This window comes from Vombatus ursinus, unplaced genomic scaffold (genome assembly GCF_900497805.2).
Source record: "Vombatus ursinus unplaced genomic scaffold, bare-nosed wombat genome assembly UNPS02014848.1, whole genome shotgun sequence".
Classification (NCBI taxonomy): domain Eukaryota; kingdom Metazoa; phylum Chordata; class Mammalia; order Diprotodontia; family Vombatidae; genus Vombatus; species Vombatus ursinus.
In genome coordinates this window covers 2,489,661-2,561,749 of record NW_020954626.1, presented here as the reverse complement: position 1 = coordinate 2,561,749, position 72,089 = coordinate 2,489,661, and the positions used below count along the sequence as shown (strand labels likewise).

The 72,089-nt window shown below is 39.5% G+C and overlaps 1 protein-coding gene and 1 pseudogene across 1 annotated transcript in view; both read right to left on the bottom strand.

Annotated features, from left to right (window-relative positions):
• GLDN (gliomedin) overlaps positions 1 to 13,235 on the bottom strand; it is a 65,779-nt gene extending 52,544 nt beyond the window's left edge. Inside the window, exon 1 of the mRNA XM_027840804.1 lies at positions 12,749 to 13,235. Within this exon, the coding sequence (XP_027696605.1) occupies positions 12,749 to 13,111 (363 nt within the window). The 5' untranslated portion in view covers positions 13,112 to 13,235. The remainder of the gene's footprint in view (positions 1 to 12,748) is intronic.
• Positions 13,236 to 45,792: 32,557 nt separating this feature from the next.
• Positions 45,793 to 70,199, bottom strand: LOC114026999 (annotated as a pseudogene).
• Positions 70,200 to 72,089: the final 1,890 nt, after the last annotated feature.

Here is a 72,089-nt window from a genome sequence, read left to right as displayed (position 1 = left end):
AGCCAATTTTCTCCCTGCCTCTTCCATTTGAATACTGAGCTGATCTAGATTTTGGGGCATCCGGAATCACTATTCAAAAAAACCTTTGAGTGGCCACCAAAGAAAGCTAATGCAAGCAAATGTAGGAAGGCAGGCTCATCAAGCTGAGGGAGAAATTAACAAATGGGATCACAAGAATACCTCAACAGGCTGGAGTATTGGGCTGAACAGAATAAGATTAAAATTTAATGGGGATAGAAGTTTCCACACTTCCACTCAAGGAATCAACTTTGTAAGTACTACATGGGGGTGAAGAGGCTAAACAATAGTTTTTACAGAAAAAGACCCAGGGGTTTTAGTGGACTATAAGCTCAAAACTAGTTAAAAGTGTGACGTGGTCTCCAAAAAAGTTAATACCATTATAAACAGCTTTAAAAAGGCATTTTGTTGTTCAATTGTTTAAGTCCTGTCTGAGTCTTCATGACCCCATTTGGGGTTTTCTTGGAAAGATTCTGGAGTGGTTTGCCATTTCCTTCTCCAGCTCACTTTACAGAAGAAGAAACTGAGGCAAATGGGGTGAAGTGAATTGCTCAAGGTCAGACTGCTAGTAAGTATATGAGGCCAGATTTGAAGTCAGGAGTCTTCCTGACTCCAGGTCCTGCATTCTATACACTGTGCCGCCTAGCTGCTCCATTAAAAAGACATGGTATCAGGGGGCAGCTAGGTGATGCAGTGGATAGAGCACTGGGTCTGGAGTCAGGAAGATCTGAGTTCAAATCCATTCTCAGACAAGACACTTGACACTTAGTAGTTGTGTTCCCCTGGGCAAGTCACTTAACCCCAATTGCTTTGCCAAAAAAAAAAATGAAAACAAACAAAAGATATGGTATCCAGAATGACAAACTGCTCCAGTATCTTAGCCAAGAAAACCCTAAATGTGGTCACAAAGAGCCAGACGTGATTGAAACAATTGAACAACAATGGTACCAAGGTATTCTGAAATGGCCAGGTCACATTTAGAACAATGCATTCAGTTCTGGGCACCATATTTTAGGAAGAATATGAACAAGCTAAAGCATTCCAAGACTAAGGTGAGCAGGATTTTAAAGGGCTTGGAAGTCACATCATCCAAAGATTAGTCAAAGTAACTGGGAATGTTTAACCTATAGGGAAGGGAGCTTTAGGAAGGACACAACAGCTATTTGGCCACAGACGTAGAACTAAGGAATAAAAGCTGCAAAGGAGCCAGACTCAGCCCAATAAAAGCAGAAGCTACCAAAGATTGGAGCTACCCCAAACTGAATGCCCTTGGGAAGGAGTGAGGTCCTTATACTAAAGACGTCACAATACTAGATGGCCACTTTTAAGAAACAGCACAAAGTGTTCATGTTTCAGGTAGAAATAAAGACTAGATGACCATTGAAATCCCCTCCAATTCTATGATTCTGTGAATCTGTAGGTCAGTGAAAAAAGAGTTTTATAAAGAGAAGCTAAACCAAGCTCCAAAGGGAACTAAACCCTCTGGAATGTTCAATTAAATGAAACATGCTAATCTGTCACCAAGGTGTAGCAAAACTCAATTTTGTTTGCATTGTATCGTGCTTTGTAAGTGTGAAAGAGAAGAAAATACATGTGTAGCTATGTAAGAGAAGTAGAATGTTAGAACCGTAACAGGCATGCAGCTAGAGGAGAATGATTATGCTCCTTTACTTTCTAATGAGTACTGAACAAGGTGAGAATTATCCTTGTCCTAGGTTCTCATTGTACCTCTGATAGGACTTTCCTTTTCTTTGTAGCAGCAGTGAGGATTCTCAAGTTTATACTATAGCGATGATTGTTGTTATTCAGTCATTTTAGTTGTATCCCACTCTTTGTGACCTCATTTGGGGTTTTCTGGGCAAAGATACTGTAGTGGTTTGATATTTCCGTCTCTAGCTAATTTTATAGATGAGGAAACTGAGGCAAATAGGGTGAAGTGACTTGCTCAGGGTCATATGGCCATAAGTGTCTGAGGCCAGATGAGTCTTTCTGATTCCAGGCACAGTGCTCTATCCACTGTGCCACCGACTTGCCCCTTAATGATGATAGAATTCATATACTTGAGTTGGCCTTGGGCTAATATTCTAAAATATGGTGACACCCCAGTAATAGAAATAAAAGGGAGGCATGGACACAGGCAGATAGACAGTCACAGTGAGACAAACAGACACAGAGAATAGGGGGTGTACATTGGCCTAAAGAGAGACGTGGGTTTCCACAAAGCCACTCTAATAGTAATCACACATACCCAGAGGCCAGAGTCTGAGAGAGATACTGTAGGAGAGAAGGAGCCTTGAGGAGAAAGAAATGTGTTTGGAATCCCAGTGAGAGTATGTGGAAGAGAAGATGAGATATCCAGCCACACCTCCCACCACTTGCGTAGCCACAGAAAGGAGAGCATCATATACATCATGAAATGATTTAGTTCTATTCCTTCCCTGGTACTCAGAATTCTGAGGATTATATAGGAGGATCAGACAGAAGGTAGGATTTACCTGTATGACATACAATCATGACTCTAGAGAATCAGTTGTCTATTGGAATCTTTTAAAATCATGACTATTATTCACTTCTTTGGCTCTCTCAAAGCTCCTGGCATGCCAACTAAAAGGGGCTATGATCCAACAGACAATGTTAGAGGCGAAAGGTTTATAACAATGCATAGCAAAGAAAGTGGCAAGAAGGAAATTTGGCAGTCCAAGACCATCACATTCACCACAGTTGTTTTGTTGTTCATTTTTTTTGAGTCATGTCTGACTCTTCATGACCGTATTTGGGATTTTCTTGGTAAAGATATTGGAGTGGTCTGCCATATCCTTCTCAGCTCATTTTACAGATGAGGAAACTGAGGCAACAGATTTAAGTGACTTGCCCAAGGTTACACAGCTAGTAAGTGTCTGAGGCCAGATTTGAACTCAGAAAGAAGAGTCTTCCTGACTCCAGGTCTAGCACTCTATCCACTTTGCCTCCTTGCTACCCATATTCATCGCAAGGAGCTCCTAAAAAGCAGTGGTTTTTGGAGATCTCATCTGTGCTCATCAGAATCAGCCTATGCAGATTCTCCTCATTTCTTTCCCCTTCAAGTCTCAGCTCAGATGCTACCTCCTCTATGAAGCCTTTCCTCATTTTCTCATTTGAAAATGTTCCCTCCTTCCTCTTGATTCTTGTAGTACTTTGTCTAGACCTTCTTTGCTCTTACCACGTTATAGCCTGTATCTGACTTATTTAAGTATGTGTCTCAGCATCCCTCATAGATTGTCAGTTTCTTTAGGGAACTAACCATCTTGTTGCTCATCAGCAAATTCTAGCACAATGTTTTGAATACAGTAAATACTTAATAATTGTTGAGTACAATTTTTGGACTGAGTAATACAGTTAATTTTTGTTTAGTTGTCTGTATTTCAATACTTCAGGGAGCCATAATTTCTTTGGTGTAGGTATTCTTTTCAATGACACAAATCTTAGCCGCCTACACTTAATAAACAATCTTTGTGAGTTGCTATAGCTAATTATACATAGCTATAGTTGCTAACAACCTTATGATGAGCCTGTATGAATTTAAATGATCTCTCTGGTCCTTGAAAAACCAGCTCTATAGTTCCAATTCCAAGAATCTACCAGAAATCGTGCCACACTGCCATAGCCTTCTATGGGTCACATCCACGCTTTGATGCTACACTAGAATAAGATTTTAGTGTTTATAAGATAGGTTTCACGTTTTAAAAATCTAACAACTATTAGACCATTGATTGAGATATGTCTGATAGCATGCCTCAGAGATGTCCTGTCATCATCATCTCTAATACTTTGTGATCTGATCACAGACCATCCATGCTTATCTATCCTGTGCAACTTTCATCTAATCCACCATCCTTGTAATTCAGGAACAGCTAGTGAGTGTCTTCTATGTGTAAGACCAACATTATCCATACCTGGCACTGTCTTTGAACCAGGGACACCTGCTTCTTTGCTGTTCATTGAACAAGACATTCCATCTCCCAACTCAGGGCATTTTCACTGGCTACTCTGGCTCTTTCCCGCCCCCAACCCCGCCCCTGCCTGGAATGGTCTCTCTCTCTCTCTCTCTCTCTCTCTCTCTCTCTCTCTCTCTCTCTTCTTATCTCTGCCTCTTAGCTTCCTTCAAGTCTGAACTAAAATTTTATGAGAAGCCCTTTTTTTTTTAACCATACTTAATTCTAGAGCCTTCCCTCTGGATTACTTCCTATTTCATCCTGCATATATTTTGTTTGTATATATTTGTTTATACCTTGTCTCCCCTTTAGAATGCAAGCTCCTCTGAGGGGAGGTACTGTCTTTTACCTTTCTCAGTGTACCTAGTGGGGCAACTGGGTGGTACAATGGACAGGGTGCCAGCCTTGGAGTCGGAAGACTCACCTTCTTGAGTTCAAATCTGACTTCAGATACTTACTAGCTTTGTGACCCTGGCCAAGTCACTTAACCCCATTTGCCTCAGTTCTCTCATCTGTAAAATAAGCTGGAGAGGGAAATGGCAAACCACCCCAGTATCTTTGCTGAGAAAACCCCAAATGGGGTCACAAAGAGTTGGACACAACTAAAAGGACTGAAAAACAAGAATATCCCCAGTGCTTAGCACAGTGCCTAACACATAGTAGGCACATAATAAATGCTTGTTGACAGAAGGATTATCTTTTAAATCACTTCAAAGGATCATGGACCAAGAGCTGGGAGGAACTTCAGATCTTGTAGGAAGCAATTAAAAAGCTTTACTAGGATTTGACTCACACCTCAAGATCCCTAGTCATGTTTCAAAGAACCAACAAAAGGTTAACCTATTCTATCCTGAGGTGGAAGAAAAAAAAAAACAACCCAGGATTGAGTAAGACAGCTGTATGGTGGGAGGGGAACAATCCTGAGTGGTCAAGGGGACAACCCCAGAGCCATCCTAGCCTACCAACAGCCTGCCCTCCAGCAGATTACAGCTCTGTTCCCAGCCTGAGTATTTTTTTAAGAAGTTGATGAATTATTCGAAACACTGAATTTGCATTTTGATGACCAGGTCCATAATCAATCTACAGACAGTCAACTAAGATATATTCATTGAGGATCTTAGCACTGTGTTGAAAGATGTGGGATTACTGAGCATCTCAACTCTGCACTACAGGATGTGAGGGGACATAAAAGAAGTATAAGATGTAGTCTCTTTTACAAGAAGCTAACAATATCATTGAGTAGACAATGTTAACACAGAGACAAATGAGAGAATAACATCAAGCATTTACATACTTCTCCGGGGTTTGCAATTATCTCATTTAAGCTGCACAATAATTCTATGAGTAGCTGTTATTATTCTAATCATTCCCATTGATGAAGGAAGGAAACTGATTTTGCTCAGGGCCCCATAGCTAGTAATGGTCAGAGGTGGTGTCAAACACAGAGTCACCTGACTCCCAGTTCAGCATTCTTTCATCTCTACCAAGCAGCCTGTCTCACCAAGAACAAGACAGTATAGATACAATTAAGTGGTAATTCTGTGGCACTGACAAGAAGCATAAAAGGTGTTCATGCACAGAGAGAGCTTATTTCCATTGCTTCTCTGTCCCATCTCAGCTCCCAAGTGTTTTGAAGAGAATTAATGTAACAATGCCTTGGACAGCTTCCAATCCTGTGTTATTAGCCCATTTTAAGAATCACTTGTCAACTGAAGGCCAGTAGTAGAGTGGTCTGAAGATGGAAATCTGCTGGAGAAACCTTTCAGAAACTGTTAAGAATAACATTTTATGTCCACATAGTACCTTTCAACAAGGATCTTTAAATGAGAGTTTAGGCAAAGCACAGTTAAGTAATATGTCTGATAACATACTGCAGAAAGTACAAGGTAAAACTCTACTCCAAAGCATCATTAGTTCACATTGCAATATTTCCAAATGCATGACATGATCCTAATGTACCTGAAAGTGTTTACTGCAGTGAAAATTTTTTGGTACCACACACACATACATAACTTTAATGTTTGCAAAGTATCTCATTTGACCCCATAACCTTGTGAGGTGGGTGCTATAGGTTTCCTAACTCCTATTTTACAGATGAGGCAAATGAAGCTTAGAGAGATTTTGTGATTTTCTCAGGATCTTAATAAAATGTCTTAGGTAAGATTCAAACCCAGGTTTTCCTGGTTCCAAGTTCAACACTCAATCACCTTTCCTCTCCTATTGATAACATCTTAGTACAACTACTACATTTCCTCCCAATTAGCCTTTCTTTTAAAGTTATCATTGATATATTTGATAGACAATGTTTTCAAATTATAGGTTGATGGGTTTTAAAGCTAGAATAGACCTGAGAGACAGTCTGGTTCAAGTCCCTCATTTTGTAAATGAGGAAACTGAGTCCCAGAGAAGTGATATAATGGGAAGCCAAAGTTCCCACTAGTAAGAAGTGAAACCTAGATTTGGACCCAGGTCTTTTGACTTGAAACACAATGTGCTCTCCATGTCCCCATAATGTTTGGGAGAATTAGTAGCTCTAAACCAAATGTTTGTATCACTCATAGGGATTGAAAAAAAATCCCTTTGACTACATTAAGCAGCAAAACAAATATTTTGGAAACAAACTTATTTTTTAGTCTCCATAAGAAGAGCCCTGCCCAAATGCAATCTCACCAACTAACAGGATCAGAATGCACTAAAATCACAAGTCCTAAGAATCCAGTTAGAAACAAAGAAAAGAAAAAGAGCTTGAGAGAGTGAAGATAAGAATGCTAGCTTACATTTAGGAAGCACTTAACCTATAGCCTCATTTGATCCCTACAACAACTTTGCAAAGAAGGCAAAGTTACATGCATTGTATAGACAAGGAAACTTTATGGAGCCTTGTCGATTTTTCTTTACAAATATCTCTAGAACATGTGACATGGAGTCTTCCCTTTGGAAATCTTGTGAAGCCTATGGATCCCTTATCAGAATAATGTTTTTAAATGCATAAAATAATATATAGGAAGGAAAACAATTACAGCATATTGAAATACTGTTATCTATATATATGTATATGTATATATATGTGTGTGTGTATATATATACATATATACATATATATATATATATTTTTTTTTTAAAGCTCAAGGGCCCCAGGTTAAGAACCTTTTCTCTAGAATTTATTTCCTTCATCTCTGTTCCTATCAATCAGTATTCACCTTAGTTCAGGCTCCAATATTCTCATCCAGATAAGTGCAATAGGCTTTATTGGTTTGGGTTTGTTTATTTAATTTTACAATCCAATTGATCTTTGTATATCCATTCTCTCTTTACTTCAAATTATGGTTCAGTTATCACCAAACAAATCTTTCTTCAACACTGATTCTTTCATGTTACTCCCCTTCTCCAAAACTTATAAGTTATAGTTTCCAATTGATCTTCAGATCAATTCCAAACTCCTTATCTGGGTAGTCAAGGTTCCCTATGATCTTGTTCTACCATCTTACTTATTTTGCACTATTCCTCAATGATCCCTTGCAAATCGTAGACACTTATTTTAATGTACCTTTTAATGAACCTTTTTATTCCAGGCAAGTATATTATCTCACTAGGGAAGGGAACAAGTATACATATATATATATATATATATATATATATATGTGTGTGTGTGTGTGTGTGTGTATATGTATATATATGTGTGGGTGTGTATACATAAACATACATACACATATATACATATACACACACACACATATATATTTATATAGTGTGTACTGTGTGCCAGATACTGTGCTATTACACAGTTACAAATATTATCTCATTTAAAACTCATAACAACCATGGGAGAAAGGTACTATTATCTCCATTTTGCAGAACTGAGGCAGACATCAGTGAAGTGACTTGTCCATGGTCACACAGCTAGTAAGTGTCTGAGACCACATTTGAACTCAGGTCTTCTTGACTCCAGGCTCAGTGCTCTATCCACTGTGCCACCAGCCGCCTCTAGTTTCTGAACATACCATTCTCATTCTGTTATTTAGGCACATATCCATTTATTGAACTGCTTTAAATTTCATTCGTATGTAAAAAATGTTTTTCCTTTAATCTTAGTCATGAAGTCTACTTTATTTGCCTTAGGGTAGATTTCTGTGATATCAGCTCAGTTCTTGTTCAGTTTTCACTTCTATTATAAAACTGATCTTATTATGCAGATTTTTGAGTATTGATTATTTCCATAGCCTTCTTTCTCCTTTTCCACTTGTCCAAATTCTATGCAACCTTCAAGTCCGATCTCTATTTTCACTTCCTACATGAATTCTTTCTGAATAACAGCAGTTAACAAGGAACTTTCCTTTTCTGATGAACTATCACCTTTATTATCCATACCATACTATTTGCAACTTGGTCATGAGCTATATGTACTAGCTTGGTCTAATTATTTCACGTATACTAGTATCATAAGTTCCTTAGATTAGGTATCATACCTTAAACTTGCTTGTATCTACCACAGCATCTGGTGCTGGATATATTAATCTACTACAGCGCTAAAATGCACAAACCCCACAAAATATTTTTAAAAGAATGTCATTTGACCTTGTTGCTTTCACTCTTTTAAGGAAAGAAAATTGTGTCTTGAACTTTATTTAAGAAATAACCAAAGACTTTTCCCATATTGCATTTATTTAAAATAGAGTTATTATACCCCAAAGAGCAAAAGCCTCTGATGGGCTGAAAAATACTCCCTTTGTAGCTTAATCTCAATCTAAAAGCTTGTTTTGTTTAGAATGATGTGACCTTTAGTCTGTAGATAAAATGCATGCATATCAAGTCTTAATGTCAAATGAATTTGGCCATGGATTTGGGGGGAGGGGATCAGGGACAAGGAACAAGGAAAGCAGTCATTTTGTTTGTTTTTAAAGAGAAACTATATCAAATTTATGCCAAGTTGGTCCAAGTTGGTCTCCTAATTTTAAAGATCTTCTTTCTATTAGGAATTAGTAAAATACAAATATGTGTACCACTAGTTCTAGATAGGGAGAGTGGAGTAGCAGAATCAGAATATTTCTATTTCCATTTCCCATCAGCCAGTGTGGGAGGGGGAACAGAGAGAAGACTGGAGCCAGCCCCTCCCACTGCCCCTAGACTGAGCTCAGCATCTAAGGCCATGGCAATGAGTGGGAGATTAATTTGGGTTATATTATTTTTGGTCAAAAGTGATATGTGATTATAAAGGAAGGAGACTGATTTGTCTGGCGTGTCTCAGAAACTAGTTCTGAAGTCAATTTCTAAGAAGGTCAAAAAAGTTTTCAGCTATGGCAGCATTAAATTAAGGGAGAAAGGTCTAGTTTTTAGTCTTTACTGCTTCTGCTACTAATGGCCTAGCTTCTACAGTTTCCCATGTTACTCCTTTGAAGAAGAAAGCAAACATTTCATAAATTTACAGCTGGAAGGGAATTTAGAGGTTCTCTAGGGCAAGTCTCTAATTTTCTTTCCTTTTTTTTTTTTAAACTACCAACATGCCTTTGGAAAAATGTTTTTTAATATACCTTTGAAATAAATTAATTCAAAAGTAGGAAAAATAGCCTGTTTTGGACAAGAAAATATAAATATCCTACTCCAATGGATCTCTTGACTATGGTCAACACAAGTTTGCCAAAGGACAACACTCTTGTTTTCCAGGTGAGGAAAATGAGAACCTGAGAGGTTCAGTGACCTGCCTAAGGTCACACAGGTAGAGTGTATGGATAGGAAATCTCAGGTAGAGGCAAGATTCACCTCTATAGCCTTACTCTAAATCTAGTGCCCTTTTGGTTTACTGCACTGACTTGGTTGCATGAGCCCTGGTCCAGAATCAGAGTATTATCAGATTTATATTATGAATCTTGAATCATTACTTTAGCATTTCAACATGCATATTTAATGTATAATTAGCTTGACAAGTGTTGAGTGTTTATTATGAGCCCTTCCTTGAGTTAGGTGCTACAGAGATGAAGAAAGGCCAGAGTAAACATCCATGGGTCAATAAAGAGATGAGGTCAAAGGAAGGAAAAGACAGAGAAAGGCAGAAAAAACTCAAAGGGAGGAGAAACAAAGGTAGAGGAGAGTAAGAGAGACCAAAGAGAAGTAGTAGGTTTCTCTTTGAGGGGAAAAGGCCTACTTCTATTCCTCTCCACTGTTTCAGGTACTAGCACAACCTCAACCAATCTTTCACTACTATTGCTTCTAAGATTCAGGAAGAAAGTTGTTGATTGCATCACAATATTTTTATATCTCCATCACTACTTAGATTAATATATTTGTATCTTGTGTTGCTAGGGCTGGTACTAAAGGAAGGTTTCTCTCTTTCTCTCTCTCTCTCCTTCCCTCCTTCCCTCTCTCCCCACTCCTCTTCCTCTCTTTCTTCTCTCTCTTTCTTTTCTTTCAGTCTCTATCTCTCTCTTAGTCTGTCTCTTTTTCACACACTTGCACATGCAGAGAAGGGGAGAGATAGAGGGAAGGAGGGAGAAAGACAGAGACACAGAGAGAGAGAGATCAGTCTTCTTTTCTGAGAATAGCAGAGAGTGAAAGTGAGAAGAATTTAGGAGTGTGGCCCAAGAGTAAATACAATACTTCCTGAAAACATGCCATGGCCTCCTTGGTAATCAGGTATCCCTCCTCTCTTCTCACCCTGCTTTTTATGTGTGCCATGGCCTGCAAGGGAGAACAAAGAGGCAAGTGTGGCTGGCATGGCATAACTGGTTACTCTGCTAAAGAAATGCCAAATCTGGCTTTATGAGTGTCAGTAGCATCTTCTGTATTCAGGAAAGTTCTTTCATGCTCTATTAGAGACTGATGCTCAGCATATCATTGGAAGTAAAGTAATGCCTTTAGAAATGATTTATAAATAAATTCTTGCAAACTTGTTAACAAGTTTGATGTTTTTGCTAGCAGAATTCTTTCTAAACAAGTTGCTATGTTAGAATGCCATTGGCCTCAGGTCCTCTTAAATATCAAATTTGAACTTTAGATTGGCAAAGGAAAGAAAATTTAGGAAACCTGGCTTCTAGGCTTATATGTTGCTCTGGCCTTTCCTCATCTCTGTAGCACCTAATGGATTATGATATAAGGAGATACTTTTGATATATTTATTAAAAACAATTTTCACTAGAAAGCATTCTTCTTCTATTGATCTATTTTTAAGGTTGGAAGCATATGGTTGAACTAACCAAACAGACCATGAATATCAGCTAGGCCAATGAAGAAAAAAGCAGGAGACCCAAGAGACTCTCTTAAAGGCATGAATTTTGCAGTAGAGGAAAAGCAAGGGGGTCCTTTCTGTAATTTTTGTTTGGGGTGGGGGTTCAGAATTTAAATATACGATATTGGTTGAAAGCAAGGTTGGAATTGGAAGTCATCTACCTAAAGAGATCATCCAAGCATGAGTTTTGCTTCCTCATAATCTTGGGACTATTTTAGTTTGTGTTAGATATTAAAATTCTTCATGGTAATAGGATTTTAAGTGGTAACAGCTCCACAAATCTTATACTCAAAAGAACCTCCTACACCCCTTGACTTCAGATGACAGAACTGAATTCCTTCTAATTATAAAGTGAAATAAACCCACAGTAATTATAATAATAATGAAATGAAATAGGAAAGGTCAATGCAATCTACAAGTAATTGCTGGGTAATTATTAAATTAAAATCAGTAAAGTAGCCCACTAACTTAAAATTGCAAAAATAATGCATTTCTAAAGGCTAAATAAATTTCTAAATTCTGAAAGGAATAGTTTAAGGAACTGTTCTATGTGGGTGCTGTGGAAAGAGCACTGGATTTGGAGTCAGAGGACCTGGGTTCAAATTTTCACTATATTATTACCTGTGTGACCTTTGGCAACTCACTTCACCCCTATGTCGGCCGATGTAAAATGAGGGAGAGGGGTGGATCAGATGACTCCTGAAGTCTCTTCCAGTTCTAAATCTATGATCCTAAACTCTAAGATGAACTTTCTGTGGTTCATTTTTCCCTCTCCAAAGCAATATATAAGCCTGGAATTTAATCTTCCTAAATTTCCTTTTCCTTTGCCAATCTAAAGTTCAAATTTGACTTTCAAGAACATCTCAAGCATTAGAATAACAGCAGCCAATCATCCAGTTAAATCCCCCCCAACTCTTGTGGGCAGCTAGGCCCTGCCTGCTTTTTTCATGGGCAATATTGAGAGCACTGAAGTTTTGTTTTTCTTTTCCCACCTAAATGGAAGTCAGACAATCTCACCAGCTGGCCCATGGCAAAGAGAATGCTTCTTTCTTTTAGTTGGGCAGGAGACAGATCGGGGCCACTATTTTGTTTTCTTTTTAAATCTTAGGAAATCTTTTACTTAAAAATAAAAATCCAGAGCTTCTTTGAGAGTGTAATTTCTTCTCATGCCAGATACAGTTATATATCCTTGAACCTAAAAAAGCTCGAATACTTAAGCAATGTTACAAATATATATGCAACCATTTTACATGCCAACATAGGTTCTTTGCAGAGAGGAAGCTTCCAAAACTTTCACGTAAAGGAAGTAGACACTCAAGAGTACGCCCCCACACTAATGTCCTTTTTTAAGACTAAAACATGTATCTGGGAAGAGGCGTCCAAGTGGCATCTAGGTTGGGTTAATGTGGACACCCAAAGGCTCAAAGCTTCAGAACTTGCAAACCTAGCGGGTCCTCCCTCTCAATCTTCTCCCTTCCCGCCCACCCCAGAGTGGAGAGCGGGATGAAGGCGGGGAGAGGGGAACAGCGCCTACGCCTACCGGCACCATGGAATAAGTCATCATCATCAGCATGTCCTGGTTCTCCGCCCGGATGTGTGGCTGGGGCTCCCCAGCATGACTGCGCTTGTTCCGCGCCGCCCCGGGGAGATCTGGCTCGGGGTTGCCGGGGATGTTCTGGGGAGCTCGACTCAGCTCCTGGAGGAAGATGCGGAGGGCGCTGTCCTCCCTCGCCTGCTGAACCCTCTCCGCCTCCAGCGCCCGCAGCTCCTCGCTCAGTCTGCGCCACTGGCACAGCGCGAAGACTGTGCCCACCGCGTTGAGCGCGGAAAGCAACGCCACGGCGGCCAGGGCGCCACGCAGAGCCCAACTGACTTCCCCGCTCCCTTTCTCTGTTTTGGTCATCCTCTCCACTTAGAGCCCCGGCCGGGCCTCAGAACGCAGTTGCGAGGTTGACGGCTGGAGGCCAAGTGCGCCGAGCTCTGAGGATAGGGCGGGGGTAGGGCCGGGCCGTAGAGAAGCTCAACCGGTTGTCTCCTGGTCAGGCTTATAAGCTTCTGGAAAGTCGTGGGCTGGTGGCAGCTCTGTGAGTCACATTGCCCTTTGGCCAAGGGAGCAGGGCGGATTGGAGATGAGCAGCCCTGGCAAAGGAGAAACCCCTAGGAATGGATGACAAGAAGAAGAGAAAGGACTAGTGGGAAGGGTCAAGTGACAGAACCAAACTAGAGGCATTGGTTGTAGAACAGTGGCACCAGATGAAGTTCCCGGTACCAAAACAAATCTTCCCATATTTTCCCCTCCTCTCCCTTCCCACCTTTAACCTGCCTCCTCTCAGTACTTGGAGTTCCCCTCCTCTCGTGGTCTTTGAAAATTGTTGGGGGCTGCATAGGTAGAGAAGGAGAAAACTGGGGATTATAAAAGAAAAAAAGATGGAAAAAGGATGAGAAAGACAGGATAAAGCACAGTTGAGGGAAACCAAGTTAGAATGGAAGGGGAGTTTGGTGAAAAAGCCCATTAGTTTCCATTCAATAGGGTGGTCCATAAGGGTAGGGTCACACGTAAGACATATTTGTTTACAAACCACATAGTGTTACTGTTGAATTCTTCCCGTGCTTTTAACTAACTTACATGCCGGTGGGGGTGGTAAGACCTAGGATTATGTTACTGCCAGTTTCTCACCATTCCATTCTTCCATTTCCCCACAGTCACCTGACAAATGCCTACTTCCGTCTTCTTGTCTTCATATTAATAGAAGCTAAGGACTAGAAATAAGAAGGAAGACAGAAAACGTTAGACATTGGGGATTTATAGACACAGCCCATCGAAGTCAGAAAAGCGAAGATGAAACCCAGTATAGAGTGCAGTAAAGCATCCCTGCAGGTAGACTTCCGGAATTCATCAAGTTGAAAAAATGTTCGCTTTGTGCAGTTATCAACGGAGAAGCAGTGCGAGTTAGTGGAAAGAGATCTAACCTGGGAGCTGGGAGCCTAGATTCCGGTTCTGGCTCCATCACTTACTTGTGTGACTTTGGGCGTTTTATTTCATCTTTCAGCGCTTAATTCCCTTATCTGACAATGAAGGGACTGGATTATATGATCTCTAAGGGCATGCTTTAAAACATCTGATGATTCGGTCTTCAGCACTAGGCACTATCCATGGTACTTCGCGTGGGTGCAGCATAAAGACACCTATCTTCTCCCACTCAAACTCTCACAGTTTGTCTCATAGACTCAATCTCCTCCAAATTGCCCAAGTCTTCTTAATTACTGTCAGCCTTGGGGACAGAGAGGAAAATTTTCTCTTCTCTTTCTTATTTGACTGTACCTTCTATAAACCAAGCATTTCTTCCTTCTCCTCTTCCCTGCACCATGGAGCTCTTCATTTCCCAGCTTGCCTTTCTCATCATTACTTAAGCCTATATGGGTCCTATGCTAATGAGACCAGGTTGTGTTAGAAAGAACCAGTTTTCAAGTAGTGTTGCTCTTGCTTTAACCCATTCCACCTTTCCCCTTTATAAAAAGAGCAAGAGGTTCACAGCTGCCAAAAGCAGTTGAAATCCAAAAATTACAGTAAACATAAATGGAGTGAGAAGGACAAGGCAATGCAGCATGCATAGATACCTTGAGGAATGTTTTCAGGGAGTGGTTAGGGCTCTGAAGCCATCTCCCCCTAGGATATAAAAATTCCAGTTCTTACAGGTAGACCTTGAACACAGAGAAGCCTTGATGATGGCAGTTGGCTCTGCGAGTACATAAGTCAGAGTTATGAACTAAGAGAGAACTGGAGTTGTGCTGAAATTAGGAGCATTGTGTTGAGTTATGGGCATAATTTTTTTTTAGGTTGGGTCTCCTTATCTCACCTAGGATGGAAGTGGAGAGAGTACTCAAGGGTCTGATCCCAATGCTGATTGGCATGGAAGCTTCAGTCTGCTCTGTTCCTGACTTGGGCTGGTTTACCCTTCCTTGGGCAGCCAGCCTCCTTTAGCCATCCTCTACCCCCAGGGGCTCATCACATTGGTGCTGGACTTAGAATGGACCTCTAATTGGCTTTAGTCCCACTGTTATGCAGAACTCAAGTGATCTGTCTACTTCTTCAAACATATGAATGGTCTGTCCAGAGACAAGAGGCAGATGGTGGTTCAGTGGGTAGAATATTAGACCTGGAATAAGGAAGACCTAAGATCAAATCCAACCTCAGACAGTTCAGTTCCTATCTGTGTGATCCTGAGTTAGTCATTTCACCTCTGTCTGACTCAGTTTCTTCAATTGTAAAATAGGGATAATCTAAAATAGGGAGCATCTACCTTTCAGTGTTGTGAGGATCCAATTAGATAATATTGGTGAAGCTCTTTGCACAATGCCTAACACATAATAGGTACTTAATAAATGCTTGTTTCCTCCTTCCCTCCCTCCTTCGCTCTCTTCCTTCCTTCCTTCCTTTTGTCCCAGAGAGTAAAATTAAAACTAATGAGGAGAAGCTTCCTAACAATTATGTTAATTGGAGCAATCTGTGAAGTAATAAGCTACCTCTAATTGGAGATATTCAATCAGGAGATAGATGATGGAATAGAATAGATTCCTGCATTTAATGGACTAGATGACCTGTAAGGTAAATTCTTTCAATTCTCTTACCCATGGTTCCAAGAAGCTATAGCATGCACAGCAGGTACACCTTGGTAATACTGTCTTGGCAGATGGGCTGAACCAGGCTGAGGGTCACTGACAGGCTTCAAATTCATTGGTGATTTAGGGGGATGTCTGTCCCAAGCATGTGAGGATTTACCCAGCAGAATGGGCAGATGGGAACAATTTGTTCCAATGGCCAAGAAGATGACTGAAACAGGCACTGTGGCATGCTTAGAGCCTACTCAGACAACAAAGATGCCAAAGCCATCCACTGTATCCCTGGCCATCACCATATTTGTCTTACCACTGGACTTTGATGCTTCTAGAAGAGAGAATGAAACTGACAACTTTATGCAGCTCTGCCTCACTTAAATCCAATTCATACTCAAGTCAAGATACCACCCTGTGATGTCATTGGTCCTCTTTGAAAACAAAGGACTAACAACAACAACAACTACAACAAAGCGCCTATTAGATGCAAGGAATTACGCTGGACCTGAGAGAAGCAAAGATTAACAAACAGTCCCTGTATTAAAGTAGCTTGCATTCTACTCGAGCTGAGGTAGGGAAAGAACAGTAGAACATATCTGCAGATAAGTAAATAAAAAGTAATGTCAAGAGGAAGTAAAATGACTAGTGACTAGGAGGAGCAGTAGGCATCTGTGGAGGAGGTGGCACTTGAACTAAGGCAAGGAGGGAATGCACTACAGACAGGAAGGATCATTACCAAGGAAAAAGACCGAATTTTGAATATAAGGTAGAGTTAATAGGCCATTTTACTGGGATAGAAGGTGAATAAGGTGCCTTCCTATCCCCAGATTCTATTATGTCTATGACTACACTCTACCAATGGGCTGCAACTTGATTAAAAGAAAAAGAAGCAAATGACTAGGGCAATAACTCTTCTACTTTGTTTCTGGAGCCACCATTGTAATTCAATTAGGTTAAAATTTCCCAGCTCTGTCAGAGGTAACCTCTGCCTTGTGTCCTTTCCTAGGGGCTAATTTTAGATACCCTTATTGAGTGGGTATATGTTAATTTGCATGACTGCTGCTTTGCACAACACAGAGACTTGGGTTGAGAAAGAAATTCCTCATTTTTGGGGTCATACTTGTTGCAGTTTCTTCTGCCTGATTCCTCAGTGAAGAAATTCTTTCTTGAGGCAAACTTTTAGAATAGTAATTGGTTGTTCTTTGGTTCCTTGGACACATAAAAGACTTGTTTGAATCTAATGTGATATCTTGATTTAATAATGCCCCACCTATAATCTCAGCTACACCACCACCTGGCTCCCAGACCAAAAAACACTTTTTCAGAGACATATCACTTGATCTGAAAATATTTACAACAACATTTACTGTGTTTTTTCCCTTGGGTAAGCCCCCTTCACTTTAAACATATATAATTCAGCCATGAGCATATAATGGCTGCCCAAAAATGTCTTACCATGCCTGGAAATATGGGAGAGGATGGGGCTCCTCCCCCAACATACATAGTTAGTATGTTTTAGGAAGAGAACCCTTGTGTAGAATTTAGTTTGTGAAATTAAATTAAATTAAATTAAAACTATAGCAATAGTTCCCAAACTGGGGCCCACACCCAAGAGAACAGAATAAGGGGCAGGTATAGGCAAGTAGAGTAGGCTCTGACTGTCCTTCCTTTGGGGATCATTTCCTGAGGGAAGTTCACTGTCTAATCCATCTGAAGGAGAAAGAATGGTGGCAGAAGAAACCCAGTGATTCTGCCACCTCCCCAGGATGCATTAGAGCAAAAAGCCAAGCAGCCTCAGGATTGTGGGTCCATCTTTCCTAACACAGGACCAGAGAGTCAGATCTCTAAGACACATTGCAGAGGCCTCTGACCTGGAAATGGCCATAGGATAGATTGCTACTAGACCAATTTTGGGGATACAAGGTTAAGAAGGACAAGAGAGGTGTGGGTTTCTGGGATTGCTATGGGGGCAGTCAATGGGAAGATAATGGTTTACCCTCTTCCTTTCCTATTTCTACCTCTCCAGGTAGAGCTAATGGCCAGGGTCTCCCACTGCATCGTGGGCCATGTCCAGCCATCCTGATGAATATCTGGCCACTGGACCCAGATGGTTCTGGAGGAGAAAGTGAAGGTGGTGACCTTGCACAGCCCTCTCTCACTCAAGTCAAAGTCCGTTAATTGCAAGTCGTGTCATCATCTCCCTGATGTCATGGTCCTCTTCAAGAATAAAGGACAAACACAATCTCTCCAATTCTTCCCTTTTTCCTATGCATTCTACTTGTTTCCCTTTATTGTTGTTCAGTCATACCAGTTGTATCTGACTCTTCCTTAACCCCATTTGGGGTTTTCTTAGCAAAGATACTAAAGTGGTTTGCCATTTCCTTCTCCAGTTCATTTTACAGATGAGGAAACTGAGGCAAACAGGGTTAAGTAACTTGCCCAGGGTCACACAGCTAGTAAGTGTCTGAAGCTCAAATTGAACTCAGGTCTCCCTGACTACAAGCCTGGTGCCTTATCCACATTGCCACCTAGCTGCCTGTTTCCCTTTATATGTCCCTTCTTTCTTCTTTACTATTCTTAGTGTGCTCTCCTCCTTGTTTCTTCTATTAAAATCCTAACTCCCTTTGAATTAGAATGAGTCAAAGAGTTCTCAAGGTTAGAGTACTGAGACCAAGTTTCCATGCCTCTAGCTTAAGAAGCAGCCCACTTGGGGTTCAAAGATTCAGGAAGAATGCATTTTCAGGATTCAATTGCAACTCAATTTATTACTACATGGCACAAAGCATAAGCAGGAGTGGAGAAGTGAGATGGGGTTAGCAGAGGGGAAGGAGAAGGAGAAGGAGGGAGTACATAGATGGCATATCAGCCACATAGGACCACTCACGAGGAGAGGGTTCAAGGTATAAGGTCTCAGGATGCCAGCATTGGGAGATTGTATCACTCTCAACAAGAGGGTTGAGAAAGGGGATTTTTATAGGTCAAAGAGGCAGGGGACCCAATAGTCTTCTTCAAATGACCTTAGGGTTGGCTCATTTACATACTAGACATCTTAGCTACTGGCTCCCCTGGATAAGTCACATAGAAAGGCAGAGGATAATAGCTTAAAGCCTCCTTGTTTACTATGGCCATTAAGGCTATATAGCCTAAGTAACTCTATTTTGTCACATACTTACAATGCCTTCCTTTAAAGCCATCTCAAATCTCATTTCCCTTTTGAATCCCTCTGTACTCAATCCAACTTGAAGTTATCTCACCTTTCTCTAAACTCCTACAGTAATTGTTTGTGCCACCATTTGGCATTTACCATACAAGCCATGTGTCTATGCTTTATCTCCCCAGTGAGGTGTCATGTGAGACAGTTAGGTGATAAAGAGGACAGAGTTCTGGAACAGGAATCAGGGAGACCCGAGTTTGATTCCTAACTTCTCTATATTTCTGTAGAAGGTGCCACTATCTTCCCAGTTACCCAGGCTCACAATTGAGGTGTCATCCATGACACCTCATACTTTCTCACTTCCCGTATCCAATTGTTACTAAGACATATCAATTTTACTTGTGCAACATCTTTTGCAGATGCCCCTCCTCCATTCTGACATTGCCACCATCCTGGTGCCAGTACCTCATCCCTAGACTATTATAATGGCATGATGGTTGATCTCCTTACCTTAAGTCTCTTTCCACTTCAGTCCATCTTCCACTCAGCATTCAAAGTAGTCTTCCTAAAGTACAGATCTGACCACATCATTCCTTTAATCAATAAATTCCAATGGCTCCCTATCACCTCCAGGCTCATATATATAAAGTCCTTTGTTTGGCATTCAAAGCCCTTTATAACCTGCCCTTCCCTCAACTTTCCAGTCTTCTGACACCTTATGGGCTACCTCCTCCTCCTCCAATGACATTGGCCTCTTTGCTATTCCTCAACTATGAAAACTCATCTCTTGAGTGGGGATTTTCAATAATTATGCCCATGCTTGGAATGCTCTCCCTCTTCATCTTCACCTCCTGTCTTCCCTGTCTTTAAGCCCGTCCTGTCTTTAAGCCTGAGCTAGAATCTTATCTTCTATAGGAAACCTTTTCTCAACCCCCTTAATCCTAATGCCTTCCTTCTTGATTATTTCCAAAGTATTCTGTATATACTTCATTTGCTGTTGTGAGCTCCTGGAGAGCAGGAACTGTCATTTTGCCTTTCTTTGTGTCTCTAGAGCTTAGCATGGCACCTGACACCCAGTTGGCATTTAATAAATCTTTATTGACTGACTGAATGAATCCTGCCTCAGTTACTTACTAGTTGTGTGATCCTGGGCAAATTATGTAACCTCTCTCAGCCTCAGTTTCCTCATGTGTAAAATAGAGATAATAATATCTACCTTAGAGGATTGTTGTAAGGATTAAATGAGATAATACACGTAAAATGCTTTTTAAAACCTTAAAGTGCTGTGGAAATGCTAGCTGTTGTTGTTATTGTCATTATCATATAATTAGATTGTAATATCCTTAAAGGAAGGGACCTTATTCCCCTACGGTGCATATTACACTTTGTACCTAGTAGGAGTTCAAACAATACTTGATCTCTCTCTTTCTCTCTCTCTCTCTCTCTCTCTCTCTCTCTCTCTCTCTCTCCCTCCTTCCCTCTCTCTCTCTCTCTTTTTCCTTCCCTTCTTCTCTCTCCCCCTCCCTTGCCCCTTCTCTCTCCCTCATTTTCTTTTTTTTTCTTTTTCTTTTTAGGCAATTGGGGTTAAGTGACTTGCCCATGGTCACATAGCTAGTAAGTGTCAAGTGTTTGGTCTGAAGCCGAATTTGAACTCAGGTCCTCCTGACTTCAGGGCCGGTGCTCTATCCACTGTGCCACCTAGCTGCCCCTCTCCCTCATTTTCTAATAATATTCTATCAGTATCCTTTCTGAATCAACAGAATCATTGAGTTGGCAATCATTCCCAAGCTGTGACCCACACCCTAGAGAATAGAATAAGAGCAGGTTAGAGCTCTACTCTGTAACTGTGGCTTTGAATTGTTCACTCAGTATAGTCTCTAGACTTGAGCCTTGAAGGGATTGTTTAGGCAGTAGCTACATAGTAGCTACATCTATCTATACAGGCCACCTGGTCTGGTAATGGCCCAAATCAACTATTCTAGTCTCCTCTTTCTTCCATCTTCTCCAAACAGTGGTTGCCATTCAAGCCAGTTTCACAGCCATGGTGGCTTAAAGACACAGAGAAGGCAGGAGGAAGTGTCTGAATTAATTTTTCTGTAAAGTAACCAAGTCAAAAACTTTCTGTTCTATCCTTACAACGAAATGTAGATTTCCCATTAAAAAGCAGATGCTTCATTTCAAAAGGTTAAATAGAATGGTACTTAAAAAGAAATCCAGCTGGTTAAATTTAGGGCATTAAAAAAAAAGTCCAATTCAAGAACATTCTCTGGCTTTGAGCCCATAGCATTTTCACTTGATTTTGAATTGAGTAATTTTTATTCCCTTTAAGGTCTGGCCTCTCAGTATTTTGTTCTGAGATGAGCAAACAAGTGTTGAATAGCTATGGGCCTTGGAAATACAGCTTCCTTGCATCTGTCTGCCACTCATTCCTCCTTTTAAGTGGTGGGTGGAAAATCCCTCTATCATTTGCTAAAATGTTCCCTCTTCTACCACAGCTCCTAAACTTCCACCTTTTTTCCTTCAATATCCACTGCTACAAAATCAAAATCATTGTTATCTTTCTCCTGTTATCTTTAACACTGAAGGAGCTGTAGCCTTCCCCTGAATATTTATCGGTTAGTCATTTTTCAGTTGTGTCTCACTCTTTGTGACCTTATTTGGGATGTTTTTTGGCAAAGACACTGGGGTAGGTTTGCCATTTCCTTCTCCAGCTCATTTTACCAATGAGGAAACTGAGGCAAACAGGGTTAAGTGACTTGCCCAAGATCACATAGCTACTAAGTGTCTGAGGCCAGATTTAAATTCAGGAAGATGTATCTTCCTGACTTCAGGCCCTTCACTCTTATCAACTGTGCCACCTACCTGCCCCTACCCCCTGAACAATCCCTTCCTTGATGATTAATGTTTGGGTGGGGGCAGCTAAGTGGTGAAGTGATTGAATGCCAGGTCTGGAGTCAGGAAGACACATCTTCCTGAGTTCAAATCTGGCCTCAGACACTTAGTAGCTTTGTGACTCTGGACAAGTCACTTAACCCTGTTTGCCTCAGTTTCCTCATCTGTAAAATGAGCTGGAGAAGGAAATAGCAAACCTACTCCAGTATATTTGCCAAAAATAATCCCAAATGGGATCATAAATAGTCAGACATGACTGAAAAACCACCAAACAATGAAAACAAAGGTAAAGGTAGATGAAGATTGAATTGAATTGAGATTGCACGGAGGACAGAGTACTGGACTTGGAGTGAGGAATACTAACCTCATATCTAGTTTTAGACACTAACTAGCAATGTGACTATTTGTTACTTTGGTCAAGTCACTTAACCTTTGTCTGCCTCAGTTTCCTTATTTTTAAATAGGGATAATAATAGCACCTAACTCCCAAAGTTGTTGTGAAGATCAGAGAATATCTTGAAGTGCTTTGTAAACCTTAAAGTACTATAGAAATGCTAATTATTTTTGTTGTTATTATTCACTGAAGCTTTGCAATCTCACAGGAAGAAGGCATAGCTGAACTTAAGATGGAGAATGATGGAAAGAGCCAAGAGAAAAGGATGCTAGGTCCAGGTCTGCCATTTACTGGCTCTGTATCCCTTGGGGAATCACTTGGTCTTTCTGAAACTCAAGCCTCTTCGCTTGAAAAATGGAGCTAGTGGTTCACTAGACAATCTGATTTGATTTCCTGGCTCTGGCATTCTAGGATCTATGATTAATGTGTCTGAGAAGGTACATGTGGACATCTCTTTTCTATTTCCTGATTTGTTTTTCTTAAGTTTTAACAAAGCTGTTTCAGGGAGGCTTATATCTTTCACAGTCATACTGAGTCCTGTGTTGTAGGGACCTGGGAAGACAGGGAACTGTAGCTACAATATTGAAATTCAAGCCTCCCTCAGGACTATGATATTGGTTAAAATATAATAGAGCTAACCTTCTTTTGATGAGATAATAATCTCTCTTTAACGTCATTGTTGCTCTAGTGATGGTAGGTGGAAATATGAGTCATGAAATCCTATTAATCTCCAAAGAATTAAATTTGCATGTGATATAAAGGGCCATGAAGATGTGAATAGTAGATTTTAGCAATCTGCAGCTCATCACCAACTATGACTTGGGCAAATAGCAAGTTGTGTAAAGCATATCATAAAGGAAATGTATGGTTGAAAAAGAAAAGATAGGCTTATCATGTAATAGATGGATGGCTGAAATGCTGCAATGGTACTTATGGAGTGTTAAAAGATCTGGAGGAAGGATTTTAGTGAGATGTGATAGGATGATAGAGTCAGTGCTGAAAGGAACTTTGGAAGTTGTCTAGTTCAGTGGAGTCAAACTCAAATAAAAATGGATTCCTATGGGCCTCACATTGACTTTTTTTGGTTGCTGTTCAATCACGTCTGACTCTTCATGACTCCCATTTGGGGTTTTCTTGGCAAAGATACTAGAATGGTTTGCCATTTCCTTCTCTAGCTCGTTTTAAAGACAGGAAACTGAAGCAAACAGGGTTTTTCTTTTTTTAGGGCTACTCATCCACCACTTCTTCTGATCTTCCTAGTTGTTAGTGCTCATTCCCTCCTCAAAGAATTGGGTAAACAGCATACACTCATCTGGGTACCTATTGTATTCTTTAAGTAGAATGTAAAATTCTTGAGGGCAGTAACTTGTTTTTGTTTTTGTTTTTTGCTTTGTCTTTATGTCATCAGTGCCTAGAACAGAGAAAATTTTTATTAAGTGATTGTTGGACTGGATTCAGATACTATCTTCAGTATGATTTTCAACAACAACTAAGATTTTTTAAGAATTTTCCTACACACAGTAACCTTGTGTGGTCACCTGCTTTTTCATCACAATTAGGGACATGATTTGGGTTTAGCAATTTCCTAAATTGCTTCATGTATCTGTACTCATTTAAAATGTAATTGGATTGTTTGGTTTCTTTTTTTGGCAACATGAATTGGTGCCTGGGACACAACAGCTCTCTTTTAGAATTCATATTCACAATTAAAAATTGGCTGTTTATTATTTCACCTCTGTCCTTTGTTTTTCTAGCCACTGGCTCTAGCCATGAATTTGGCTTTCACTTCTGGTGCTTTTTGATACCAATTCTGTTTTCAGACTGTGAACTATAGAATGTAGAGCTGGCAGGGTCATATGGCTTTGTTTCATAAAGTCAGAGTCACCAAATCAGAGATATAAAAACCTCAGAGATCATTTAGTCCAATCAATACCTGAAATATGAGCCACATCCCTCTCTACATTATCAGTGATAGATAATCAACCAGTCTCTACTTGAACATCCTTCTTGGAGGAGAACTCACTTTCTTGACAGTCATGGAGGCAATCAATTCTATTTTCCAATAGTTCTAAATGTTTAGAAGTTTATAGGATCACGGCTTTAGAGCTAAAAGGTGCCTCAAAGGGTACCTAGTGCAACCCCTTCCCATTTTAAAGAAGAGGAAACTGAGGCCCAGGAAGATTAAATGACTGTTGTTTAGGCCATAAATATCAGAGGGAGAATTTGAACATAGGTCCTCGTCCTCTGATTCTCAACTAACCTGTACTGCCCTCCTCTTAAACTAAGAGAATCAGCATTTTGCCTTTGCATAAAATATGCAAAATCTATAATTTGCTTCAATACTTTTTAAAGGGACTAAGAGATGGTATGATCTATTTGCCCCAATAAATTGTAGACATTTTGAGAACAGGAACTGTTTATTTTTTTTCTTTGTCTCCCAGGTACCTAGTACAGGCTTAATAAGTATTTAAATGATTGTTGATGGATTGATTGCTACTGGGATTTGGCTAGAAGTGACAGGCTACTTATCTCTGTATTAAAATCAAATCTTCAACAACACCTACCCATGGAGGTTCTGTGGATGATTCTGTCTCTCCCTTTTAATCATTAACAAGATTTTATGTAACCTAGTCTTCTCTTAAAAGCTGTGAGGTGAAATAGTTTCCCATCTGTTGGAGACTGCTTCCACCAGATAGTAGGAGCACATCAAAACTGTGACTTGAAGTTCAGCCTGGGATTATTAAGGGATGCTGAATGTTTCCTTGCTAAAAACATCCAGAATGCCTGTGGTGAGGTGGGGGTGGAGGAAAAGGGACAGAGGGAAAGAGATGGAGATTGGAAAGAGGAATAGAACATCTATTTTTTCCCTGCTTCTTTTTTCAGCAATATTAAAAGATAAATAGAAAGAAAGAGAAAGGAAGGAAGGAAGGAAGAAAAGAAGGAAGGAAGGAAGAGAAAGACAGAAGAAGAAAGGAAGGAAGGAGAAAGAGAAAAAGAGAGAGAGAGAAAGAGAAAGGGGGCAGGGCAGTAAGGCTGTATGATTTAATGGCAAGAACACTGACATGAGAATCAGAGGACCAAGGTTCTAATGCTTACTATCTGTGTGACTCTGGGTAAGTTGCTTAAACTCTTTGAACCTCGGTTCCTTCAGGCAGCTAAGTGGTCCAATGGATAGAGTACTAGGCCTGAAGTCAGGAAGACCTGAATTCAAATCCAGCCTCAGACACTTACTAGCTAGACAACCCTTGGCAAGTCACTTAACCTCTGTTTACCTCAGTCTCCTCAGCTGTAAAATGGGATAATAACAGGTCCTACCTGCTGGGTTGTTATGAAGATCAAATGGGATAATACTTGTAAAAAAGTGCTTAACACAGTACTACATAATGGGCACTACATGAAACACTATGGGCATCTTCTCTTTCTCTGTCTTATACATAAAGTGAAAGAGATGTGAAATGAGGAGGTCGAACTAGATGGCCTCTGAGGTCTCAGAGGACTAGGGTCTCTGGTGTGAGGGTTTGTTAAGCCTTTTTCAAGGCTACTCATCCACCTTTGGTGTCCACTTGTCACTCAACTCTCACCTATGGCTCCATGAAGTCATAGCACGTGCAGTGGCCATACCCCAGTAAAACCATCTCAGCAGATGGGCTAAGCCAAGCTGAGGGTGACTGACAGGCCTCAAACCCATGGGTGAGTTGGCGGAATGTCTACTCCAAGTGTGTGAAGATGTCCACCAGCAGAATGGGCAGATGAGAACAATTTGTTCCACCAGCCATGAAGGTGGTAGAAGTCAGTGCTGTGGAATGCTTAGACCTTGGTCAGACGTGGAAGACGCCAAGGTCATCCACTGAATCCTGGGCCATCATTGGTCATCCTGACTTTTGTCTTGCTACTGGACTTCCATGACTCTGGAAGAGAGAGTGAGGCTGATGACTTTGTGCATCTCTGCCTCACTTAAATCCAATTCACATGCAAGTTAAGACATCACTCCATGATGTCACTGGTCCTCTTTGAAAACAAAGGATGAACAACAGCCTTTTGTGAGATGCTGGGAAGATACTTCTTGCCCCAAAGTATCTTCTCCTTTGCTTAAATTCTACTAAAACCCCCAAATTAGAGTTTCAGTCATTTGGGTTATTCAGGCTTAAAGTATTATTTCTTTTATGTGTATTTAATTTCTCACTAGCTATTAGAACCATACTATGAATGATTTCATCACATCTTTTCTAAATTAGAACTGGGAACAGCTTGATTTTAGGAAGAATTTTGTGTATGTGTGTATACATACACATATATTCATATATGCACACACAAACATATTTATATATACACATGTGTATATATGTGTGTGTACACAAAAGATTATGAGTTTGGGGGAATTTAAAGAGAGCTTTCAAAGTCACTTAACCCCATTGCCTGGCCAAAAAAAAAAAGAAAGGAAAAAAGAAAAACATGAGAACTCTAGGTACTTCGCTGGGAGGGGGAAATTCTAATAGGAGAAAGAAGGTACTTCAGAGCTTGTTCCCTTTTTGATTCTAAAATGCTGTGATCCTGGATTCAAGAAAATGGCTGATGTTTGCTAAGGTCAGAATATTATTTTTAAAGGAGAAAGAAAGAAAATGGTTATTTTGAACTCCTGGCATCTGATCACTGAATGGGGGACCTCCCCATTTAGAAATCTCTGATGTTTACCAAGAACTCCATGAAACGTACCCAGTCATCTGCTTCCAAAAAAAGAGAAAGAAAAGGAAGGAGATTAGAAACTGACCTAAATCACTCACATTAGAAGACTGAGAATATTTTTTGCCTAGATGATGCTGGGAGGTCAGATAAAATGATTCTCAGAAGCAACGTCCTTGACTACGTAGGTGTTATTTTAGCATAGTGGGTAAAAGGTTGGCTTTGGAGTCAGGAAAACCTACTTGTCCAGGATAAGTCACCCTGCCAGGGAGTCATGAAGCATGATCAGTCAATCAAGTCACAAGATGGGAGGAACTTTGGGAGCAGAGGAGAAGCCCTGTCTGTGGGGAGTCAAATTGTAGAGAGGAATAGGACCAGGCATATGAGATAAATGACCTGACTATCAGAGATGCTGCACCCAGGGGGAATTACAGAAGGATATGAAAGAGGTGAAAGGATATTGAGATCCTGAAATGCCAGAGGTGTAAATGACCTGGGCCTAAGTGCTAGCCTCTGTCCTAGTGAACTTCACGTGCCCACTTTTTCTAATGATATCACATATATTTGTGATAGAGTAATATTGTTCGTTATAGTCAGTGCCTTTGCTTAGAGGTACTGGCTCTAAGTCAATATGATTTACTATTAAAGGTAAATAAATCAGTGGAAGCAGCCAGGTGGCACAGTGGATAGAACTCTGGCCTTGGGGTCAGGAGGACATTAACAACTAGCTCTCTGGGGAAAAAAATATATCTATATCTATATCTATATATGGTATACTTTTAAGTTTAATCTATATTATTTATATTCTATCCACCACTTTCTTAAGTCTAGACATCAAAAAAACAAAAAAAATTAAGCCCTGATTTGTAGTGTTTGCCAATTTCCCAATTTATAAGGTGAAAGTGCTCAAACTGAAAATTTAGCAGTAGGCTCTTGTGGTGATTGGAGTTGGCTGCAGCATACCCCTGCACTTGTCTTGTTTACCTGTCTGTATGTAGCATATATAGCATACCCTTCCTGTTGTGGTTATACTGTTGGTTGTAGGGTATTGGTCTAAATCTAATTTCTGCCAAACTGCTTTCTAATTTTCCCAATAGTTTTCACCAAATAGTAAATCCTTACCCCAGTAGCTGAAGTCTTTTGTTTTGAGAAACACTAAGCTACTAGGTTCATTTGCATCTTGACTGATTTCATAATCCAAGAACCAGTTTTAAGTGGGGGAGAATACTTAGAATTTCAGGAAACCAGTTTTGAGCCCTCTTTTAATGATGGTTTAGGAACAGATGATCCTGAAGGCTGGCAAATGGTCCCTTCCAGACTCATACTTCTCAAAGATGCATCAATTTAATCCTGAGCTGATGGTCTTCAAAATCACACACACTCACAGACTCCCAGAAAACCCTAACAAAGGAAAACCATTACTGCCAAGCACATTCTAACAAATTTCCATTGAAAAACCTCTCCATTCTTTAAATGTCAGAGCTGTTCCTTTCCCTGAAATATAATAAGATATAAAAGAGAGAGGCATTTACATAAAGTGGCCATCTATTAATTTTTCTTTGTGCTCTCAAATTAGGTAAAGGTGCAGCACAGTTGAGTAGAAAAGAATTATCCACTTGCTATTCTGATCATCCATTTAAGAGGGAGACTGTAGGAGAACATAATAACACCTCACACAAAGTGACTCTGAGGAGGTCAGGACATCAGAGCAAAGCATTTTCCCCAAACCCCTCTGATGGAGCAAAAATGGGTTCATAGGTTAGAAATTCAAGTTTCTGAGCTGTTGGCTGAGAGTCTAAGAAATATTACGTTTCACTCATGAGTCTGGGTACCACTTTCATACAAGAAGTTGAGACAGATACAACTTGCAATGGCCCTTGTGTCTCTTCCTGCCAACTTTTGTGCTCTTCTGCCTTTAAGCCTCCACTCCCTTTAAGGGACCTGAGGGACTCCTCCTTTAGTCCTATCATTTATCACACCATGCTACACTCTGGACAGTTCCATCTTGCTCCAAAAACTTCTTTATCCTGGAAAATCCATTCAGTCCTGGAATTCTCACTTCAGAAGTACTCTCCACCCCTGAGGTCCTCCCTTCCCTATTGGATAAGTTCCTCCCAATATCTTCATTTAAGAAAGGTATCCAGCCTGCCATCTCTTTATTTTTCACTCTGAACTACTTCTCTGTCATGCACCTGTACTGGTTATCTTTCCCTTGTCTCCCTTTCTAGCTTCCTTTTATGTGTTGTCTTTCCCCATTAGAATGTAAGCTTCTTGAGGTCAGGGGTTGTCTTTTTGCTTGTATTTTTATTCCTAGTGATTAGCACAGTGCAGGGCCCAAGTAAATGCTTAATAAATGCTTATTTACTGTTGTTGACCATGGAGCTTTCCACAAAGCTGTGATTAAATCAATCTTCCTCTGAGTTCTCTTTTTAGATCCATGGATATCATATCCACTCCCTCCCTCCCTTCTTCATCCTCCTCTCTGATTTTAAAATTAATTTTAAATTAACAAGCATTTCCCCCTCCAAACTCTCCCTTAAAAAAAACCCTTTAACAAATATGCATAGTCAAGCAAAACAAATACCCATATTTACCATGTTCAAAAATTTATGTTGCATTCTACATCTTGGGTCTATCATCTTTCTGTCAGGAAGTAGATAGCATACTTCATCATCATTCCTCTGTAATTGTGATTGGTCATTGCATTGATCAGAGTCTTTCAAAGTTGTTTGTCTTTACAATGTTATTGTTACTGTATAAAGTGTTTTCCTGGTTCTGTTCACTTCATTCTGCATCAGTTCATATGAGTCTTATCAGGTTTCTCCAAAACTATCCCTTTCATCTTGTTTTGTGGCACTATGGTATTCTACTTCAATCATATGCCATAATTTGTTCAGTCATTCCTCAACTGATGAGCTTCTCCCTCCCTTAATTTCTAGTTCTTTGCCACTTCAAAAAGAGCCCCTATAAATATTTTTGTAACAATGTGCCTTTCCACTTTCTTTGATCTCTTTGATCTCTGCTAGGTACAGACTGAGTAGCGGTATTGCTGGGTCAAAGGTTACACACAGTTTAATGACTTTCAAGGCAGCGTTCCAAACTGCTTTCCAGAATGGCTGGATCAATTCAAAGTTCTATCAATAGTTCATCAATGTGCCTGTTTTCCCACAGTCTCTCCAACATTTATCATTTTCCCTTTGTGTTTTCTTTTCTTATTTTTTTTAAGGCAATTGGGGTTAAGTGACTTGCCCAGGGTCTCACAGCTAGTAAGTGTCAAGTGTTTGTTCTGAGGCCAGATTTGAACTCAGGTCTTCCTGACTTCAGGGCTGGTGCTCTATCCACTGCACCACCTAGCTGCCCCGCTTTTGTGTTTTCTTTACCAATTTTGTGAGAATGATTTTGGAACCTTAGAGTTGCATTAATTTGCATTTATCTATTAATGATCTGGAGCATTTTTTCATATGGTTGTCAATAGCTTGGATTTCTTCCTTTGAAAACAGCCTGTTCACATTCTTTGACCATTTATCAAATGGCAATCATTTTTATAAATTGGGATCAACTCCTTCTGTATCTGAGAAACTAGACCTTTATCACAGAAACTTGACGAAAAGTTTTTTTCTCTTTTCAAAATTTCAAAAAACTTTAAAAAATCTTTTTCCCCTTCTAATTTTAATGGGGTTGGGTTTTGTTTGTACAAAACCCTTTTAATTTTATGTAGTGAAAATCATCCATTTTGTTTGCTATGAGCCTTTCTAATTTGTTTGGTCATGGATTCTTCCTCTATCCATAGATATGAAAGAAAATCTTTCTCATTCTATTGATTTTTAATGGTTTAACCTTTTATATCTATGTCATTTATCCTTTTGGAACTTTTCTTGGCATTTTGAAAAAAGGTTTGGATTAATTATCTTATCTTTGAAGGTTGGTGCTAATATTATCGCCATTTTACAGATAAGGAAACTGAGATTGAGAGATATTAACTGACTTGCCCATGGCTACATACATAGCAAATGTTTGGAGTCAAGTTTTCCTGACTCCAAGTTCAGTGTTCTATCCACTATTCCAAGCTTTATACCGAGTTAATCTAAGTTTGAGGAGTGGCAGAATTCCTTTGAAGTAAGGATATGTAATCAAGGATATTTGTCAATCACCTTAGTTGTCTATCTGTGTCCCACTTCCACTGAACAAAAGAGTGTGTTTTAACTTAACATGGGTTCAAATTCTCCCTCTGAGAAGGAGGGATCATGAAAGCCTGGGCAAGTCACAATCTAATAATGCTTGATAAATGCTTGACTTTATCTTTCAGTTACACAGGTAACAGATTTAGACTGTAAGCTCCTGGGGAGATACAGATCTGCATTTGGCCAAAGATATTTTCTAATTGGGCTTTCCCTACGTGGGTGAAATCCTAGGTCTGTCGTTCTTCTCTAAATACATGTTTATCTTGTCTCCTCAAGTAGATTATATCCTCCTCAAGGTCAGAGACTATCTTATTCTTTTCTGTATCCTCCTGGTGAATAAGGATGATTTTGTTAACTAATGAATTGACTTCAGTGTGACTGGCTCAGTGTCATCTTCTAGACAGTAAAGGTCTCAGTGGTGTTTGTCCCATCTGAGATGACTCAGTGCTGATTCACAGGAAAGAAGGAATAAATGACCAAGTCAAAGTGAAGGATTACATTATCTAATGCTGATGAGATACAAACTACACAGTTATGAGTAAGGGTGGCAGCAGGCACTAGTGTGGTCAAGCCAAGTAGGGACAGGCACTTTCTTCTTCCTAATCAAAGAAGGTTTCCTGTGGGATGTGTGCATAAGGATGACCTCATGGAGAGAGAGTGGGATGCTGTGAGCCTCTTTCCTCCTGCCTTCCATGCCCAGGGACTATTTAAATGGTAATGTGCTCCAGGAATGTGTTCCTTTCTCAATACTGCCAACACATCCCCACCTCCACTTCCATCTTCAAGTTCTCAGAAGATTTCCATTGTCAGAGAGAAAATAACAAGAAAGTCTTTTGCCACCAAAATAAGATTAAAGAAGATTCTCTGAACAAGGAAGACAAGAAGAACTAGTCTTATGAAATTAGGATCATAGATTCAGAGCTAGAAGAGACCTTAAAGGCCACTGAGTTCTACTCCTTACTTTTCCAGTTGAGGAAATTGAAATTCAGAGGTTAAGCAACTTTTCTAGGATCACCTAGCTAGTAAGTGACTGAACCCAACTCCAGTGGGCTCTCTACTACAACATCGAGCTGTACCCAAAAAGAAATATAAAAGTTGATCAATCATTTCAGACATCTCCAACTTTTTCCTACTCCATTCTCAATAGCATTTAAAGATTGTGGCCCCATAAATTCATTATGCTTACAGCTTGACCAGTGTAGTCCAATGTACTGAGGTAGAAATGGGACATGGTGACACAGTGGATTGAGTGCTGAGTCTCGAGTAAGGAAGACATGAGTTAAAATCTGGCCTCGGATACTTACTAGCTCTGTGACCCTGGGCAAGTCACTTAACCTTTGTTTGCTTTAGTTTCCTCATCTGTAAAATGGACTGGTGAAGGAAATGGTAAACCATTCTAGTATCTTTGCCAAGAAAACCCTAAATGGGGTCATGAAGGGTCAGACACGACTGAACAACAACAACAGCAACAACAAAATCTCCACGTCCTTACTTCTTTGAAAATGATTTTTTCATCTCATCTTGTGTGTATTGTTGGGCTTTGGCAAAGAACTTTCTCTTCTAGGGATCCCCTTCCACTCTCAATATTACAGTAAACTCGAAATTAAACCTAGAAAAGGGAAGAGTTTGGCCAACAGAGAGGACACCTACCTTTCCCATTGATCTGGGTTCAAATGCCACTTCTGAAACTTAATAGTTAAGTGTGATCTTAAGCAAGTCACAACTTCCCTGGGCTTCAGTTTGCTCATCTATTAAATTTGGGATTTGGATTAGATAGCCTTTGAGATTCTTCCAAGCTCTATATCTGTGATCAAGAGGAAAATAAACTCTACCAGCTAGATCCTATGATCACACTCTCTCTCAGACAAATGTGAGAAAAGAAATGATTACGGCCAATTTAAAGGGACATAGAGTTCTCAGAGAACTCAGAGAACTCTCAGACAACTCAGAGAACTTAGAGAACTCAGAGTTCTCAGAACTTTTAGTAGAAAAAAAGCTTACTGGATGAACCACAGATTAGAACACTACATTCCTATCATTGTCAACAATAAGGAATTAATTTGTTCAAAGAATGTGCATTAGAGACATAACAAATGCATTCTAACCACTTTAAAAATGGAAAGAAAACAAAGAAAAGAGTGTCTCCAATTCATGAAACAGACTTTTGGAATCAATGTACTGTAATTCTAACACTGGGGACTCTCGGAAACTTCAAACATAGGGGGAATGCCCTAAAATTACCCAAAGAACATAGCCAAGAGGATGCCTCTGCCAAAGTAGTCATGTTGACATGGGCATGCTGAGAGTTAGAAGCTATGACCCTTTGGGAGGTCATTGATTTCATATCATGCACGGGGGACTAAGTGTAACAAATTCTTAAGTTATGAAACTGCTACCCCAATCGAGACATCAAAGCTTTATTAATTAAATTAAAATTTTATTTTTTTTAAATTAATAGACCTATTTTCTTCCTCACCCCCCCACCCTATTGGGGAAATAATAAAACCAAATTCCTCATAGCAAATATGCATAGTCAATCAAAACAAATTCTCTCATTGATGTCCAGAAAAAATATAATAAATTATATATTATAACAAATTATTTTTATATGTGCATATACACACATTATACATGTATACATATATACTACATGTGTATGTGTGTATGTATACACATATATCATCCTATACTCTGAATTTATCATTTCTCTGTCAGGAGATAGACAGCATGCTTCACCGTTCATCCTCTAGTATTATAGATAGTCGTTGTGTTGATGAGTTCTTACAGTTTCAAAATTTGTTTTTATGATGTTATTGTAAATTGCATAAATTGTGGATAATTTTGATTACACAAAATTTCAAAGTTTTTGCACAGACAAATCCAATAAAGCTAAGATTAAAAGGGAAACAAATAACTGGGAAAAATCTTTATAGCAAATTTCATTGATAAAGGTCTCATTTACAAGATATATAAGGAATAGATTCAAAATTATAAGAATAAGAGCCATTCCCCAATTGATAAATAGTCCAAAAGTATAAACAATAAATTCTCAAGGAGAAAAAAACCCCAGGTTGTCAATATTCATATAAAATACCCCAAATTACTAATAATTAGAGAAACGCATATTAAATAAATTCCAAGTTTCTACCTCACACTCATAAGATCAGCAAAAATGACTAAAAAATAAAATGATGAATGGTATAAGGGCTATGGGAAAATGGGCCATTGTTGCACTGTTGGTGGAGTTCTATATGGATACAAACATTCTGGAAAGCAATTTGAAACTGTTCATAAAAAACGAATTACTAAACATTGCATGCCCTTTGAGCCAGCTACAACACTGCTAAGTCTTTCTCCCAAAGAGATCAAAGAAAGAGGAAAAGGTACTATATGTCCAAAAATATTTATAAGCTCTTTTTATAGTGGCAAAAAAAAACTGCCCTGAAAACTAAGGAGATAGCCATCATTGGAGAACTGCTGAACAAATCATGGTACATGAATGTGATGGAATACTATTGTGCTATTAGAAATGAGGAAATAGATGATTTAAAGAGATATGAGAAGACATGTATGAACTGATGTAGAGTGAATTGTATAGAACTAGGAGATCAATTTATATTACAACATTGATAGTTATAAAAACAATTTTGAAGACTCATGGAGAATGAAATCAGCAGAACCCAGAGAGAAGTTAATGTAATTGTGACCTGGTCAGGAAGGAAGTCACTGCCACCTAAAACCACTCTGAATGAGGTTATGGAGAAGGAAAGTATTTTGTTCTCTGACAGGTTGTAGGGAGTTTAAAATGGCTGCTGATGGAAGAGGTTTTCCAGGTTTGCATTAAGGGCCCTTCAGACTCCAAATTGTTGTTATACAGGTCACTTTTGGGACAGGGTGAGGATGTGTAAACCAGGAAATTTTTGTCAACTGTTCCAGCATTCTTCTAAGCTACCCAAAGTCCCTTTGCCCATTCCTATTAAAGTATTAAATAACCAATCCAACACACCATTCCTCTCTTCTTGGACCCTAGCAAAAAAAATATATACATATAAAATTTTACTCTATGGGATAAGATGCATGCATCCTGTTTGTTGGCTTGTTGGGGACTTTCAGTCCAAAGCCATGATTTTATCATAAAGAAGAATAAACTACAGGATCTCAGAAAAGGAATGGACTTTAGACCTAGGTGTTCTGAACTTTTTATGTTCAATGGTTTCCTTTGGCAGAGCTATAGACCCCTTCTGAGAATAATGTTTGTTGCCTAAATTCATAATTGAAAGAAATACTAAATTTCATTTAGGGATTAGCGAAAATCAAGATTTTTTTTCTCATCCAAGCTCAGGGTCCCCTTGAAATCTAACCAAGGACCATTGGTGTGCTGGTAAATGTTTAAAAATTGGCTTTTCAGAAAAAAAATGTACCTGAAATACACTTTTAAGTTTAATTTGCATTATTAACATTTTACCCATCACTTTAAGTCTAGAAATCAACAAAATGATAAATCAATCCCTGATTTGTATCATTTTCCAATTTCCAAGGTGTAAATGCTTGCACTGCAAATTTAACAATCAACTCTCATGAATCAGTTTGAGATGGTGCTAACATACACCCACAGAGGACCCCTTAAGAGTCTGTAGACTACAGATTAAGAATCCCTGATCTAGTCTAACCTTCTAATTTTAACGAGGAGAGTTAAGTCCTAGAGAGACTAATTTAGACATCACATGTTAGAGCTACAAGGTCACCTAATTAAATCCATTTTATAGAAGAAGAAACTGAGGCTCACAAGGTGAGGTAATTTACCCCAAATTACATAGCTAGTTAATGACAACATTGTGCCTTGAACCTAGGCCTCTTGTAGCCTAGTACAAGTGTCTTTCCACTACATCATATTGTTCACATAGAAGCTGAAATAAAACTCGAGCCCAGTCCTATCAATTCCCAGTCTAGTGTCCTTTTAGCTACATGATCCTTCCTAGGATCTTTATCAAATTGTTATATAACTGGTTGCTTGGAAGAAGTGGGAAGCTTCTGAGATAACTAAGCTTCCCATAACTGACTGGTCCCCTTGTCATCCAAGTTACTGGCACATCTCATCCCAACTAATAACTCTGAAGCCACATCCCATTCACATGTGAGGGAGGGACCTGGGTCTCACTATGTTTTTTTTTTTAAATTAATAGTTTTCAACAATCACTTCCATAAGCTTTTGAGTTTTAAATTTTCTTCCTTTCTCTCCCTGCCTCCTTCCCTACGACAGTGTGCAATCTGATATAGCCTTTACATATACATTCCTATTAAACATATTTTCACGTTAGTTATGTTGTAAAGAAGAATTAGAACCATTAGGAGGAACCACAAGAAAGAGGAAACAAAACAAAGCAGAAGAAAAAAAATAGCAAATAATATGCTTCAATCCGCATTCAGCCTCCATACATAGTTCTTTCTCTGGATATGGATAACATTTTTTCATCATGAGACTTCTAGAGATGTCTTAGATCCTTGCATTGCTCAGAAGAGCTAAGTCTATCAAAGTTACTCATCATACAACGTGGCTGTCACTGTGTACAATGTTCTCCTGGTTCTGCTCACTTCACTCAGCATCAGTCCATACAAGTCTTTCCAGGTTTTTCTGAAGTCTGCTTGCTTATCATTTCTTATAGCACAATAGTACTCCATTACATTCATATATATACCACAACTTCTTCAGCCATTCCCCAATTGATGGGCATCCCCTCAATTTCCAAGTCTTTGCCACCACAGAAAGAGCTGTCATAAATATTTTTGTACATGTGGGTCCTTTTCCCATTTTTATGATCTCTCTGGGATACAGCCCTAGAAGTGCTATTGCTGGGTCAAAGGGTATACACATTTTTATAGTCCTTTGGACATAGTTCCAAATTGCTCTCCAAAATGGTTGGATCAGTTCACAACTCTACCAACAATGCATTAGTGTTCCAATTTTCCCACATCTTCTCCAACATTTATCATTTTCCTGTTTTGTCATGTTGGCCAATCTGATAGGTGTGATGTTGTACCTCAGACTTGTTTTGATTTGCATTCTCTAATCAACAGTGATTTAGAACATTTTTTCATATGACTATAGATAGTTTTAATTTCTTCATCTGAGAATTGCCTCTTCATATCTTTTGACCACCCCTATGTTATTGACTCAATGATAAGCCAGGTCTTATTACTGGTCCAGGTCTTACTGATTTGGGTCTCTATGCATATAGTTCAAAGAGCCATAAGTCCTGAGGGAAATATTAGAAATTAGATCCTGCAGTGCAAGCAAACAAAGCAAGATCTGGGTCAACCTCTTTTTTGAAACCATATAATCAAAAAAATTATTAAGCATCTATTGTACAAATGGTACTGTTTCAGTAGCTTTAGGACAGAGGTACTTACCCTTTTTTTGTGTGTTTGGGATCTCTTTCGTAGTCTGGTGAAGCCCTTCTCAGAATAATGTTTTAAAATGCATAAAAGAAAATATATAGGGTCACAAAGGAAACTAATTACATTGAAACATAGTTGTTAAAATACTGAAAAAACAAGTTCACTCACAAAGACCATCTGCTATATCATAGTGGTATCTACATGAGTGAGGTTGTTCTTGAAATGTTTTTTTTAAATGGTACCACTTGACCCTTTTATTCCTTTGAATATGATAGACATGTTAATGGTTAAATGAAACTCATCTACTGCCTATCTATTTCAGTCATTTAAATTTCAATTCCTTAGCCTGTCATTTAAAAAAAAAAAAGGAATACTTTGTTTTAATCTGCCAAGATCTGCCTTCCCATTCTCCCACCCCAACCCTGTCCTCCTCCACCTCCATTGAGAACACAAGAAAAATAAAACCCATTACACACATATAGTTAAGTAGAACAAATTTCCACACTGGTCACGTACTGAAAAAATATTTATCTCCCTCTTTGTTCCAAGTTCTGAACCTATCAGGAGGTGGGTATCATGTTTTATCATTAGTTCTCGGAATTTCTGGTTGTTCATTATACTAATGAGAGTTCAGCACAATGGTATTCTATTATATTTACATACCATAATTTGTTCATTGATTACTCAATTTATGTAGAACACCTCAGATTCCCATTCTTTGCCACCTAAAAAAGAACCATAAGTATTTTTGTGCATCCTTAGAATTTGTTTTGCTTAGGACTAATCCTTCCCTTAAACTACCCTCTCTCTCATTCTCCCTCCCCTCCTTCTTTCTCTCCCATTTCACTATTAAGTGAAATATATTCTTGTACCCAATTGTGTGTATATGTGTGTATTTTTCTTTTTTTTTTGACCAATTCAAAGTGTGATCAAGAGTTAGTTGATAGTTTCCACTTCCTTCTCCTTTTTTTAATACAGATGTCTACTTTTGTACCTTTATTTTGTGAGATAATTTTCCCCAAATTTTCTTTCCATTCCCTTCCCGAGTGTATTCCTCTTTCTCTCTTTTTGTATTCTTTTCTTAAGATCACCAAGACTTAACCCAACCCCAACTAGACCTTGGCTAACTGGACTTCTTGTATGAATCCTGATAATGATAGAGACCAGAAGGGACACATGTATTACCTCCCCGTATTAAATGTAAGCAGTTTACCATTGTTTAGTCTTTTATCATTTGTTTATTCATGTTTACCTTTTTATATTTCTCTTCATTCCTCTGTTTCTACTTCAAAGTTTCTCTGTAGTTCTGTGGTTTTTTTTTTCATCACGAATGTTTGGAAGTCGTCTATTTCATTAAATGATTGCCCCCTGTCCCTCCCCCCCACCACCCCTATAGCATTATGCTCAGTTTTGCTGGCTAAGTCATTCTTGGCTACAAGCCCATATTCTCTGTCTTCTAGAATGTCAGATTCGAAGTTCTTTGCTCCTCTGTAGTGGTGACTGCTGAGTCATGAATGATCTTGACTGTGTTTCTTCAGTACTTGAGTTCTTTCTTTCTGTCTACTTGCAGTACTTTTTCTTTCACCTGAAAGCTCTGGATTTTGCCTATGAGGTTCCTGGGAGTTTTAATTTGGGGATTTGTTTCAGGACATGACTGGAGGATTAATTCTATTTCGACTTTGATCTCTGGTTCTAGGACAGCTGAGCTGCATTCTTTTAATGTATCTTTAATTATGTTCTAGGATCTTTTTTTTTTGTTTATGGCTTACAGGTAGCCCAATGATTCTTAATTTTTTCTCCTCAATCTGTTTTCCAGGTCAGTTGTCTTTGCTACGAGATATCTTAAATTTTCCTCTAATTTTTTTTAGCTTTTTAGCTCTTGAATATTTCTTATTCACTCATGAAGTCATTGGCTTCTATTTGGTCCATTCAAATTTTCAGGGAGTTTGTTACTTGGGCAAGATTTGTACCTCTTGTGCCAAGCTGTTAATTTCCCCTCTAATTCTTTATTCTTATTTCTTTTCTAATTTTCTTCCTCAAGTGCTCTCATTCCATTTGTAAAAAACATTTTTGACTGTTTTTAACAAACTTTTCCTTCATCTCTTCCAGGAGTTTTAGCTGAGTTTGTGCCCAGGCTGTTTTTCTCTGAGCCAAGGCTTGTAAATGTTTTGGAACTGTCCTCTTCTTCATTTGTGTCTTGAGTATCCCTGTTACCATAAGAGCTCATTATAGCGGGGCCCTTTTTCCTTTTTGCCCATCCTTCCAGCCCACTTCCTGACTTCAGACTTGATGTTAGGGCTGGGCTCTGTGTCACTTCTGGAGGGGATTTGTGATGCTCCTGTTATTGCTTTCTTGGGTTATTGAATATTGTGCTGTTCTAGGATCTCAGGGACCTGAAAGCCTTCAGGGCTCCTAAAGGGCAAAGTCTAATTACTATACCCTGGTTTAAGCTCCACAATTTCTCCACCTGGGTTTGGGTTGGAGTAATAGTAGACTTCTGGTCTGGTTATTCCTCTGCAGGCTGGGCTAGACATTGAAAGTGAGACCCTACTTTGGGCTCAAGGTCTGAGCCATGCCGCTGCTACCGCTGCTGTTACTGCTGGCTTCCTCCTTCCTCCTTTCTCCTTATCACTACTCAGGACCTCCCAGCTAGGGAACACCATTTCCTCATAGGTCCCCTTCTCACTCAGTCCTGGATCTGCCACCCAGGACTAGGTAGTAGGAAATACAGCTGCCAGTTGGCACCTGTCACCCATAGTAGTACATGGTATGGGTCTGGGGGTGCCCATTGTGAGTCTGAGACTTCCTCTTGCCCTGGTGCACAGCCTCTCCCTGGGTGCTAACGTGCACTGCACACATTGTATTACCCCACCTGTCTCCAGTGTCCGCATATGTTCCTGTACGTCTCACTATGCTGAGTTGGGCTGGACAAAGGACTAACTATGCCTTTTTCTGGATTTCCCCTTCAGGATTCAGTCTGGTGCAATTTCTAAATCTGTTAGAAGTAGCATATGCAGAGAAAAAAAGTTCACTGAATTGCTTCCTATCATTCTGCCATCATGGCTCTATCTCCTATCCTTGAAGTACTGAAGAAGTAAAAACCTAAGTGAGATCCCAAGGCAGGATTTGATTATGTGCCAAAGGAATGGTACAGACTATTACTGCTATGAGATCAGAAGAAGAACTTTGGGCTAGGAAGACTTCATGGAGGTGGCCTAACCTGGACCTTGAAGGGTGGGTAAGATTTAGATAATTGGAGAGGATTGAAAATTGGAAGGGATCTCAGAGATCACTTAGTCCAACCCACTTATTTTAGGGGAAGATATTTTAGACTTTAATTTTTTCTCTGAACAAAAATTTACTTTCTCTTCCTTCTATTCTCCTGCCACTGGAAAAAAAAGAGGAAAGAAATCCTATAATAAATATGCCTTATAATAAATAAAACTCATAATAAATACACACAGTTAAGCAAAACATGCTTTGATCATATCCAAAACCTATATGCTTCATTCTATAGCCTGAGTCCATTGCTTTTCTGTCAGGAGGTGGGTAGCATGGAATCATGCCAATCCCCTTCTTTCATAGTTAGGAAAACTGAAGCCCAATGATTTGAGGTGATTTGCTCAATATTATACAGTATCAGAGGAAGAATAGTAACCCAAGGCAATGAAAAGAGCATTCATTCGTTCATAAGTTGGAGGACCTGGGTTCAAATCCACCTTTGATGTTTATTCTTTGGGTGACTGTGAACAGGTCCCTCAGCCTGAGTTTTCTCATCTTTTTTTTTTTTGAGACCATCAGGGTTAAATGACTTGCCCAGGGCCATGCAGCTAGTAAGTGTCTGAGGCTGGATTTGAACTGAGGTTTTCCTGACTCCAGGGCCAGTGCTCTGTCCACTGCGCCACCTAGATCTTTTCATCTTTAAAACGAAGGAGTTGGACTTATTAGGAAGTTAGCCCCTAATATCCCTTCTAGGTCTGTGATCTTATGATTCTCTGACTCCAAGGTCATTGTTCTTTCTACTGGACCAGTAGTTGAGAAGACCTTCTCTATAGACAGAATGACAGTCCTCCATAAAGGTAAACAAGCAAGAAGGAAAAAAGGCTGCTGAGGGGCCAGTTAGCAAACTAGTGTGGCCTTGATCCTAGTGAAGACCTCAGATGGGGAGGGAGAAGGATGTAAATTGGGGGTTTCTGTTCCAGTGTGGGCATTAATTAGCCAAATCAACACTTTCCAAGTCTTCTGCTCGAGGCTGAAGTTCAAAGCTTCCTAGGGAAGAGCTTGATGACTTGGAAACTGTGAGTGCAGTCACCAGTTCCTTTTTCTCTGTCCCTTTCTCCTCAATCTTCCAAGTTTGTGGCTTCACACCTGTCCCTGAGCATTTAATTTTGAAACCTGTTGCTCATGTGTAAGTGGCTGCTCTATCCAGATGCCAACAGAAAACTGCTGTTTGGTGTACTAGAGTCAGCCAACATTAGGCAGCCTTGAGTAAGACCACGTAAATCACCACTGGTTAAAAAGAAGAAGAAAGAAGGAAAGACTATTCATTTGCTAGTGCAATAAGCCTCCCACCTTTTGGCTTCCTATTGTTCTGAAACTAATACGGTATTCAGTGACTAAGAATCATCTCACTTGAAGGTTATTTTGCATTTTGCTTAAGTGCTAAGGGGAAATGTGTGAATAAATGAGCTGAAAATGGCTCAGGACTGGGGGAAGGGGGTTGTGACCCTATAAAAATCAAATACAAAATGAGAGCTGAGTTAAATGGCAGACAAAACTGTGAGGGGGGAAAAAAGAAAGACAGCTAGCAGCAAAGAGCCTCAGCCCAAAAGAAGGAGAATCAGGGGCTAAAACAACAAAAATATAAAAAGACTAATGTGATGGCAAAATGGGAGCAAATAAAAATATCTAGCATTAAGCACATTTAAATAGGGGGCGGAGTGAGAGGAGAAACATTTTAAAATGGAAAGCTACATATATACAGAGAGGAATGCTAGCTATGTCTGAAGAAAGGACAGTCTCTCCTCTCCCTCCCCCTCGAGAAAGTAGCTTGGCCCTCATATAGTGAAAGTAGAATAGGGTGGAACACTGTGGGTCTTCACCAGCCCTATTGAAAATGGGTAAGGGAGGAGGATAAGGACCATAAGACCATGTGCTCATCTCTCTTCCAGCTGCTGTAGGTCAGAAAGCATGGCTAAGGTGGGAGGATGGTATGTCCAAAGTCAGCAGTCTCTAGTGACTCCAGCTTTTGGATGAAAGGGGAATTGGTTGTCACACTGCCTATGGCCTACCAGATGCTGATGCCTTTGCCATTCATAAGATCATAGACAGAGCTAAAGTGGTTCTGAGAGGTTATTGAGTTGAACTTTCTCATTTTATATATGGGGAAAATGAGGTATAGATTAAGTGACTTTCCCTAACTCGTGAAACTGTAGTAGTAAGTGCTTCGATGACTAACAATCCAGATATGAACAAGGATTTCTTTCCTTCTCCTCTACTAACTCAAGAAATGAAGGATCCAGGTATGAGTATGACAGTGCCCACAGCTACTTTTGATAAGCCAGAGTTACAGATCATACTATCAGATCTTCAGACTATCAATCAACAGGCATTTATTAAGTGCTTACCAATTAAAGAACACTGTGCTAGGCGCTAGAGATTCAAAAACTTTCCACCTAGAGTCTGGGCATCTCCAAGTACCCAAGTGTCATTCAGCATTCTTCTAAGATCATCAGAATTCCAACAAAAAATTTTCCCAAGTAAGGCAAGAAGGAGGACAAATATTATATACTCTTTGTAGGCAGGGACAATTTCTCATTTCTTTTTATATCCCTTATAGCTCTTAGCCAATCATAGGTGCCATATATATTTTTATTGATGGCTGCATCAGTATTCAGTATTCAGAGCTATCCAACAGCAGAATGGCTACCTTAGTGAGTTTCCTGCCACTGCAGGTGGGCAAGTACTTGAATCAGCTGCCAGGGATCCTCTGGAGATGATTTCTCTATTGGGTGGGAAGTCAATATAGGTGAAGGGTTCTTAACCTGAGGTGTGTGAACTCGGAGGTGGTACACACACACACACACCCCCCTAAATTTCAATATAACTGTTTTCCTTTGCAGTCCTATGTATTTTATGCACTTGAGAATATGATTCTGAGTTGGAGCCCATAGGCTCCACCAGATTGCCAAAGAGATCTATGATGTAGAAAATTTAAGAACCCTTGAGCTAAATGATTTCTCTGGTCTCTTCTGACTCCAAGATTCTATTTTTCCCATTCCTCACTCAGGAAGGTGGAAGCCTAATGTGTTTACATCCATAAGCATAAGGAAAAATGGACCCAAATGATTCTTTCAGATACCACACTGAATTTGAAGCAATGGCTCATTACTGTTAGTTCCTCAGCAATTGGGAAATTTAAAAATAAAATGGAAAATGCTTTTCTCAATAGTGCAAAGTTTTCTTTTGGTCTTATTCTTCCTTGGGATGAATTCCAGGCCTCCTTGGGTTCTTTGAAAACTGTGTGCCTGGCTAATGGGGGAAATACAGATTCTTTTTTTCTGGTTGCTATGAGACTCACATCTTTGGTTCTGAGCTGTCGCCATTCTCTCTGGGCCCCTGCTCTGTTACAAAAGCATAGAAAAGACTCTTGGCAGTAAAGTTGTTTCTTGTTTCTTAGCATTAGGTTTTGATTATTATCATTATTTTCTTACTTTGGCCTGGGAAAAGGTCATGTGCACAAGTCACTAGCTTAGAGAGAGGTAGAGTTTAAGAGGGTTAGCCTTTTAGTTCAACCCTCCCATCTGACAGGAAATTGTGGAGACCCAGGGAAGTAATGTGACCATCCCAAGGCTACACAGTTAGTTGGTAAAAAGAAATAATTTAAAAAGAAGTACTAGAACTTTGATCTCCTAGCTCCTGTCCAGAGGCAGGATGAAAGAAAGAGCTCTGGAACTGGAGAAAGGGGACCTGAATTTGAGTCTCAAATGGCACTGACTAGTCAAGTGTTTGTGGGCAAGCCAAGGAACCTCTCCAAACCTCAGTTTCTTCATCTGTGAAATGGGTACTTGCACAGTTCACCTCACAGGGTTGCTGTATGAAGGTGTTTTACAAAGGGCTAGATGAACGTGAGCCATGATCGTCTTTCCAATGCACCAACATGGTTTGCTGAATCTTTTGTTTTACCCATTTGTATCTGCTTCAGAGCCTCTTTTTGTCCTTAAGAGTCTTCAGGAGAAACTTTGGCCTTTTCTGTGTTTTGGAACTGCTACAGTTTTCAATGACTCAGAATCATCTCACTTAAGGGTTGTCTTGTTTTTGTTTTTCTTAACATTGAAAAGCACAGCATTTGGAAACAGGGGACTGGTCATTTATTAACTTATGACTTAACTTGTGATCAAAATCTAATGCTAAGAAACAAGAAATAACTTTACTGCCAAGAGTCTTTTCTACTTAATCTCTCTGAGCCTCAGTTTCCTCATCTGTAAAATTAATGAGTTCACTTCGCTTCTAATGGTCCCTTCTACCTTTAAATCTATGGTCCTAAGGCTACATGAAAACTTCCCTGACTCCTCCAGATCTTAATCTCTTTCATACACTGTCCCTCACCTCACATACGACCATTTATCTATCTTCAGTGGCATTTGATTGCTTGTAAGATTAAAAAATACACATTCCTTATTCTATCATTTGAAGCTCTTCTTAACTCAACTCCAGCCTTACCTTTTCCAGACTTATTCCACATCCCTCTCCTTTATGCATTCTGAGTTCCAGCCACACCAACCTACTTCACTTGGTATTTTCCAAACTTGAAATGCTATCATATGATCTCAAAGTGTGTACTACTAGTCAGCATCAGGGTGATTATGTATATGTGAGGGGGCGGGGATGGTTGGGTGATATCCTTGCCCCATTTCAACGGGGCATGCTCATTCTTATTTGGCTTCAAGACTTCTGCATACCACCTACTCCCATCTCACTCCCATACTGGTAAAACCTCTATTTCTCTTTGGGGGAGATGGCTCTGAAATGAGAACATAGGACCCTCTTTCCTACAATATCCCTGAGGGACAGGGAAGAAATCTCAGCCCCGTTCTGGGACAAACTCTAGTTCCCAGGGGAAGGCCAAAGGCGCTGGTCACTTCAGACTTGGACAAACCCCTGGTGGTCTTGAGCACATGGAGAATGTGTTTGTGTCTGTGTAGGGGTGGATAGGTAAGTGGAAGGGGAAGAGAAAGGGTATCAACATTCTGTGCTTGGGGGTTATGTAGTCATCAGGGACCATTGTGGAGATTGAAAATTAGCTCCTTCAGGGGAGGAGGGATCCGGGGCTCCCTGGAATTGCCAAGGCTCGGCACCAGTCCTGGAGCCTCTGTCTGCAGTTGTTGGATCTGATGGAGGGCCTTCATGGCCTGGGGTTGCTGAGAATGGACAGTGAGTCTGGGCTCTGCATCTGCTCTAGAAAGACAGGGAGTTTGGAGCCAGAAATGCTCCTACTGCTGGAGATTCCCCACAAACAATGGGACATTCACTATCATCTAAGTAGCAAAGTTGGGGTTCTGGGCAAGCATCTGCAGCATACTTCATATGTATGGGGAAGAAATTATGTTTTGCATTAAGTGGGATTCTTTGAAATTTGCTGGAGAAAGCCTTGCATCTCAGGGCTATTGAACCATCTCTGACCCCAGGCTAGCTGCACTGATCCCAGAGGGGTTAGAGACTGGTGGGTGTACCTGGCTGGTACCTGAGCCTCCAGTGCCCTCCCCAAAAGGCCCTGGGGCCTGAAAGATGGGGACTAAGGGACTCCAAGGGTTATGGAGGGGCTCCTGTTCTCAGTCCAGAGAGGTTGGGAGGAGAAGCTGTCAAAGTTCCCTGCCAATGAGGAGAAGGAATATTGCCAAACTGTTGCTGAACAGCATTAAACATGGGTTTCTGGTTATCTATGTACATGTGGCTCAAGGCTTTGTAACCCACAGGGATGCTCTCTAGGTTGCTCAGGGCCCAGTCCTGATTCCACATCATCTCCTGCATCATGGCAGGCTTTCAAACCAGTTTCATGGTCTGCCTCATTAATTCTGGGCTATTGAGCATGTGGTTCAATTCTAGATCCCTCTCCATCAGGGTTGTGTCAATTGGTTGGCCATGATCATGTGGCACATCAGGTCAGGGTTGGACATTATGTCTTGGAGAAGGGGGTTCTCCATGATCTGGGACAGCATCTTAGGTCTGGGCACCAGCTACCTCTGCATCTGCTATAGCTCCATGAAATGAGCTGAGCCCAGGCATAGCTCTAGAATCCCCCAAAGCAAGACACTAGGAAGCCCATCCCCAGCCCCTGGGGTTGGACCACCTCCAATGCTCCTCTGGTTTCCAATAGCAGCATCAGGGACAGGGCTGCTTGAGGCAAATGGCTGAGTAGGAACAGTGAGTGAAACACTTGTTGGGGCTAGAACAGAAGCAGTGTCTGGGGCAAAGGAAGCAGCAGCAGCAGGATGGCAACAGCAACAGGATCTTGGGCCTTCTGTGGGATCTTGATTGCCAAATGGACAGTGAGCCCATCTTTGATCCCATGCTAACTGAATATGTCTACATCTTTGAGAAACTTGCCAACAAAGATCAGGATAAGCTGGTCTTGTTAGGCCTTAAACCTCTGGGAGATCTCCTCTTTAAACTCCTTCACCAAAGTGCAGCTGCAGATCACAATCTCCTCCTTGTCCTCGGGGCTCTTCTCTCTATTGTTGAGTTTTGAAGCTCCATAGCTGGTGACCAATGGATTTGGGCCAAGACTAGACAGAACACACAGCTAGTTAGCAACTATGCCACTTTTTTGCTTGCTGAGAACAGCAAGACCCATGAAGATAAGAGGATAATATTCTTCTAGTGATGCTATATCATGGACTATCATGGAATTGCGGAATATCACATTCTCTGAGGGATCAAAGTTACAGGTGGCCAAAAGGCGAGCCATGCATGATAGGTATAAGTCATCAATAGCATATTACCAATTATGATTCATACACAAGAGTCACAAAAAGATATTGCTCAGGAAATGTACAACTGGAAAAGCCAGGGGGACAGTCATACAACAAGAGGAAGGCACAGATAACAGATGGACAGCTTGAATTTTTGATGTTCTCCCTTCTCCTTTTCTATCTTTTCTCCCATTTTTTGGGTGTTCCTCTCCCTTCAGGCATTTTGCAACTCTATGATTCTCAGAAGAAAACTAGCTAGCATTTATATAGCAAGCATTTTAAAAATATATATCTTTATGTAGCAGTCTGCAAGGTAGTTTACATACGTCATCTCATTTGATCCTCACAATAACCCTGCAAGGTAGGGGAGGCAATTATTTTCCCCATTTTACAAATGAGAAAATGGAGGCAGAGAAAGGTTGAGTGACTTTCCCAGGGTCACACAGCTACTAAGTGTCTAAGGTAGAATTTGAGCTCAAATCTTCCTGACTCCAACCACCAAACTATATAGCTCTCAGAAGCAAATTATAGAAACCTACCCAGGCACAATCTCTTCCAAAGTGTATTCTTCTTCAAAATTTCTAATTGGTAGATCTATACCGCTATACTTCTATAACCACCCCTATCCCCCCACTCCAACTCAACCTTTCAATGCTTACCGGGGCAAGTGTTCACTCTTCTTGTCTATCTTGGGTTTCATTTCCTAAAAGGAAGAAAAACTTTTTTCTTGGTCTGTGGAAGATTGTGGGCAGGGCTGACCCATAGAAAAAGCAAGAAGCCTTAAGGTTTATCTTTAATACCTTGTTTATCTCCCTTTATTCAGTCCATTCTTATCTTCTAGTATCCTTTTTCATTTGTTGATAAATAATTTAGTTGATAAATAATTTTATTTAGGGGCACCATAATGGACAGAGGGCCAACTCTGGAGTCAGGAAGATTTGGGTTTAAGTTCTACCTCTGGCATTTACTAACTGACATTCATCAGTTATCATGGGCAAGACACTTAACCTCTCAGTGCCTCAGCCAACTAATATGTATAAATTCCAAATAAATATCTGATTTTATCCATGGAGGGAGTTTTATAGTACCAAAGAAAACATGGGTCTTAACACAAAATTATTCCCATGACAATATTTTATTTCTAAAGTGCTCTTTTATGAAATGAACTTATCACATTTTAGACATGGCTGGGCTCTGTCCACTGCCTCCCACAGATCAAGAAGAGTCTCTTGGAAAAAGAAGCCCCAAAGAGACAAGAACACTGAATAATTACCATAGTTTTTAATGAAGTAAATAGCATTATTTATATAAGTTCATGTTGCACCATCTTTTAGGAAAATAGCCCCAAATAATCGAAGATTTGTGTATGCAAATAATTCAACATTAACACACAAAATATACTCAATGTTCTTGGAGTAAATATCTATCATCATTGGTCATAGAAATGAAACATGATTAAATGGATAGAGTGCTGAACTTGGAAACAAGAAGACCTAGATTTCAAACCTTGCTTCTGATGTTTATTATATCTATGCACTCAATCTAGCTAACCTCAGATTGGTCCAAGCTCCACATCCCAGTCAACTATCTGTCTTATCTTGCCATCTGTCCTTCTAATGGCCTATTTCTTACCTAAAATAGCACCCTCCAGAAACCATTGCCTGTCCTAGGGAAATTAATCCTTTCAGCTCTGCCCTGAGCTGTCTTGATTGACATGAGTGCAAAGTCACTTGGTCCATACTCTCAACAGCCCCAGACCAGATCACACCTTCCATAGAGCCATCTACCCAGAGGACTTTGCCATCTGCCCCGCTTCCACTCACATACCATACTCCTCTTTCCACATCTTTCTCTAGGCATAGTAATCAATCAACACCACTATTGCCTCTAGAAGGGGCAGGTTAGTTGGCTGCCCTAGAGCTCCACTTAACCATCCCAAGGAATTCCCAGACAAAATCTCCCTTCCCTGGCTACCACTACCCCCATATGTGCTGTCTCCTTGAGGCAGGGACTGTTTCATTTTTGTATTTGTATCTTCAGGGATTACAGAGTGGCTGGCACATAACAAACACTTAATAATTTATTTTTCACTCATATAAATTGTATGAACATGAGAAAACCAATTTATCTCTGTGAGCCTCAGTTTCCTCATTTGCAAAATGAAATAATAGTCCTGTAGCACCCATTTCACAGGGTTGTTGTGAGATTCAAATGGTGCTTGGCAAACTTTAAAATATTATGTTCGTGTCACTCATTTTTAATGGTCATAAATCTCATAGAATTATAGATTTAGAGTTGGAAGGAATCTTAGAAGTCATCTAGTCCAATTCTCTCATTTTTCAGATTAAAAAACTGAGGCCTAGAAAAGTTAACCAACCTGCCCAAGATTATACATAGTACATGGCAGAGTCAGGATTTGATCTGAGGTCCTCTGACTCCAAATCCATCACTCTTTCCATTGTATCATGTGAAATATAAGGGTGAAATGGAACATAATCCAGCTCAAGTACTATCTAATTCAAGGTCTGGGATTGTGGGTCAATGATACTTAACATAGTTTGGTGTAGAATAGGTAGACACTCATAACTCAATGTATCTTATATATATTGACAGAGAAACAAGGATCGACACAAACACTTTCCCCAATGTCCTTCCTTGTATGGTTCGGTTACAAGGGATTTTGAGAAGTCTAGTAGCTCTAAGCTCACAGGGTTATTGAATAAGGATGTACAGAAAAGCATTTTGATGGATGACCAATGAGGGATAATTTATAACTTTCTGCTTTAGAACTTTGTACTTGGGCATACTCTCTTGATAACAAAATTTACATTTAAAGAATGTCTTTAAAAGTTGGCCTATGTCTGCCTCCTGTCTCTGTTATTATTAAAGCGCTGGTATCCACTGGAGAAGAGAAGCCTTTTCAGGGCGTTACAATGAACTGCTCAAGATGTGACCAATTTAGATCTGAAATGCTCAAATTAGTCATGAACTAATTCTGTGAAAATGTCAATGTGAACCTGTGTACAGTTACATTCCTCTGTAAGGCAAAAGAGTTATCTATGGGCCCATTTGTCCATTACCAACATTATCATTACTATTCTTTTGGTTCTTGTACCATGCAAAGCCTCATGCCAAGCCCAGAGAAGGTTGGTTGGCTTCACTATCTTCCCCCCTTAAAGTCATTAAGTCCTGTTAATTTTTCCTGTACTATGTCTCTTGCATTCATCTCTTGCCATTTTCACTGCCACTGCACAAAACTTTTACACTTGCAACAGTCCCCTAAATGGTCCCCCTGCCTTCAGCTTCTCCCCCTCAAACCCAGTACTGCTAATAATAATAGTCAACATCTATATCTAACATATTACTATGTACTGGGCACTGTGTTGGGCACTTTATAATTATTATCTCTTATAACCCTTATAACAACCCTGGGAGGGAGGTGCAATTATTATCCCTATTTTATAGATGAGGAAACTGAGACCAGTAGAGGATAAATTACTTTTCCAAGGTTACCCAGGAAGTGTTTCAAGCTAGTTTTGGACTCAGGTCTTCATGACACCCATGCCCTCACCTCCCCACTGCCACAGTCCTGGTTATATCACTCCTCAGATAAAAAAAAACTTTTAAGGATTTGCCACAGCACATAGAATAAAGTCCAAATGCACATTTGTCAGGTATATTGTAGAGGGGATTTTTTTCTTCAGGTAGGATCTGTCACATAGCCTAGATTCCAGGAGGACTGATTTCAAAGTGTGTGCCTCTTCAGTATTTTCCTTTACTAGTGAAACCAATTTCCATATTATCCTTGAAGTTCAGAGAAAGGATAGGACATGGAAAGTCAGCCCAGGAGGAATTAGAAACTCGCCAGAACAAAATTCTAAAGGCAAGCAATTGTCAGGAAGAGGAAAAAGGGGTTGTTTAAAGAAGTAGAAGTGGATGCACAGGGAGCTCTCCATGGTCTCCACATCAGTCATACTTTGAAGGGGAATTAAACATGTTTTGCAGGGCTTCAATGATTCCCTATCACTTCTAGGATAAAGTATGAAATCCTCTGTCATTCAAAGCCTTTCATAATCAGGGCCCTTCCTACTTTTTCCAGTCTTCTTACATTTTATTCCCCCTCCTTCCACGTAATCTTCACCTGATAACATTGGTCTCCTTACTGTTCAGCCATCTCTAACTTCAGGCATTTTCGCCAGCTGTCCCCAATGCCTGGAATTCTCTCTTGCCTAATTTCTGTCTCCTGATCTACCTGGCTTCCTTCAGGTCCTAACTAAAATACCACCTTCTACAAGAAATCTTTCCTGATCCCCTCTTAATAAGCTAGTTCCTTCCCTCTGTGGATTATCTCCAACTGTACTCTGTATATGTCTTCTTTGTATGAAGTTACTCACATGTTGTCCCCCCAATAGACTTTTTGAGAGCAAGTATCGTTACAGACTTATTTTTTGCACTCTAGTGTTTTATTTATTCATTTGTTGTTTTTTTTCTTTTCTTTTTATCCTCAGTGCTTAGTTCTGTGCCTGGCACACAGTAGGCACTTAATAAATACTTGTCCAATGACTAACCTTAAAAGGCAGAACTGGAAACAAGAGGGATAGAAGTTGCAAAGAAGTAAATTTAAGCTAGGTAAAAGTAAAGCAACAAGCCTTCCAAAGTGAAATGGAATGTCTCAGGGAGAGTGGGTTCCCTCTCACTGGAGGTTTTCCAGCAAAGGTTGGTTGACCATTTATCACGTAGGTTACAGATGATTCTTGTTCAGGTGTGTGTGTGTGGAGTATTTGGCCTCAGGACTTCCAACTCTGAGGCATGTGATTCTGTGACCTTCAGCTTGGAATCCAAGCTCTTCTGTTACCTGGATCCCTTTCAATTTGTACAGGATTTAGAGCTAAAAGAGAATTTAGAGATTATTAAGTCCAGCTTGCTCAATTTTTTTAGAAGTCTTACCCAAAGTCTCATCTGTAATAAATGAAAGATGTTCAGTTGTTTAAGTCATGTCTAACTATTCATAACCTCATTTGGGGTTTTCTTGGCAGAGATATGGAGTGGTTTGCCATTTCCTTCTCCAGCTCATTTTACATGTGAGGAAACGGAGGCAAAGAGGGTTAAGTGACTTGCCCAGGGTCACAAAGCTAGTAAGTATCTGAGACTGGATTTGAACTCAGGAAGATGAATCTTCCTGACTCTAGACCTGACATTCTATCCACTGCACCACCTAACTGACAATAAGTGGCAATACTAGGGTTTTAAATGATTATTCCCTCTTGGAATTTCTAATCGTTTTTTGCCAGGACCTTTTCTTTGCTTTTACCTCATTCCTTTCTTATCATAGTTACCTAAGTACAGATCCCTCAGATCTCATCAGACAAGGACTATGCATCAATCCCAAGCAAATATATGCTTTACACAGTAGTAAGTTGAAGCCTGTTCACAAAGACTCCTGAGAGCTAACTACAGATTTTCAGTATAAGCACTTATTTACCAGATTTACTGAAATTTACCAGAATATTTGCCAGAAATTGGTAAATGCTATAAACCAGAGCTTGACTTATTGGTTTTTTTATTATTAAGAAAGTGATGGAGAAAATGTTCATGATGCAAATTAAACTTAAAAGCATGTCTTGTGTACATTTCCCTCCCCTTATCTACCACCCTGGAAAACCAGTTGTTAAACATTCACCAGCACACTGCTTCCTTTACCCCAGCATCCAGCAAAGTGTCTGACACAGAGTAGGGACTTGATATGTTTGTCCAACCAAATTATCATGATTATAGTTTATAAGTAAAATGTAGAGATTGAGCTTCATAGTCTATGCAAATTGTCCATTTATTTTTTCCAAGCAAGAGTCCCATGGTTAATATTTTCACTGAATGATAAACTTTTCCCAAAGAACAAGGCTCACTTCAATTTAGTCAGTTATTATCTCTCATAAGAGAAGCAGCATGGCAGAGTGAATAGAGAGTTGGTCTTGGATTAAAGAAGACCTGTGTTCAATTCCCGCTCCTGACACATACTAGCTATATGACCCTGGTCAAGTCATCAAACCTCTCAATACTTCAGGTAGCCCTCTAAGACTATAAATGACAGAAGGAGAGGAAGTTTCTCACCAGAAGTTCCCTATAATGATATACCTAATTTTTAAAAATACAACCACAGTCAGATGCCTGACACATTGTAAGATTTTAATATTAAATGTTATAATTAATATTAAATTGTTATTTTGCCAATTATTATTTATGGGGTAAGCATAGTGTATACTGAAGTGCTCAAAAGGAAATTATTTTTAATGTTTGTGCTGCTGAGATGAGCACAGAGTAATTTTTTTGGGGGCTTCAAAATCACTAGAAGTGAATAAAATGTTGAGGTTCCAGAAGCACAGAATTTCAGAGTTGGAATGGATCTCAGTGTCCATCTATTACAATTGGTGCCTGAAAAAGAATTCTCTCTAATCATCCCCCATCTTCTCCTTCTTTGCTCTATGTCAAAACATCTTAACAATTTTTTGTGCTCATGGACTCATCTGGCAATGTGATGAAGTTTGTGGCCCCCTTTCTCAGAATACTGTTTTTAAATGAATAAAATAAAATACATAGGATGACCAAGGAAACTAATTATGTTGAAATGAAGTGATTAAAAAAAAAACACTTTTTAAGTCATGCACCCCACATTAAGAAACCCTATACTAGATAAAGAAGTGACCATTCTTTTTACCAAGGCCAACCCCTCTACTTATGGCCTTGATCCCATTTCCTCATGTCTCCTCCAGGAGCTAACTCCCTGGAGTACCCTCTCTCTCATCTTCATGAAGATATCTTTTCTTATTACTATTCCCTAGTGGTAATCTACTTAAAATCATTATTGAGAATTTCCAGGCACATCTTACCCATACCCAGTGGAGAAACGACTGAGTATTTGAACATATAGAATCACAAAATCTTATAGTTGAAGGAGACCTCAGAGGTCATCTTGTCCGACTTCCTGCCTAATGTATCAATCCATTCTATGACATCCCTAAGGAGAGGCAGACTCTCTAGGAACATGAAACTTACTACCTCCCATGGTATTACATTCCAATTCTGGGCAGTTTCAATTGTTAAGGACCTTTTTCTCATATTGAGCCAAGATCTGTCTCCGTAATTTCCACTCATTGATCCTGGTCCTCCCCTTAGGAGCCAAGCAGAATAAATCTAACCTTCTTTGGAATGACAACTCCAGACATTTGAAGACAGCAGTCACTTCCTCTTAAGTTTTAATCTTCATCTGGCATGGTTTCAAGTCTCTAGCTAAATTATGAGGCTTACACTTGGCTTCTGAATTCTGAAGTTGCCAAAAGGAATTTATCATTGAAGTTCAAGACATATGAAAAGGTCTCTTACGGATATTTTCTTTGAAAGTGTACACTTGGGTTCCCAGATGTTTGAATCTGTTATAATTTAGCAGCTGCTACAAAACAGCTGTAGCTACATGCCCTGGATTTTCAAGTTTGTGGCCAAAACATAAAGGGAGGCTTTGGGGAAATATTGGTCCGAAGAGCAGCTAAGTACTGTGGAGGCAGGAGTAGGGAGGAAAGGCAAAATGTCAAAATTCTTGGATGACACTGGAGAGAGATTGGCCAGCTGGAGGATGATGATGGGTTACAGAGCCTTTCACCTTTAGGTCACTGGTATACCCACTCAGCCTGTAGCATATGAAGGCTGAAACATCTGTCAGCTGGGTAGTGGCTTATGTGAATGAATTGTCTTTGTCTTTGCAGGGGGGTGTCTGTTTATCTGTTTACCAGAAAAAGTTATGTAAGTTCAGGGTACTGAAGGCGCCATTGTATTGGCAGGAAGTCTTGTCTTTGGTCAGACAAAGAGAAGCCACCAAGAACAGTGGGTCTAATAATGGAGGGGAATGTGTGGGGAGAAGGGAGGAAGGGTGGTCTTGGTTGGCAGCAATCTTCTGGATCTTTCTAATGATCCCTCCACAGCAGAGGATGGACACAGTCAGAAAATGCCTTTGCTGGCTCTGGGAAACCTGCAGAGCTGGCTCATGTGGGTTCTGACCACAGCGGCCTCCACCTCAGCACTTCCTGCCAACTACCACAGAAAAATATCTTCTTTGTGACCAGGGATTTACTGTTGTTCTAGCTGGGAAGCCCCAGCTACCCAACCCTGAGCTGGCTATTTACCACTTCTCTTTACTCCTCTCTCCCTATTCCTGCGCTAAGTCTTGCTGGCTCAGCCCAGCAACAGTTCAAGTGGGCCAACAATCATTGGCTCTTAAGCAACATTTGGGTCAATGAAAAGTCACTTTCCTGGACAAATGGCCATGCGGTATTTCATAAATAAGCCATTTAGAAGTTTTGTATAAATGAACAAGGAAGGAATAACTTGCATGAATTATCTTGACTCCACGGGTGAAATAAATAATTCAGTAAAGGATGTATTCTAGTTCATATTTTCCCCTCATCCTGATGTACTAGAAAACTAGCTGAAGTTATCAACCAGCCCCAGATATAGGAGTAATACCATTCAATAGGAAAAAATACCCTTCTCCTGCTTTGTATTTACTTTTTCTTCCCCAACTTAACAATGTTTCTTCTGGACCTCTCTGCATATTCCACTAATCAGTCAACAAGTATTTACAAAGTGCTTACTATGTGCCAGGGGATGTATGAGTATTTAAGGAGGACTAGCACCTCTGAAGGAAGGCTTGCCAAGTCCTTTTCAGGGCTGCTTATCCACTTTTGGTGCCCGCCTGACACTCAGTTCTTACCTGGGGCTCCAAGAAAGTGTAGCATGTGCAGTGGACACAGCCTGGTAAACAGTCAGGCTAAACCAGGTTGAGGGTAACCAAAGGGCAATGCACCAGATAGTGAATTATGGGGTTGTCAACCCTAAGTATGTGAAGACTTCCCCTGGCAGAATGGGCAGATAAAAATAATTTGTTCCAATGGCCATGAAGGCAGCTGAAGCTGGCACTGTGGAGTGCTTAGAGCTTGGTCAGATAACAAAGATGTCAAGGTTACCCACTGCATCCCAGGCCATCACCAGTCATTCTGATTTTTCTCTTGCCACTGGCTTTCAGTGACTCTGGAAAGGGGAGTGAGGCTGATGACTTTATGAGGCTCTGCCTCACTTAAATCCAATTCACGCATAAGTCAATACATCACTCTGTGATGTTATTGGCGCACTTTGAAAACAAAGGACAAACAACAACTATGTGCCAGGCACCATGCTAAGCACTGGGGATACAAAAAAAGGCAAAAACATTAACCCTTCCCTTAAGGAGCTCACATTTTAATGGGGAGATAATAATGTAAATAACTAGATATATACAAGACATAAAAGGTAAATGGAAGATAATTTCAGAAAGAAGGCACCAGAAAGGGTGGAGAGACCCTAGGGTAGATGAAGAGACACTACAAAATGCTTTCAATATGAGTCTTCTGAATCTCTATATAACCCAAGGTCGTGGATTAGGCAAATACTTATTTTGTCTATGCTTAAGATATGTTGCTGACTGTTAAGGGCCTTTAGCCTACATGATGCTAGACAAAAAAAAAAAAAAAGCAATTACAACTTCAGATTTAATCCCTAAACTAGAGCTAAGGGGAATTGAATCCTCTGTGTAAGGGAGATGAACAGGTCACAACTCTAAGCAGACACCATTACTTTAAATACCTAGCACGTTCACCTGATTATAGGCTGTTCCTAACTACAAGACCACACTTTTAAAATAAGGTATTTTTTTAAAGGAAAAATAATATTTGGGTATTCAGTGAAAATAACACAAATTATAGCCTAAACTCAGGTTTTACTTAAGTCAGCTTATTTGGGGAAAAAAGTGCCACAACTTATATTTGCTTCAATTCAGGAGGTCTGTGTAGTCAGATAGTCTCAAAGCAGGTTCAAGGATAGTTTTGTGGCTTACTTTTTCATGGACTGAAAAAAAAGATTGGAGCTGTGTTGACATGGAATGAAATGAGAAGTCTCAAGAGTAAAATGAATGGTTTGAGATGCAACCACAAAACCCCATTCAGCATTTGATTTTAGCTCTTAGTCATTTGTGTTGATCAAACTGGCTGAATGTTTTTCCTCTGACCATCTGAACTGGCCTATTATGATTTATTTAATTCAGAGCCCCATGCCATTAACCTATCTCCTCTACCTGCCATATGGAATGTGAAGTCTTGACCAGCAACCTACTAAAACCCTTAGGGTCTGTCCACATCCTATATTTTCCATTCCGTTGCCACATATTATTAAGTCATTCCTGCTTGTATCTCATCCCAAACTAATTTGACCTACTTGTGGAATTGAAGTGATCAAATATTTTGGCTCATTCAGAGACCCTTAGAATACCTCCAAAGTCCCTGTGATGTATTTCTGGTTACCCCAAAGGTTAGTGCTTTGACTGCTTACAGACATAATTTGGGATCCTCTCTCCCAACTCCTCCCTAGGACCCTTGTGGAATGCATGGGAAGCACATTCCCATTCTTTGAAGTACTTGTTAGACCTGCTAAGAGTTCCTAGGGATAAATAAGTGCCTGTCATCCCTACACTATGGTGTCAGGAGCCTGTCTATTCAAGGATCCTTGGCAATATTATAATTATACCTGACACCAGAGTACCCTCTGGGTATTTGAAATTTGAGAGGTGGACAGTGTATAATAACCAGAAATACAGACGAACACAAAGAACCCTATCTGATGGAGTGGAAAGATGACATCCTGATTTCTAATGGGATCAACTTCCCCCCAAATGAAGCTGCTAATGTACTCTTGAAACTACCTTGTAATTATTGTGTATACATTCTATACATGTTTATCTAACCTTGAGGAACTGCTACTGAACCCACAGGATCTAGGGTACTGGTCCACTCCCCATTTTGTACCAAGATATGTGGTCTGACTGGGTTCTATTTTGATGAAGTTTTTTTTCCCTCACATTCCACAGTTTGTAAGTCCCCTACATTAGTGTAACTAGGGAAAAACTGCTTCAAGTTTAAGTTATAGATCATGTCTAGGGCCTTCCCAAAAGAAGAGAGTAAAAAGGTACTCAATGTACAATATGAATTAGATGTGGGACAGGTAATTTATTCCTACATACAAAAGGAATGATAAACATAGAACACTTACAAGCACGTACTAACAGAATTCAGTAACAACTTATAAGTGCTGTTACAATCTGCTTGGAAGTTGATTGTTAAAACTCATCAGAACATGAAGTAGTTTGCTGTACTGCCACATGGGCATTTTGCATGTCACCTCAGTATGGTACTGTCCTTATAACTTTGCTGATTGAATGGCTAGGCTTGGGCCCATTCTCTTGTCAGTGGCCAACCTCACTGATGTACGAGTCCACTCCTACCAGCCAGCTCCCCATGGGATCCAGGTCCTTTGGACCAGCTGAACTCACAAGGTTGCCTCTAATACTAGAGATATCCATGTCAGGATTTTCATTTGCCTAAGACCAGGAAAGAACAGATGAGGGCAAAGGTAGCCAGGGCAAAGGTAGCCAGGAATAGATCAACAAGCTCTCCTAGTTGCTGTCCCAATGAATTAGCTGCAAGATCATAATGATATGAGAGGGATTCATCCTTGCCTATCTCTCACTGAAGTTACATAATGCCATCTCTAGCATCAAAGCCAAGATATAGCCAGCCAGAATCTCTATCTCTCTTTTTTAATAGACACATTAATCATAGGGTTTACCATGTCATAATAAAATTCAAAGTCCTTTAAGCACTGCAATACCATATGTCTGGGAGTATTTGCAAAGTTATTAATTCCCCAAAGGCTCAAGTAATTAGTTACTCTTTGGAGTCTCTAGAAATTTCTAGAGGAGCTTTGGGAGCATTTTCTCTGGGAGGATCCCATAGTTTAATTCAGGCTTATGATTTAGGGCTAGTGTTAAGTATTATATTGTATACTTCAAAGTCATTTTGGTGCATTTGTATGTTTTTTTCTGTGCTGAGAATTCATGTGATAACCTATGTATTTGCTAGATCCCATTAAATCAATCAGTAAGTATTTATTAAGTGCTCACTATGTGTCATGTACTATGCTAAAAATCTGTTTCTCTCTCTCTCTTTCTCCTCCTCCTCCTCCTCCTCCTTTTCCTATTCTTCTTCCTCCTCCTCTCTTTTTCTTGTTTTTTTTTTTCATTTTTTGGAGAGCTCAATCCAACAAAGATTCCAAATGTGGAGAGCACTGGCCCTAAAAAGACGGGGGGTATTGCAGTCTGAACAACAAGATACACTCTGAATAACAAGATGCATACTTATGTCAGGGATTCTTTGGCCCAGGAAAATACCAGTCAGATAAATATGTTATTTCCATAACATAGATGGGGCCACCTATACATTGGTTTAACATATTGCATCTGTTCACAGTTGATTAGATAAATGTATGTCAAATAACCAGTGGAGACTGAAGCCAATGGCTTGTCAAAGATCTGGTGATAGCCTTTTCCATTAATCAATCATTCAAGCCAAGTTCTGTAATAAGCAAATAATGCTGTTTAAATTTGGATGTGCACAAAGACTTTCTTAAAGTTAAATTGAATAGATCAAGCAGTGAATTTCTGCCATGCCCCACTTCTATTCTGGAAAGATAACTTGAGACTTCTAGGGGAGGGGCCAGGACAGCAGAGTAGAGAAAGCACTTAGCTGATCTCTGCCAACACTAGCCTCCAAACAATTTTAAAAGACCTTAAACCAAATTCTGGAGTGGCAGAGCCAACATAAGGTCAGGGTGAGACTTTCTTCCAGCCCACGATATCCTAGGAGGTTAGAAAGAGAGATCTATGACACAAGAATGGAGGTTAGCCTGAGTCCATGTGGATGAAACACCAGTGGATTTTGGGAGCACTCAAGCCAGAGATGGTCAGAAAACCTGGTAACTGGTCAGAGAGAGATTATAGGGAACCCCTGTTCTAGCACTAGACACAGCACCAGATATCATTTGGCAATATCGTTACTTGTATCCACTTCTGGATCATCATTCAAGAGCAAAGAGGAACACTTTCGGTCAAGTGGGAGCAAGAGCAGGATCGCTTTTGGTCACAAGAGATCAGGGACTTTAAGAAACAGTATCACCTCCTGTTCCAAGGGAGTAGGGGCCCTTCCTCCACAAGGACCAGAGTGTGGACCAGGAAAGCAGTGACCACACCTCTCCCTAGATCACACCACCTTGGAAACACCAAAAACTTCCAAACCCCTAGAACTAGCTCTCAATATGTCAGTGTGAAAAGCCCGAAACTTGAGATGTACCCTACACACATACTGATCCCCATACTGGGAGCAGAAACCAACTTTAACATAAAGTTCAAGATCAAGAAATAGGGTGGGCAAATGATCAAACAACAACAGCAAAATAATATGACTATAAAAAGATACTACTGTGACAGGAAAGATCAAGATATAAACTTAGAAGACAAGTCAAAACAGCTGCAAGTAAAGCTTCAAAGAAAAATGTGACTTGAACAGTGCCCAACAAGAATTCCTGGAAGAGCTAAAAAATGAGTTTCAAAATCAAATAACAGTAGTAGAGAAAAAATTAGGTAAACAAATGAGAACAAAAGAAGAAAATTATGAAAAGACAGTTAATAGCTAGGTAAAACAGACACGAAAATACTGAAGAAAATAACTTCTTAAAAAGCAGAATTGGCCAAATGGAACAGAATGCACAAAAGCTCACTGAAGAAAATAATTACTTAAAAATCATAATTGGGAAAATGGAAGTTAGAATCTTCATGAGACATCAAGAAACAATAGAATAGATCAAGCAGTGAATTTCTGCCATGCCCCACTTTTATTATGGAAAGATAACTTGAGACTTTACATGGAAAGAATAAAAAAATAGAAGGAAATGTGAAAAACAACTCACCTGAAAAATTGATTGAGGAGAGATAATTTAAGAAGTATTGGACAACCTGAAAGCCATCATCAAAGAAAGTTCCTAGACATCATATTTCAAGAAATTATTAATGAAAACTTCTCTGATATCCTAGAACCAGAGGGTAAAATAGAAATGGAAAGAATTCACTGATGACCTCTTGAAAGAGAACCCCAAATGAAAATTTTCAGAAACATTATAGCCAAATTTCAGAGCTCCCAGGTCAAAGAGAAAATAACTCAAGTGTCCAGAAAGAAACCATTCAAATACTGTGGAACCACAGTCAGGATCACACAAGACTTAGCAGCTACCATGTTAAAGGATCAAAGGGTTTGGAATATGATATTTTGAAGATATAAGAGCTAGGATTACAACCAAGAGTAACCTACCCAGCAAAACTGACTGCAATCTTTCAAAGGGGAAAAATGGATATTTAATGAAATAGAGTACTCTCAAGCATTCCTAATGAAAAGCTCAAAGCTGAATAGAAAATTTGACTTTAAAATACAAGACTCAAGAGAAGCATAAAAAGGTAACTATGAAAGAGAAATAATAAGAGACTCAATAAGGTTAAGTGTTTATCTTTCTATGTGGGAAGAATATATATCTAAAAATTTTGTAATTATTGTGACAGTTGGGATTCTGCATAGAAAGAGGATGTGGAAAGGGGTTGATTATGTTGGGATGTTGTAAAAAAATGGATAGGTGAGAAAGAGGGATGCCCTGGTAGAAGGGGGAAGTGAGGAGAAGAACGGGGAAAATTATCTCATATATAAAAGATGTAAAGGAAAAGCTTTTATGGTGGAGGGGAAAATGATGGGGGATATGCAATACTTCAACCTTACTCATTTCTAGATAGGTTCAAACAGGGAAAATATATATGCATACTCAATTGGTAATAGAAATCTTTCTTGCTCAATAGGAAAGTAGGAGGGGAAGGGGATAAGATAAAAGGAGGAAGGTGATAAAAGGGAGGATAGATAAAAGAAGGCAGTGATCAGAAACAAAACAGACTTTAGAGGAGGGACAGGATAAAAAAGGAGAGAAGGATAAATAAAAGAAAATAGGATGGAGGAAAATGCACAGTTAGTAATCATAACTGTGAATGTGAATGGGATCAGTTCACCCATAAAACAGAAGTGGATAGCAGAATGGATTAGAAATCAGAATCCAACAATATGTTGTTTACAAGAAACATACTTGAAAGACAGAGATATGCACAGTTAAGGTAAGGGGGAGGGGCAGAGGGGGGCATGGCGTGGGGCGAGGGGCTGGAGCAGAATCTATTCTGCTTCAGTTGAGGTTAAAAAAACACAGGGGTAGCAACTATGATCTTAGACAAAGCAAAAGCAAAAATAGACCTCATTAAAAGGGATAAGCAGAGAAACTACATTTTGCTTAAAATAACCATAGACAATGAAGTAATATCAATGCTAAACATATGTGCACAAAATGGCATAGCATACAAATTCACCCTTTTTGTGGAGTTCTAAGCCTCAGAAAATTTCCTCACCCCAATAATCTGAGTAATTTATATTTTTAGGTGCTATTCAACTATTTCTGAGGTTTTACTGATGCAAGATTCCACCACATGGCTTCAGGTTGCATCTATATTATGTAAAAAAGCTGGTTCAAATCACACCAAAAAAAATCAATTCTAAATTGGAATGTCATGCCTACATAATGGCAAACATTTGAATGTTTCATAATAACCAGAATTGTTAGGGACTTTACCACTTTTGATCCCATTGTCTGGTATTTTTCAGAAAGCCTTGAACTCTTCTGATTTTGACTTGTCTCGGAGAAAGAATTGATTTGAGTTGAAGGGGAAAAGACTAGACTAAAAGAAAGATTCAGTTAACTTTGTAATAGCTCTATCAAATAAGGAATCAAGTATCATCCTTCTCTACTAGAGGAAAAAAAAACATTAAGTATCTCTTTACAAAAAGTCTATTGTAAATTATTTGTGACCTGTCTCAATATTAAGGGTTCTTATCAAATAGAATGTTGTTAATTCACTCTATGCCTACTCAGGCCCTGAAGAATTTTTAGTATTCAACTAGAGAGCTTTGTAATGAACAAGTGGCTCAATTATTCTAGTTTCATTATACAAAGTTCCGGAAATTCTTTGGCATGAAGGAATTAAAGTACATTTTCTCTGGCAAATGGCAACAATATTTGATTTGAAGACATATCCCACACAAGTAGCTTTTGACTAAATATAATTTTATTTAAAAACAAGAGTTTTTGCACGATTTAATCTCTTCTATTCTGCCATTAACTGTCTTGCTAAAAAGGGCTTTTGTTCCAGGGTCGCTAATGTTCATGTTTAAAATAGTTTATGTTCATATATAAAATGTATGTTTGTGATGTTGCAAAAAGGAGCCCAGACACTGAACTTAGATACTTACTCTCCTTGTGCAAAAGGGAGAAGAATGTTCTTATCTCCTTCCATTTTCTGTCCTGGAGCCCAGCCTACACCCAGACTGGGGTGGGGGAGAAGGGGTGAGAGGAGGGCCAGGATTTCTCTAACCAAAGCAGCAGTCTTTGGAGTTACTAACTCTAGCACTTCTCTTTGGGTTTCTCTCTGCACTGAGCAGCTGGTCCTTGGGGACCATTCCTCTGTCCTTTAGGACAACCCCAATTTCAAATGTAGAAGGGTGAAGTTTGTAAAGAGCTCCTTTGTCCCAGGAGGAATTTAAGTAAATTTGTGGGAGACTTTAGTGTTGTAACTGACCATTTTGGTGCCCAAAGCTAGCTTCCTAAAATACATCTAGGGCGAGCAAGCATGAAACATACTCTAGAACTAACTTTTAAAGATAAATTCACTAGAGGAGAGGTAATAGGAGGGCACAATGCCCCATGCGTACAGTTCCCAGAATATAACAAAGCTGCAGCTGTGAAGGCTGCTGGGATGTGGGGGAAGTTAGATGAGAGTGGGTATGGTTGCAAGGGTAAAGAAAGAAGCATACCTTCTGATAGCTCACTATTCTTGTTGACAAGGTGCAAAGTTTATTTGTTTCAATGTGCTTGCTGAAGGAATGTAAATACTATTGGCTCCTTCTAAGTATTGGTGTCTTGGGACAAAACAGTTATTCTGCCCTAGTTAGAGCTCTGGAGGCATCCCTTTAAAGGTTTCCGTAAGTCTATTCTCTGTCCCATGAGGTGGAGAAATGGGCAGACTATTACTATAGTTATATTTTTTCCCAGTGAATATAATGTAGGTTCTCTCTCAATTTTGTGCTCTAATGAAGTACCATATTCAGGAATCCTGAAATAGAATGGGGAGTTGGACTGGATGACCATGAAAGTTCTTCCTATGGCTAAAGTTCTCTAATTCGATAATATTAATAATTTATTTTATTGCAGGCAGATTATGGTTGCAAAATCAGTGGAAGAGTTAGAAAAGTAGATTCTTAAAATCTGTTTGTTTCCACTAAAACTATTTAATACCAACAACTTGCCAATTTGGATGCATGGTTTCCTCAGTTGCTACAATGGCTGAGAATGAAACAATTTAACTGACCCAACTCAGGTGTAAGCCCGAGCAAAAGAAGACACTTTCTGGACCCTGCTACCACTATTATTCTATTATTCTATTGAACTATTATCCTAACTCTATTTTCCTCACCACACCCTCTCTGTGCTCTCTTTGGCAATCTTCTCTCAAGATTTCAACTAGCACATGACAGTTGATTTGCTAATTCTTACATTTTTGTGATCTCCCTACTAGATAATAAGTTCCTTTGAGAGATTAATAGGATTTTACCTATGTAAGATGGGCCTGATTGGATGTAGCCCTGAATTTATCCGGGTGAATTTTCCCAATGACTGTTACTGGTGGGGCACTTCTGATGTGGTATTATCCTTCTTCCTGAAATACTTATAACATAGGTGCCATGTTGGTTAGCCAACTAAGGGGAGAGAGAGAGAGACAGACAGACAGACAGACAGAGACAGAGAAACTGGCTGCTGTGAGCAGGGTGCTTGGTCAGCTGTGTCTTTTCTAGTCAAAATGAAAAAAAAAAGTGTTCTTGCTCCTACACCTATGAGATTCTGAAATAGCCTGGGGGAGCTTCATTTTCATCTTGTCAAGTCAAGTTAGTAGTGTAGGGAATACAAAGAGCAGACAACGTCTTGGGATTGTCTGAGACTCCCAGTAATCTAATCAGTAATCACTGTCAGCTACCTAAGTCTTTCCTCTGAGTAACTGCCTAATTTTTCCTCCCATGTTATGGAAATAAAACAAAGAGTGTGGAAAAATAAGACTACAGTCTAGGGATTGAGGAATTAAGAATTTGGAGAGACATCAGATGCTAGTCTGGGTTACTAAACCTTGACTTCAAAAAGTGATGACATCTGCTACATTTTACACTATCTATGTCTGCTACTTGATATTATCATGCTTCCCATAATTCAGTTAAATGGTTTTTATTCACTATGATACGAATTTTAAGAAACTGTTAAAATATATGTATCAAGGAAGAGGAAGCAATAGGTGGGATGGGGGCTGAGCCAATGTACGTGCATATTGAATCCAAGATCCAAGTACTATAGACTTAGAAGTAGTGGAAAAGGGAGATTATCCACTAATGCCTAAAAGAACTAGCACAGTGCTCTTTACTTAGTAATTATTTAATAAACACTTTTAATTATATTATCCCTACAGATGAGTCTCAAATCTGTTTCTCTATTCCTTATCTCACTCTTGAGCCCCAGACCTACATTTCTAACTGGCTACCAGAGGTCTCCACTTGAAGGGCCCATCATCACCTGAAATATATCCAAAACCAAACTCATCATTTACTCTGCTTCAAATAAGTTCCCCCTTATTTCCCTTTTTCTACTATTGACAACTCCATTTTTTTTAGTCCACAAAGTTTTGAAATGATTAAAAATGGTGTTGGGGTGGGAAGGCAGAGCAAGATGCCTTAGTAGGGAAGTACTCAGTTGAAATCATCCAAATTTCCCTCCAAACAACTCAAATTGAGTTTTAGACCAGCAGAACTAACAAAAGGTTGGATGAGATAATTTTCCATCCCAAGACAACTTAGGAGATCAGCAGGAAAGGTCTGTCTTATCAGGGTATTAATATCAATAAAATAGAGAAAGAACAGATCAATGACTTGGGCATGCAACTAAAAAATCTAGAAAAAGAACAAATTAAAAATCTCCAATTAAGCACCAAATTATAAATCCTGAAAATCAAAGGACAGATTAATAAAACTGAAAGTAAGAAAGCCATTTAACTAACAAATAAAACTAGAAGCTAGTTTTATGAAAAAAACAATAAAATAGATAAGCCATTGATTAATTCAATAAAAAAACCCAAATAACCAGTATAAAAAAATGAAAAGGTGAATTCATCACCAATGAAATGAAATTAAAATGTTATTATGAATTATTTTGCTTAATTACATGTCAATAAATATGACAATCTAAACAAACTGGATAAATATTTATAAAATATATAAACTGCCCAGATTAACAGAAGAGGAAAACAGAATACTTAAATAACCCCATTTTAGAAAAGAAATTAAACAAGTCATAAATTAATTCCTTAAGGAAAAAACCACCAGGACCAGATGGATTCAGAAATGAATTCCATCAAACATTTAAAGAACAATTAATTCCAATTCCATATAAGCAATTTGGAAAAATAGGCAAAGAAAGGGACCTGCCAAATTCCTTTTATAACACAAATATGGTGCTGATACCTAAACCAGAGAGAGCTAAAATAGAGAAAGAAAACTATAGACCAATTTACCTAATGAATATTGATGCAAAATTTTAAATAAATTACTAGTAAGAAGATTACAATATATCACAAAGATCATACACTACGAGCAGGTGGGATTTATACCAGGAATGCAAGGCTGACTATATCAATAACAAAACCAACAAAAATCATATGATTATCTCAATAGATACTTTTGACAAAATACAATACTCATTCCTATTTAAAACATTGGAAAGTATAGGAAAAAATGGGACTTTCCTTATAATGATAAGTAATGTGTATCTAAAATCATCAGCAAGTATTATGTGTAATGGAAATAAGCTAGAAACCTTTCCAGTAAGGTCAGGGGTGAAGCAAGGATGTTCATTATCATTCAGTATTGTTCTAGAAATGCTACCTACAGCAATAAGACAAGAAAAAGAAATTGAAGGAATTAGAATAGACAATGAGGAAACAAAACTTTCATTCTTTGCAGATGATATGATGATATACTCAGAGAACACTGGAGAATCAACTAGAAAACTAGTTGAAATAATTATCAACTTCAGCAAAGTTGCAAGATATAACATAAACCACATATATCATCAGCATTTCTATATATTAACAACAAAGTCCAGCAGCAAGAGATAGAAAAAAATTCCATTCAACTGTATAGATAGTATATATACATATACATAGTATTTATATGTATATATAAAATACACATAAAATACTTGGAATTCTACCTGCTAATCCTTTGTAATCTGGCTTCTATCCTCAGGTACTCAAGTGAAATAGCCTCCTCCATAGTTAGCAGTGCTCTCTTAATTGCCGAATCTGATTGTTTTTTTTTTTTCAGTCCTTTCCTTACTTGGCCTCTCTGTAACATTTGACACTGATAACCACCGTCTCCTGCTGGATACTCTCTTCTCTGGGTTTCTGAGATGCTCTTGGTTTTCCTCTGTCCTTCCTCTTGAACAATTCTAGCTATCCCACCTCCACTCTACTCCATTCTGGCCATCATTTCCTTTCCCTCTTCACCTGAGAATGAGTTCCACCCACGGAACCTTAGACTTTGATAGAACAGCTTTGTCCTTATCTTCCTCAGTTCCAGGCCTCCATAACACTTTATCCCAGTGATTTCAATGATTGTTAAGCTATCTCTCTGTGATCTGTTTTTCAGGTCAGTTATCTATATGAAATACTTTAGGTTTTCCATTTTTTAAAATTATTTTGACTTTGCTTTATTATTTCCCATTGTCTCATAAAGTCATTAACTTCTCTTCAATCCATTCCAATTTTTAGGGAAGTTGTTACTTGAGTAAGGTTTTGTAACTCTTGTCCTAAGTCATTAATTCTCTTTCCACTTCTATCCTTGATATTTTTATTTCTTTTACAATTTTTCTTCCAGTACTCTCATTCCATTTATAACATAATTTTAAATTCTTTTTAAAACTCTTGCTTCATTTTTTTCTAGGAATTTTTATTTAGCTTGTGGCTCAGGTGTGTTTTTCTTTAAGGCTATGCTTGGAGATATTTTGGAATTATTCTCCTCTTCTGGTTTTGTTTCTTGAACATCCCTGGCACCATAATAATTCTTTTTCTTTTTTATCATTACTTATTCTTCCAGCCACCCTTCCTAGACTGGGACTTTTGTGATAGGGCTTAGTTCTGTGTACTTCTTGTGTACAATATACTAGCTTTCTGTGAAGCTGGTCTTTCTTATCTGGTATTTTGATGTGACAATGTTGTGGCCCTATTTGTCTTAGGACTAAGTCCAAGTTCCCCTCTTCAGGATTAAAGGCACAGCCCTGCACCCCATTGTGCCCAGGGTGCTGATTCTAAGATTCTAATTCCCTCTCTATGCCGTGGCCTGTTCTGATTCTGGACTCTGGCTCTGAGAATCCACTCTACCCTTGATCCACAGATCCTGCTGTGGTCACTTGCTTGTGGATCAAATTTGTGATCTTGGACTGGAAAGATGACCCACTGTGGTTTCTCCTCAGATTTCCAAATCACAAAGTGGTCTAGCACTTGTCTGAGTTCTTTGTTGGAGTATTTGTCATGAGAGCTGGGTTGCACTGCGTCCTCCTTTGCTACCATGTTGGCTGGTCCTGGGCACTACCTGGATGGATGCTGATAATTATCAAGATAAGATCAACTAGGATGATAAAAGGCTCTAGATCACACTATATGAAGAATAGTTGAAGTAGCTCAAGCAATTTAGCCTGGAGAAGAGGTTAAAAACAACCATGACAGCTGCCTTCAAGCATTTAAAGTGTTTTTGGTATGAAATGGGTATTAGATTTGTCCTACTTGGCCCCTGAAGATAGAACTAGGAACAATGAATAAAAGTTGCAAAGAATCAAATTGCTATTTCAGGTAAAGGGAAAAATCTTCCTTAACAAGTGGCTTTGCCCAGTTCAGTCTCTTTCCTCTTCATGGAGAGGAGAACAAAGGAATCTTGGAGTGGTTACCAGAGTCATGTCTTTCCCTGACTCAGAGGCAGGACAGGAAGGGAGGTGGGAAGTTCTCACTAATCATCACTCAGACCATTTCTAGTCTGCTTGCATGGTCACAGCCCAACTAGTATTCAAACCATAGCTGCAATCAGGCTTGGGGCAGTGGTGTGCTGGCAAATGTTTAGCAACTAGCTCTCCAGAAAAAAAATGTATGCGGAACATACTTTTAAATTTAATCTACATTATTAAACATTTTCTCCATTGCTTTCTTAAGTCAAAACAATCAACAAAACAATAAATCGAGCCCTGATTTATAGTATCTGCCAATTTCCAAGGTGTAAATTTTCAATTGGAAATTAAACAATTAGTTCATGACCCCAGAATTCCTCTGACTAGAAGAGCACAAATGTTTTACTCTGTCAGGTCTACATGGCATCAACAAGAAGATAGAACACAACTCTCACCTTCTTGACACTTTCCTTAACCTGAATTCTTTCAGAATGGAGTGCCTCCACTTCTAAAATATTGGTGGCTGGTGAATTTTGAGAAAAGTGTAACCATGTCAACGCCAAGCTACATTCAGAAGAGTCTTCATAGCGGCAAACTCCTGATTTGGCTTTGGTGTTAAAAGCTTTATTTGTCATGCTGAAATGCTTTCCTTTCCCTCTCCTCTCCTTTCTCCAACAGAGAGATCCCCTTAAAAATACCTTAAATATGATTGGTAATATCTGGAGGGAGTTGTAGAAAGTTGTTGGCAGAGAAATGCGATTCACTAGACAGCTAGAGAACAGTAACAGTAGCATTCCACACCAGGAGCCAGGAGCTATGGAAAATGAGGAGGAGCAAAAACAACGGTCATCTGCTAGGAGTTGAGGAGAGCTGCAGTAAGCACTAAGGTTTAAGAAGCAATGAGATACAATGCCTACCTCAACGTCTGAGGTTATAGAGGGCTCTGTGGAGGGCTGCTGCATAGGGGGTGACTCTATTTTCCATAAGCTCTGATAAGAGTGCTACAAATTGACTTCATCAGCTTCCAAGGGTTAATTATCATCTCTATGCCACTGGAGAAGAAAATGGACAACCACTCCAGTATCTTTGGCAAGAAAATCCTATGGATAGTATGGTTTATGGGGTCATGAAGAGTCAGACATAATTGAATGACTCAACAACAACAAACAACTTTTTTTTTTTTTGGAGGCAGCAAGGTGGCTCAATGCATACAGCACAGGGAAGAGTCAGGAAGACCCAAGTTCAAATCCAGCCTGAGACAGTAACTGTGTGACCCTGGGTGACTCATTTACCCTTTATTTGCTTTAATCCACTGGAGAAGGAAATGGCAAACCACACCAGTATCTTTGCCAAGAAAACCTCATGGACAGTGCTGGAGTGCTACACAGGTTCATGAAGAGTTGGAAACTACTGAACAACATGCTGATGACTCCCAGATTTATGTGTCTTGCTCCAATCCCTCCTTAGTTTCAGTCCCACATCACCAAGATGTTTTGAAATGGATATCCCATGAATGTATCTCAAATTCAACATGTTGAATTTCCCCTCCAAACCCAACCTCTTTTGAACTTTTATATTTCTGTCAAAGGTATCACCATTCTTTCCATTCTCTCTCAGGATCATAACCTTAGTGATATCCTCAACTCTTCACTCTTCCTTACCCCACATATCCAATCATTTGCCAAATCTTGCCATTTTATTTTCACAACAGCTTTTGCACCCGAACCCTTCTTTACTCACACAGCTATCACCTTTCAGGCCATCATTATCTCTTGCCTAAATTGTTGTACCAGCCTCCTAACTGGTTTCTCTGCCTCAAGTCTCTCTCCCTTCTGTTCATCCTCACATAAATGCCAGTAATTTTCCTTATGCACAGATCTGATTATGTCACTCCTCCAAACACTGTTGCCTCTAGAATCAAATGTAAATGTCCCTGTTAAACTTATAAAGCTTTTCACTACCTTGCCCCAAACTATCTTTCTGGCCTCATTGTGCATTACTTATGTAATACAGTCAAAGTGATCTCTATGTTCCTCACACATAACACATCTCCCATTCTCTTGCCTTGTTATTTGCTGTCCTCTATGCCTGGAATGCATTTTCTCCTCACCTCCACTTCATAGAATATCTCTCTTCCTTAAAGATATAAATCAAATATTGCCTTCCACTTGAAAACTGCCCTGACCTGCTACTGCCCTTCCTCTCAAATTACCTTTTATTGAACAGCTTTGTATTTATTCATGCATATTCTTTTTTACATTTAATTGTTCACATACCTCCTCCTTGTCTTCCCTATTAGTGGAGACTGTTTCATTCATTTTATTTGTATCCCCAGTGCCTTGCACAGTGCCTGACACATGGTAGGTATTTAATAAATACTTGTTTATTGATTGGCTTTTTTAGAACTGTAAATAAATATTTTCTTCTTCGAATTTTTTGAAATGTGTGCTTACAAGAAAAATAGGTTGCAATACACTTGTGGGAATCATATAGTAAAATCTGCAAATTTGGGGAATTGTAGTGAT